Below are 71,853 nucleotides of genomic sequence, written 5' to 3'. Positions count from 1 at the left end.
GGTGTCAAACTGTCACCCAAGATGGGGCCTCCTCCCCCCAAAAAAAAGCTGCCCCCTAATTTGGTAGTTAAGTGTTTGGGCTCCAAACTGGGGCCTCTTTGGTTTCAGTGCTCACTCAGTAAACTGCCCAGTAGCCCAGGTTCCTCTTCTGTAAACTGGGGGCAGTAAAGTCAATCCCTCACATTGTTGTATGGCATAAACCAACACAACATTGTAGAGCAATTCTCCTCAAAAGAAAAAAAAAAAAATCCCTGCCTAGGAGGGCTATACCAAAACCTCGATGGGATAGTGCAGTGGACAAACTCAGCAGCTGCTCAATGCATACAGTGGCTTTCATCCTCATTGACTCCGTTCTCTGGCTGGTGGGACTAAGGGTATGAGAACCAGGCTCAGAGGCACTCAGGACAGGAACTCCCAAAAGCTGATAGATGATTTCCCAGTCCCAAGTCCCAGGAGCCCAGCACAGTACTTCTCAGGTTACAGAATTCCTTTCCACCCCAGTGAGCCTAAGAGGTAGAAATGGTGATGACCATTTTAGAGATGAGGCCTGGATGGGATGTCAGGCAGGGAGAACCAGCTTTCCCACTAAGCGATGCGTGACGTGGGCAATTCTGTCAGTGCCCCAGAGCCATGAGGGCCCCTGGAGAACCACCAGTTAACCTCTCATGGTGCATCTGGAGAAACTGAGGCTCCACAGGATATCCTTGTGTCCCCAGAGCCACTGGGGATGCTGGAGCCTGGGCAAGAGCAGGTGCCACAAGGAGCCCAGGCCTGGCTTTCATTTGCCACTGGGCTGGGTGCCATTCAGCTTGCCCAGGGCCATGATTTGGGCCCAAATTGGGTTGTTTGGTTCCTTTCTTTATGTCTCCTCTTGTAACTCCAGCCTAACACTCCCCATATGGCCATTCCTGCCAGCTCCCTGCCCACTCCGCCATTCAGATGGGAAAACAATCATTTTGCAGCCCCATTAATTAAAGACTAATTGCTGATTGGAAACACACTGACTGGGCTCTGAGTGGTTGTGGGCCCTCTGGCCCTGATGAGGGCCTGGCCCTAACGAGCCCCTGGCCCCCCAGTGGCTTGCTCACTCACTGCGCAGCAGCAGAATTGGGCCTGGACTTAGTCTAATGAGGTGTCAGCTGACTATTAGAACCACATTGGTGGGGGAGGCTGGCGACTGGAGCAGATAGGAGCTGCCACATGCAGCAGCCATTAGCTCTGAAGTTGCTCCCGGGGGGGGGGCACATCTGCCCCCCTCAACCCCTTTCCAGACACTTAACAAGGAGCTCATCTTCCAGTGAGACCTCCCTCTAAGAAGACCAGTCTCCTCTGACCCATGGTACTCCAGACCCCCCATCAAGCCACCAAACTTCTACTCCATGCCAAGCCCTGGGGCTACAGAAATGAGTACTAATAGCCGTGTTTATTGAGCACTTACTGTAAGCTGGGCTCTGTTCTAAGTGCTTTATGTGGACTCTCCCCTTTCTTTCTCATAAAAACTAGATTGAAGGTATTATAATCTGCATTTTTACAGAAGGAAACTGAGGCATAGAGTGGCAAAGGGACTTAGTCAAGTGCCCACATCTACTACACGATAGTTCCAGTGTTCAAAGTCAGGCATTCGGAGTCCAGAGTTCATGCTCTTAACCACTGTACCCTACCGGCCCCTCAGTTCTGCCAGGGAGGAAGTCTGGTCTTGAAAGAGACTATGAAAGAAGGGGCTGTTATTGCAGGGTGTACAGGAAATGACTGTGATGGAGGTGAGCCCAGTGAGCTCTGAGAATCCAGGGCAGGGCTGCCTAATCCAGCTATGGAAGAAGGAGAGAACTCAGGACAAGCTTCCAGGAGAAAGTAGCACCTGAGCTGAGTCCTAGGGTGTGTAATGAGTACAGCTGGCACTGAAAGGCATGGAGGAGTGAAAGGACAGTCCAGACAGAGGCAGAAGCTGATGAAAAAACAAACCCTCAGACAACAGGGAGTTGTTTGGAGAGTTTCCAGCAAATGAGTGGCTGTAAGTGTGGGGTGGGGGTGACACAGTCAGCTCTGACCTTTTGGAAGTTCACTCTGGCTGTGGCCAGAGAGTGGATGAGAAGAGAGAAAGAATGTGAGTGGGGAGACTAAAGTGGAAGATTCCTGCCATGATCCAAATGAGAGGAATGGGGGCCTGGATTAAAGGCAAGGTAGTGTGGTTGGAGAGCTATTTAGAAGGTGGGGTCAATGGGCTTGGTGAGTGTAGGCTGTGGGAGGTGGGGGGAGGTGGCAGGAGACACACTGGGATTCTCCACCCATATCCCCTGGGCCACCTGCTTGTATACCAGATGGCATGATAGACCAGGCCACTTGCCTGCTCAAAGTCTTCTCTGGCTCCCCAGATTGCTGTCTCCCAATATGGACCTGGAATAAATTTCTAGCTCTTCCACCAGTTGTGTGGTTTGGGGCAAATGGCCCAACCTCTGAACCTCAATTCACTCATTTATAATGACTACCTCTGTAGTCTCGGGTTCACAAGATCACTGTAAGAACTATGTGGGTTACTGCAGGCATGTCCCTCACAGGGTGCCAGGCTGGGACTAGGATGTCCAGAGATGCTGCTAAGTCACTTCAGTCGTGTCCAACTCTCTGCGACCCCATAGATGGCAGCCCACCAGGCTCCCCAGTCCCTGGGATTCTCCAGGCAAGAACACTGGAGTGGGTTGCCATTGCCTTCTCCAATGCATGAAAGTGAAAAGTGAAAGTGAAGTCACTCAGTCGTGTCTGACTCCTAGTGACCCCATGGACTGCAGCCTACCGGGCTCCTCCGTCCATGGGATTTTCCAGGCAAGAGTACTGGAGTGGGTTGCCATTGCCTTCTCTGTCCAGAGATGAGGGGCCAGCAAATGTTAGTTCTTATTCCCTCTTCCCCTACTCCCCTCAGTCACCCCAAGATCCAGTCATACTCAACCGTTCAAGCATATCAGCATACAACATAGACATTGTTCCCTCCTTGCCTTGTTGCTCCTGCTGCTAACTCTACTCTCCCTTCTGCTACCATCTCTATTCATCCAAAAGCCTGTGTATCCTTTCAGGTTCAAATGCAGCCTCATCTGGCTTCTGGCCAGAAGAAATGTCCCTATCTGCTACCATCCTAAAGCCCTTGATTTATGAGCAAAAACCTGTCTGTGCCCCTGTCTCAAGTCCTCTGCTAGATGGGGTTGAAAGAGAGAGAGGCCTGGGTGAACAGGCCAGGGGGCAGATGAATACGTAGCTAATACTGGATAGGTCATGTGGGTAGACGGCCACTTTGGTCCCAGCCCTTCCCTTGGGCTCAAACTCTGCCCCAGGAGGCACTGGCCCAGATGCCCATTCAGGCCAAGTGACAGGGAAGCCTGGTACAAGCAGGTTGAGAAATGGCAGCTGGGGCTCCAGCAGGGAGTGCTCAAGTTTGGGGTAAAATGGAAGACGCGTGCCCCATCTCCTAGAGCAGCAGCTCCTTGCTTGTTTCCATGTTTGAATGCAAGCCCAGGGCTCCTAAATTTTTAGAGAGGAGAAAAAAGTAGGATTTTTACACAAAATAATCCCATTTTGCAATCTTGATGACTGATCTTAAACTTCCTAGAAATATTCTACAAGCTAAACCAAACCTATTTCTAGGCTGAGTTTGGCCTGTGGGTGGGATGTACCCCATCAGGCATGGAACGCTCTGCCAGGCACTGCTGGACGCTGATTGACAGACACAGAAATCTCAAGGGGCTTAGGTTGCTGTCGGGGAGACCATGTCTACAGACCCTCAGAGGTTATGACTTAGACTGGCTATGAATGTGGGCCTGGAGTCACACAGCTGTGAGTTCACACTCTGGTTCTGCCATGTACTAGCTGTGTGTCCCTGGGCAAGTTGCTCAACCTCTCAGACTCAGCTTTCAACAGTCAGGGGGTGGGGGAAGGTTAAAAATCTTCATCTCCCAGGATTGTCTTGCCTGCCAAATGAGCTAATGGCTGGTGAGTCCTTTGTGAATCATGAGCTGTGCAGGTGTGTGGGGATGTTCCAAGGTGTTGGGATTACGGTGCTGGGGCTATGCCTGGAGTGGATTGAGCCTCTGATGTGCATCCAGATGTGTGTGTGTGCATCTGGAAGCTGATGAAGAGCACTATGGGTAAAAGAGGGCGTGAGGCCCCAGCTCAGAGCTAAGCGGCCAAGTGCTGCCTACTGCCTGATTCTGCCACTATGATGGCAGTGTGTAAGAATTTTCTGACTAGATGCTGGGACAGGCAGAGATCCACAGAGAGGAAAGTGCTCTCCTAAAGTGGAGCAAATCCTAGACACCTAGAAATTCATCTCAACTCCTCAGCTGCCATCAACAACTTGCACTTATGCAGCACTCTGTGCCAGGAACTGCTCTGAACACTTTTACATACATTGGCTCATTTATCCTCCCCATGAGCCTGTGAGCTACATAGCACTATTTTCATCCCTAGCTTACAGATGAGGACACAAGCAAGAGAGGTTAAGTAACTTACTTAAGTCAAACAGCAAATAAACAGCAGAGCCAAGACCTAAAATCAGCCTGTCTGACTCCTGAGTCTGTGCTACCTGGATTAAACCCCTGGATGAAATTTCCTCTGTTGAAAGACCTAGGATGGTTTCTGTTTTCCTGACTACATTTTGACAGACACAAACCCCATATATGCCATGGGGAAAGTAGAGTTGTCGGAGTGCTTCCAAATGAAAAGTCCTTCCTGTTCGGGAATACCATCGTGCTGAGTCTCAGGATCCTGGGTTAGTGCGTGCTTACCTCTCTTACAGTGGTCTTGAGAAAGAGGCTGTGAGCTGGGCAGGAGTGAAAGGGAGACTGAAGCTGCAGCAGAGAGGCAGGCAATCTCTGATGTGGGCTTCAGAACTGGGCCGACAGATGTGCTCGACATGGCCAGGGCAGGCTGAGATCAGCCAGATCAGCAGAAGGGCCCAGAGGTTAGCTTACACTTCATAACTTCACATGCCCACTCCCACACATAGACACATGAACATACCCAGCCCACTCCCATCATGCACCAGGCACACGCAAGCTCACATGTACTCACTGACCCACCCCCGCCGCAGTTTTACACACACAGACATCAATAAATGCAAACAAGCCCAGACACATACAGAAGCTCCTATACACACTGCTCCTCCCACACCTTGTTCGTGCAGATATATGTGTGAGAACACAGGCGCACATATGTATGAACAACCACAAACATGTGTGTACCTTTTGGGGAGGCTTGGGAGGGATTGTTCCAGTCCAGCCCACAACACTCCTCACTCAGATCTCTCCTTTAGTCTTTGGGGGATGAAGACACTTACTGAATGGAAAAATGCCTCCAGCAAATGCCACCCACTTGTCGGCAGCTCAACCTCCCTTCCTGGCCTCTGCCATTCAGGGCATGGGCTTGTGTGAAAGCATCAAGTTTCTACTTGGAAACATGCAAGTGCGGGAGCGGAAGAAGCAAAAGAACATTTTTTAAAAATGAAGATAAAGTCTAAAGACAATAGCCGACCCTCAGAGCCTGTGTTAGCTTGGAGTGCTAGGGTGGAAAGCTGGGGAAATGTGCGACATGTCGGAGAAATCGCTGGGCTGTGAGTCAGATGTGTTGGCGCAAATATGAACTTCACCACAAACTTGCTGTATAACTTTGGGAAGTCGCTCCCATCTCTGAATTTTGTTTTCCTATCAGCATAGGGGTTAAGAGCACAAAATCTGGAGCCAGGATGCTTCAGTTTAAATGCTGGCTCTGTCTGTTATCAACTGTGTAATTTTGGGCAAGTTATTTAACCTCTCTGTGCCTCAATTTCATTACATGTATCGATATAAGGAGATGATAACAGTATCTATCTAGTGGATGATAGTGAGGGTCAAATGATGCAATCTGAGAATAAGTGCCTGCATTATAGTAAGCGCCATGCAAGTCGCAACTATTTCTGTTGTTGTGAAATGGGGATGCAAACATATATTGCTTAGCACTGCAGGAGAAATATGTAAGACAGTGGCTTAGCAAAGGCTCTATAAGCCCTAGGATGAGTGTGTATGTTCAGCCTACACCTGGCCCAGCACCACTGGCTGTATTTGGGGACTGGGGTGGGTTTAGAGGCTTGGCCTGAACAGAAAGGGCTCTATGCACATCTTAGGACTTCCCATGACCCTGCACGTGGTCAGTGGCCAGCTTAGGTCTGCCTGCCTGCCTGGCCATTCTGCTTGCCAGAAATGATGACACCTCCATGGCCCCTGTCTGCCTGCCTAGACTTTTAGAGCACACAAAACCCATCCCTGCCATTTGATCTATTCGAGTTTGCCTGGATCACTGTGATAACCTCCTGACTGGTTCCTGCCTATGCCCATGCACCTTCCACACTCCCCGACCAAGAAGCCCATGAGATCCCCTTACAATGGAGCTTAAAATCTTCCCAAGTCTTCCTATCTCACTCAGAGTAAAAGCTATTGTCCCTACACTGGTCTCCAAACCTCAGGCAATCTGACCCTCAATATCTCTAGCCCCTCATTCACTGGACTTCAGCCATACTAGTATCCTGGCTGTTCCCAAACCATACTAGGTGCGCTCCCACCTCATAGCCTTTGCACTGACTGTTCCCTCTATCCAGAGGGATCCTCACCCAGATAGCGAGATGGCTAATTCTCCTATTGCCTTGAAGTCTTTGCTCAAATATCACCGTCTTGATGAGACCTACTGTGACTCTCTTAAGTCATTTTGCATCTTGCCCCTCACTCTAGTATCCCCAATCCTTAGTTCTTTTCTACTCCGATTTTTCCAAAATATGTACCAGTTTCTAACATGCCATACAATTTACTTATTATATTAGTGCTTCTCATTCATCTCCTACTCCACTGTTAGCTCTGTGAGGGAACTTGGTTTTCTTCACTGAAATATGCCAGGTATCTAAAACTACCTTGCATGCAGTAGGACCACAGTGAATTTTCTTGAGTGAACACAGCTTTTTCAAGCTCCCTTGACTGCAGTGAGGACATGGGCTAGATGGGTGAGCCTAGAGATGGGGGAGAAGTGAAGAGGCTACCAGAGTCCTGCCCAGAGGCCTGATGCAGAGCAGTGGCAGAAAGGGCAGCACCAAGAGGATGAGACCCATGTGGGCAAGAAATTCCTCCTGCTTTCTCATGGCTGGCTTCCTGGGGCCAGGCACCAAGCCTAGCAGAGTCCAGGCTCCATGACTATTTGTCAAGTGAACGGTTAAACACAGGAGCCATTGAAATGTCTGCCAACTTGATTGGATGTGGGGAAAGAAGAATCATCCAAAGATAACACCCTCAGCTGAGCCTGGGTAACCAAGAAAGTAAGTGGAAATGTTCCCAAGTGCCGGAATCAGAAACCCAGAGCAGATTTCATACATCACACATTCAGACATCAGCCCAAAACATCTCTTCCTCTTGAACATCTTTTCTGCTCCCCCAGATTAAACCAGGTCTACCTGATTGACTTTCCCAACACCCCATGAACCTGGTCTTCTGAGTGCTGACCTCACTTGGATTCACTGCATCTCCAGGGCCTAAAAGAGTGTTACAGGGCTAAGGCAAGCCCTCTGATTGGCTTTCTATGCCCCACCCTTCCTCTGCTCTTATTCCTCCTCCTCTTCCTCCTCTTCCTTCTTCCCCTCTTTCTCTTTTTTCCTCCTGCTTCTCCCCTCCTTCATCTCCCCCTCCTTCTCTGCCCACAGCTTCTCCTCTAACTCCTCCCACTCTGGTCAGCAGAAGTCGAGTATTCAGGGAACTTCAGTTGATGGTTTGGATCAAACGCAGGAACTGAAGGATGACCTGACCTGCAGGGTGGGGGTGGGGTGGGAAGCAAGACAACTTATACAAGAATTTGGCCCCAATTCACCTGAAATTGGAGACTCCCAGGTCTGAGCTACAGGCACTGGGAGCTGGGTTTGAGGTTCATGAACCTCACACCACAGGGGTCACAGCCTCCCACCAGACACATACACCTAGTAACACACAGCATATCGCCACTACACATCAGCACTATGACACCCAGGTCCTCAAGCAGCCAAGTGTGGGACAACCTCCCTCAGCAACCCCATCTCAGTGAGACAACACACCCATCAGAGCATCCCCCAGACCCCAGACCACTGGCCCAGCATGCATTTCAGCCACAGCGTGAGCAGGCACGGGACATAACATCGCCTGACACACACACCATACCCACAGCGTGGCAGCCCTCCAACCTTTGGCACACAACACACAGGGTCAGTGCTGGGTGCTTGCACGGCACAGTGACAGACCAACAAACACCCTTGTGGCACCCAGCAGTTTCCAACAACACTGACACAACACATATCACCACCACCCCCACTCCTCACATACACACACAAAAACACACACATACATACACTGAAAAGAGAAAAAGAGCTTTCTTCCCTTCACCCTCCCTCCCTCTCTGTCTTGGCTGCTGGGCCATGCCAGGCCTTCCTTAGGACTCTGGTTCCAGAATAGAGCTGAGCTGGTGGGCACCATTTCCTAGATGGCTGCGGATTTGGCCTCAGCTGATCAAACACAGGCTAGGAGGTCCATGTTTGAACTCCGGTTCCAGGGATGACTGGCATGTGGTCCCCACCAATGAACTGCAGGCAGCAGCTAGCTGCTGTGGGATGCCCACAGGGAGGGGCCAACCAGACTGAGCTTTGTGGGTGGTGACTAGGCAGGACTCAAGCTGACTTGGAGTGAGGGGGCGTCCTGAGGTCAGATTGCTTGTGGCGGGAGGAGCACAAGAATGCATCCACAAAAAAAAAAGAAAAAAAGAAAAAGAATGCATCCACAGCAGCAGGAGCCTGAGATAGAAGAAGAGTCAGGAAGTGAGAGGAGATGCTGTGGTAGAAAGAAAGGAGGATGAATGGAGAGGAGGTGGGCTGGCAGGAGAGCCTCTGGCTTGCCCTCAGGGAAGTTAGAGGCAGGAGCTGAGAAAAGATGCAGGAGGAGTCAGAGCCAGAGGCTAGTATACTACTACTACTACTAAGTCGCTTCAGTCGTGTCCGACTCTGTACGACCCCATAGACGGCAGCCCACCAGGCTCCCCTGTCCCTGGGATTCTCCAGGCAAGAACACTGGGGTGGGTTGCCACTTCCTTCTCCAGTAGAGGCTAGTATAGGTGCTTGGAAATGAGGCTTTCAAAGAGGAGTGAGAGGCTGGGAACCTGCTACACAGGGAAAAAAGGATAGAGAAATGTACTTGGAAGCTATGTCATCAGCCTGGAGCATTCAACAGGCATGGGTACCCTTGCTGCCCAGAAGTGGGAGTGGAGAATTAGACATTGGTCAGGAAGAAGAGAACCCGCTGCTGAGAGCTGAAGATGTGAAAGAGTTGGCCGTTATGGAGAGAAAGAAGAGTGGGCTGTTGATCAGGGAAGGAAGGGGGAAGTAGGCATGGGAGAAAGAAGACCACTGGTGAGGGCCGTCAGGCCACCAATACTGGGCCCATGGTCATGTAGACTGAGGGTACCACGAAGAGCTGCACCCCATCAGAACTCCCAGCTCAACCGAAACCCTACTCTGACTCTAGGTCACCCAGAAGGCCTGTCCCATGGCTCCCCGTGGCAAGTGAGGAAGGACTGGCTAATTTCAGACATTGGCCAAGTTCTGACCTCAGTAAAACCGGGGGGTGGGAGGATGAGATGGAGGGAGGCCTTTGGCTCTTTGGATTGTCATCTGGCTCAAGAAGTCCCCAGGTGGTTGACTCAAACCTCATAACTGACATATTTAGCCATGACATATGTAGAGGACATAAATGAACGCCCCCTGTGCCACTCCACCCAAGTTGAACATGGGTGGCCTCCTGGCTAGATTCCAATTCTGTATTAGCCACCCCTGAACCCCTGAATATTTTCGCCTTGGTATCCCCAAGGGGAAAAAAACCCTCTGAGTTGAGCACTAATCCAGTTTCTAGCGACTAATCCTCCCCTCTCCCCATCCCAGACTAAGCTATAACCCCTACATGTATCCAGCACTTTGCATTTCCCAAAGCACGATCTCTTTTGAGTCTTTACAACCCTGTGAGGCCAGCAGAGCAGGAATTATTATCCCTATTTTCAGATGAGGAAACTGAGGCCCAAAGAAGTTAAGCAATGATCAATGTCATACCACTAGCAAGTCCTCTGACTCCAAACTTGGCACCCAGGCTGGAAGGGGTGTCTTTCCCTTTAAGCTTCTGTAGCCTTTCCTGGTCTCATGGGGAATGTGACGGGGAGGCTCAGATGGCAGAACCAGGTGGGAAATGTCAGTGGCCAAGGAGCCTGGAAGTGGATTAGGCCATGACTACTCTCTCTCCTTCCGAAAGTGATGAGAAACAGGGAAAGAAAGCAGATGCTTCTTGGACATCTACTAGGTATCAAGTAGAATATTAGGTACCTGATATACATTATCTCATTTAATCCTTATAAAACTCTGGGAGATTGGTCTTCATTTTATAGTAGAACTCAGAGAGTGGCACCATGAGGTCTAAAGTCACACAATGATTAAGTAATCAAGTTAGGACTTGGCCCTGGTTCTGATTCTAAAGCCCATGCTATTTGGGCAACATTCTGCACCCTCTTCCTTTGGCATTGATCATTGCTTCAGTGCCCATCTAGCTGCTGCTGCTGCTGCTAAGTCACTTCAGTCGTGTCCGACTCTGTGCGACCCCATAGATGACAGCCCACCAGGCCCCACCGTCCCTGGGATTCTCCAGGCAAGAACACTGGAGTGAGTTGCCATTTCCTCCTCCCATCTAGTTGCTACAGGAAAGCTTATCCCTGATGGGCTTCAGTGAGTTGCCTTAAGAAATCAGGGAACTGAGAGGAGGGAAGGAAAAGGAAAACTGCAGAGGAGGCAAGAACTCCGAGTCTGTGGGAGAAAGAAGATTCCTCCTGGGAACTGTGAGCAGTGTCCCTCCTTCTTGCCTTCCTCTCCCTCATTCTTACCACTGCCTGGCTGGGGGATGGGAGCCACTGTCCTGAAGGACAGCCTCTTGGCAGATGCAGGGCTGGAGGCAGTGCCACAGAGGCCCACATCCTGGGTCACCTCCCACTCAGAACCACAAAGAATCTGGATGAGAATGCCAACATTTCTCTAAACCACTGGATTGCATTGCCTCTTCCTTCCCCAAACCTCCTCTTCTCATCTCCTCACCATCCACATCAGAGATGGAACTCCAGGTTTCAGTAGACAAATCCACCTCCATTCCCATCTAGCAAGGCAAAGAATCAGACTCCTGCAGTTGGTTCTGACCTACAGAGATTACTGTGTCCATCTCCCTGCCATTAGGCATGATTCATGTAGACCAGTGGGGCTCTCTCTCCCTTGTTTTGTGCCATTTTAAAGCTAGGCTATTTCATAGGCTTCCTGGGGTAACTTTTTAGCATGGCATTCCTCCCTGTTAGGATGCTCTTCATAATACCTAACTTTAGCCCGTGATGTCAGGTCTTTGCCATTTTGAATTTAGTGGAAATAGGGAAAGTCACTGCCTGAACACTCCTGACAACAAATAAGACCAGAAGACCCAGCCACTCTTCTGGAAACCAACAGCTGCACAGTATCTTTATTGATTAGCCCAATTTTCAAATTCCCCAGAAATAGTAAAGGATGGAGAATAAAGTAAAGCCCAGATAGAGGGTATTGAAAGAAAAGTCCAAAATAATATAGAAAACATTAGACCTTGTGAGAAGTCCTGTAGAATATTGGCTATCATAATTGTCATAACCATCATCATCGTCAGTTGCTCCAACCTTCATCACCACTGCCATCTCCACCCCCATTGCTATGTTTATTGCCATCACAGCCATCAACATCACCATCCTCTCCATCACCTCCATTGCCATCTTCATCACCACAGCCTCCACAGCAAGTCTCAACATCACTAATTCTTCCATCAGTCACCATCCCATCACCATCACCTTCCCCACCACCATCACTCCCTCCATATTACTATCTCCACTTCCATCATCATCAGCAACGTCACCACTTCAACCATCATCATCACCCTCATTCCTCTTCCTCGTCACCATGTCTACCTGTAACATAGCCATTACCAGCTTCATCATTACTGCCTTTATCACCATGACCAAGTTAACACCATTGCCATTACCACAAGTGCCACTACCATCATCACTTCTATCATTTGTCCTCCTCGTCTTTACCTTCATCCCCACCATCACCATCAATGCTATTAACATCACCATTGACATGCTCACTATATTCATTGGCAGTAATATTATGGTCACCACCACCACCACCATTTTTATCATTAATGAAATATATTTTGGTTCATGCATTCAAGGACCCATAGACAACTGGTAGGTACTCAGGTTGAAAGTAAAGAGGATAAGGATAGAGACAAAAGTGTGGAAAATTTGAAATCCTCAGATGTCCATCTTAACTGTGGCCAGGGAAGTGTCCCCATTCAGGGATATAGGTCTATCCTGCAGAGTGCAGGGAAACAGGACAAGACTTCAGACCTATAGTAGCAGATGGTAAGCGCAGCCAGACACCACCTCCCAGAGTACGTGGCAAATCAGCCCCAGCTGAGCCTCAAGAGTGACCAGGGCCAGACCAGGAGAGATGGTACCCTGAAAGAAGCCAAAGTACAGGGCACAGGGGTAGACTGAAAACGCCATGGAGGGGTGTTAGAGAGGCATAGAGTGGTTGGCTGTTAGACTCAGTCCTTGGCTGAGGAACACTTCTTCCACATATCCAGGTGTCCCTGGATCACTCTGGAGTTTGGGTCACCTTTCATGTTCTCAACAGCAAACGCAGTTACTGGATCATGGAATGGCCCTAGGACCACCCTTTATGAGTCAGAGAGGCCACAATACCCAGCCTAAAAGAGATTCCACTAGACTCCAAAAGAGGGAGGAGGTGGCTTTCCCAGTTGCCACTGCTTTCTTCTCTCCTCTCCCTTCTAGAGGCTCCTGTTCTCTCCCTCCTTCTAAGAACCCTCCTCTGACAACGCCTTCTCCCAGCACTGCCTGCACACCTTCCACCATTCCCAGTCAACCCTCCAGCCTGTTGCCCAGCATCTGCTGCCTGGCTCCCTGCTGTCTCTTCTCTAACTTCCCAGCTCTCTCCTCCCCTCTCTTGGGCCAACAGGGCTTTGAAATGCACTGGGTGAGAACCAGATAGCATCCTGGGAGACCATTTCTTAGGCCAATAAATAGCCCCATTGAGGACTGTTTTCTGAATCTCTAGCTAAACTGTCCATTCCCACCCTCATGCCATGAATCCTGCTGCTGAGAGGGGAAGAGGCTTCTTAAGTTATCAGCTCCATTCACCCAAGTCCAGGTTTCTCTCTGTGCATGTGATCTTTGCTCCTGCTTCCCTCTGGGGCGAGGGGGGCATCCCCTGAGTCTGCCCAATACCTCCAGCCTCTCCCATCAGGTCTTGCTTCACACAGTTGGCCCCATACAGGCATGTACCTGCACATGCTCACACTCCCTGCATGCCATAGATGCCCCTGACAGCCAGGCTCTCCGCACACCAATTATCAGCAGCAGCAATTATCATCTCTTGTACGCTCACCATGGGCCAGGTCATATGCTAGGACTTTTGCCTACATTAGCACATTTCCTGTTGTCTATGTCCCTGTGAGTTTGGCATTTGTACCCCCTCTTTCTACAGATGAGGAAGCTGGGACTTATAAATTCAGGACCCCATATACCACATGTAAAAAGTACAGAGCTGGGATTCCAATCCAGGTGAAACTAAATTCAGACTTTGTGCCTTGAACTCCAAATTACTGCACTCTGCCTGCACCCGCTCCTGTGTAGACATATACACCAGCATACTATAAACCCTTGCTCACATGCCAAATACATATAGTACACATGGTCACAGAGCACACCACACCACACTCAAAGTACACACATTTCATAAACTACACATGTACACACAGAACCCACCCCCAGGAAGAACACACCTATTCAATCTACTTATGTGATAAACACTGATTGACTATCTACTGTGTGCCCACCCAACTAGCTCTGCCCAGTGTCAAGCACTGTAGTCACCCAAGAGAGGAAGAAAAGGAGCAGTCCTGAGTGCTTACCATATGCCAGACCCCATGTCAAAGGGAGTCCTTGGTCCCAAGAGCGTGCATGAGTCTGCATATACAGTGTTATGTACATACACACTCACATATACACATACTCAAGCTCACTCTATCTAGAATTAGTCCTGGGTCTGCTACTCCTGGAGCCCTGAGACCCAAGACAGACAGAGGAGACAGGAATAGTGTGTAACATATGTACCAAGGGGAGGTAGAGAGGCTAAAGACTCCTGAAACCATCAAAATGAAATCTCAGGACTCCTAGACCATATGCAAGCTAGGAGGAAAGGACCTCAGAGGTCTTCCATCCCTGTCCCACCAATGATTTATGCTTGTTAACAAAGGCGGTCCAAACTGGGAAGCACTGTGTCCTGCCAGCCTTCACAGGCTCTGGAGCCCAAGCTACCTCTCTGGGCTCCAGGGACCCTGGGTGATCATCTATCAGCTTTCTCATGCTATCCCACCACTTTGGACCCGAGTTTGCTCTACTTAGCTCCCCAGTAAGGGAAGTGGACAGGAAATTAAAGATAACAAGGCAGCTTGAGAGGATTAAGGATAAGGGAGAGCAACATAATTATGTCATAGCTGCTGTTGGACAGGAAAGCAGACCAAAGGAAATGTAAATGGCCTAAACTAGCCCATTACGAGAGCAAGGGCAAGGCCAGCAAGCAGATAAGAGTTCTGAGAGTGGGACAGAAACATTAATCACCCAGAAAGGTTGCCAAGCCCAGCCTGGCCTATCAGGGCAATGGACCCAAGTATAGCAAGCAACAGAAGGATCCTGATGGACTTGTAGGAGGCAAAGAAGCCGCTCTGTGCCAGCCGACCTGGCAGAGCCTCTGACACAGGAGAGAGCAATACCCCTGGGCTTCATAACTGGCATCAATGGGCCTGGGAACTAGGCCAGTTCCTTCCATGTCCTGAAGGAAGAACATTGAGCCCAAGGACTCCAAGCTTAGGGGATCTCAGGTTAATGTCATGTACTAGAAATTCCCTGGGAATGTACGGGAAGTCAGTGGGCTTGGATTCCACACTCAATCCTGTACCATCCTTGCCTTAGACTCCTTCTCTATACTTGTACCCCTGCTTCTTCTTCTTCTTTTTTTTTTTTTTTAACAATGAATGGGCTTTCAGAAGAATTAAATACAATGAAATAATAACAGCCCACATTTAGTGAGCAATTCCTCCTTGAACTAGCATAGAGGTTGGCAGATATTTTCTGTAAGAGAACAGGGAAGAGATGGGAATACCAGACCACCTTGCTCGCCTCCTGAGAAACCTGTATGCAGGTCAAGAAGGAACAGTTAGAACTGGACATGGAGCAACAGACTGGTTCAAAACTGAGAAAGGAGTCCATCAAGGCTGTATATCACCCTGCTTATTTAACTTCTATGCAGAGTACATCATGTGAAATGCCAGAATGGATGAAGCACAAGCTGGAATCAAGATTGCCAGGAGAAATATCAATAACCTCAGATATGCAGATGACACCACCCTTATGGCAGAAAGTGAAGAGGAACTAAAGAGCCTCTTGATGAAGGTGAAAGAGGAGAGTGGAAAACTTGGCTTAAAATTCAACGCTCAAAATATGAAGATCGTGGCATCTGGTCCCATCACTTCATGGCAAATAAATGGGGAAACAATGGAAATGGTGACAGACTTTATTTTGGGGGGCTCCAAAATCACTGCCGATAGCGACTGCAGCCATGAAATTAAAAGACGCTTGCTTCTTGGAAGAAAAGCTTTGACAAACTTAGACAGCATATTAAAAAGCAGAGACATTACTTTGCCAACAAAGGTCCATCTAGTCAAGGCTATGGTTTTTCCAGTAGTCATCTATGGATGTGAGAGTTGGACTATAAAGAAAGCTGAGTGCTGAAGAATTGATGCTTTTGAACTGTGGTCTTGGAGAAGACTCTTGAGAGTCCCTTGGACTGCAAGGAGATCAACCCAGTAAATCCTAAAGGAAATCAACCCTGAGTATTCATTGGAAGGACTGGTGCTGAAGCTGAAACTCCAATACTTTGGCTACCTGATGAGAAGAGCCAACTCATTAGCAAAGACAGTGAAGTTGGGAAAGATTGAAGGCAGGAGCAGAAGGGGATGGCAGAGGTTAAGATGGTTGGATGGCATCACCAGCTCAATGGACATGAGTTTGAGCAAGCTCTGGGAGGTGGTGAAGGGCAGGGAAGCCTGGCATGCTGCAGTCCATGGAGTTGCAAAGGGTTGGATATGACTGAGCAACTGAACAAACGAATACAGCCTCTGTTGCAACGAGTCAACTCTGTTTTTGTAGCACAAAAGCAGCCAGAGATGATGGGCAACAAATTAACCTGGCTGATTCCAATAAAACTTTATTTATAAAAGCAAGCAGAGAGCCAGATGTGACCTGCAGGTTGTAGCTTGCTGATCCTTGTCAGCAACTAAACACTGTATTAACCACTTTATTTACATGATCTCATTTGATCCTCAAACAATCTTGGGAAGCAGATGCTCCTATTATTATTCCCATTTGTTAGATGGGGAAATTGAGGCACACAGAATTTAAGCAAATTGCTCAATGTCATACAGCTAGAAAGTGGCAGAGCCTGTCTTTGAACTCGATCAGTTGGCTCCTGAGCCCATGGTCTTGATCTTTGTACCACATGGTCTCCCAGGATAAGAACAATGGTAATTATTATAACAACACTAATCATTACTTGCATTGCCATATGCAGTTCCATATATGTGTTCACAAAAAGCCTATCAGACACCAGCCATTCTCCCTGAGGCCCTGTGACCATGACCCACTGGTGCGTCACAATCAGTTGCACAATGTGGTGAAAGTCATTTGTTGCTAATAATAGTCTTAAAAAATGATTTACGGCTGTTTTAATAAACTAGAGTTGACCCAGTGTTATCCCTTTAATAACGTCCCTCGCACTCACTTGCATTCAGATATGTTTCCTGGAAAGAGAGCAAAAGGGCTGGAGTCCCAGCCACCTTTGCCAGAAATGCCTGGGGAGGACGGCGGTCAGAGTCTCAGTGTCTGTCAATCATTGAGAGAGAAGCAGGGGGCAGGCGAAGAATGGCTGATATAGCCAACAGCCCTGGATTGTCATCAAGGCCCCGGCAGTCAGGATAAGTATTCCCACTGGACAGCTGAAGAAACCGAGGCTTACGGAAATGTAGTGAGGGGCCTGAGGTTACACAGCTAAGAATGTCAGGCATATGCTAATGTGAATGCTAAGAGTCACATGTTGCATTAGAGAAAAAGGCCAAGAGCCAGATAGAATGGCATTCAAAGCCTGCCTCTAGCACTTACTATGTAACCAGAATATCTCTAATTGAGCCTCAGTTTCCATACCTGTAAGATGGGGATATAGACAGCATCACACATGACAGAGCCTGTTGTGGGGCTCAAAATGAGATAATAAGGAATGCCTGAGGCTGCTGGTTGTTTAGCCCGGACAAGAGAAGACTCAGAGAGAAGAAAGGGGCAAGGATTCACCTTTAAGGAACACATACTATGAGCCAGGAAATCTCCAAAAGTTATCTCAAAAAATCTTCCTAGCAACTCAGAGATAAGAATAACTATCTCCATTTTACAGGTAAGGAAACTGAGTCTAGAAAGTGAGGTAGATCAAACTGGAACCCAGGTTTGTCTGTGAGTCCAGAGCACTCTGCGACTTGGCAGACTTTAGTCATGTGGGTGGAGCACCAGATGGGAAAGCAGAGGGGTTCATACAGTCATAGATATTTCTCGAATGCTTGCTATGTGCCAGGCATTGTTCTAGGTTCTGAGGATACAGCCCCAAATAAAGCAAAGTCCCTACCCACACAGAGCCGAAACTCTAAAGGGCAGCTACACATATGTTGGGCTTTCTCCCATTTTGTGGTATGATTCCAACTCCACTATGATCAAGTGTCTGCTCCCTTCCTCAGTGTACCCCCATAAACTCTTCCCAAGGGAAAGAAAAAGGAGCACTGTCTACCCTAAGCCCTCATCCCAGCAAATCATGGCATCCTGAGTGGCTGTCTGCCCAGCCAAGATCAAAGGCTTGAGGAGACATCATGTGCCTCATCCCAGGATGTGGGGGCTCAAGACACCATCCTGGCCTGGACCTGACCCTGGTGAGCTGTCCCTGAGAACAATGGTTCAGAGGCGTCTCCCCCAAGACTCCCACCAAGGATGGGAAGTAGGGCTCATGACAGGCTGGCCTAGGCATTGTTTAGAAGGCGCGCTTCCTGACTGAGTCTACCGTCAGCGTGCCCGGGGTACTGGAGTGGGCTCCAGAGGGCCTGCATCTTCCCTCCCGTCCTCCAGAGCAAAGCCACTATTTCTACTATCATCTTCCTGCCCTTGGAGGAGGCTGCAGGGGCTGCAGAGCTGAACTCTACCTCCTCTAGCCTAGAACACGGGCTTGCATCCACCCACACCACCACACAGGGGTTGCTGCCCTGAGCCAAGAGGCTAAGAGACTCAGACCCACCTACAGCACAGGCCATTTCTCACACACGCTGGAGGCTGGTAAGCGCCAGGCAGTGGGATGGCGGGATGCCTCACATAGTCGAGCTGCGGGCAGCTTGCTGGCAGGGCAGTCCTCCAACAGAGAGTCCAGGAAGTTCGTGGCCCATGGGTACACACACAACAGTTAGGAAAGGTGGCAGTCAGCTTGGTGGGGTTCTGATAGCTGGCCAAGCAAGTGATCCGACAACCTGCTTACGAGCGGCCAGGTAAGCAGCCTGCCCTTCACTCACACTAGGCCTGAGTGGGGGCTACAGGCACAGGCCCGTGGTGAACACTGGGGAGGGGGGAATACCAAGGCATCTAAGCAACCAAGAGAAAGCAGTAAACCCTCAGCAATGCAAAGAACTCACCCCCACCCCTGCCCCGCCCCACCCTGCGCCTTTGATCGCATACACGGGCCAGCCCTGGCCCTGCCTTCCACATGTCCACGTTTCTCCTGTCCACCATCCTCCCCTCCCCCTGCCTCCCCACCGCTTCCTGCACCCAGCACATCTGGGAAAGAACGCTGGGCCTTTGGGCCTCACCTCTGTGTGAACCTCTCCTTTGATCACACCAGCCACAGGGAGAGAGTTTGGGAGAGGAGTGAGAAGAGAAATTCTCCCTTTCTCTTCCCCTCTGTATGCAGCTCACCAAAGTGCAGAAAAGTCAAGTCGCTTGCCAAAGATCCTCCAGCAAAATATGCAACCACCGTTCTGAGCCCTGACCTTCCATGGGCCGAGGCCTCAAGGAATCCCATGGTATCAAGTGGAAAGGACTGGGGAATGTGCCCCCGGATGACAGAAAAGCAGAGAGCCACCTGTTTCTTCTTCTCCATCCTAACCCTCTAGATAAATATAACACCCTTCCTGTTACAGCCCTTGACTGTTTACAGAGTGCTTTCCACTTGTTCCTCCATTTAATCCTCCCAACAGCACTGGGAAGAGGGTATTCTTCTCCCCATTGTATAGATGAGCAAACTGAGGCTCATTCAGGTAAAGTGACTTGCTTATCCAGCACTAGAAGAGGTGGTATCAGGAATTTAGGTCAGGTCTGTGGTCCCTAGGACCCTTGAGTGGCCCCTCCATTTTCAGTGGAAAACTCTCAGGCTATAAGTGAGAAGGTCTGGCCTGCTGCAAACAGAGTTTGAGCTTGCAACGGAAGAGGTACTTATTGACAGGCTGGTTCTTAGTGTACTATCATGTCTGACTGCTGATGCCAGCCTGCCAGGCCTCCCGTTGCTTCCTAGCCTTGACACCTTGTCTGCAGTACCCTCAGCTCCGGTGGATGCTACTTGGCTGACACTAGGAACAGGAGCCTGGGCCTGCCTATCCAGCTCCTTGAGTCAGCCTGTCCCCTCAGCTCTTCTCCCTGCTTGGCCTATGGTATGGCTCAGGGGCTGGGGGTGGTGCTGGGGAGGGAAGCCTGAGTCATCCTCAGGCCAGGAAGCACAATGTTTGGCAAGGTTCCCAGGCCCAGCTAAGGAAGGAGCAAGAGCATTGAGTTACAGAGGACAGCGGGTAGGCGGTGGAGAAGGGGTGTTGGTGAGTGAATGAACATGGGGGACCCACAGCAAACTGAGATCCACAGGCTCTAACCGGGGGAAGGACCCAGGGAGAACTCAGGGCACCTGTCAGGACTGGGGCACAGATTGGCCAGGGGGACCTTTATTTTTTCCAGCCCTCCTTCCCATGCCAGGCCCTCCAGCCAGGGCCCTCTTTCCCGGAGGAACTGTGGAACAGCTGGGGCGCTTCCAGAGGAGGGATCCCCTCAACCCCACCAGGGGAGGGCGCCACCTCCCACCACCTCCCTTCACCTCTTCCTGTCTCCTCCTTGGCTACCAGTGTTTCAAAATATACTGGTTCTTGGCTGGCTGTTTACTTAGGAATCAGAAACATCAAGTTTCAAATTCATTCCCACAGCCTCAGCTCTCAGCTCACAGGAGACTGGGCCAGTCCAAACTGCTCCTTGAGCTCCAAGCCCACAGACTTGACAGCTGACTCAATATGGCCTCTGGAGTGACCTCCCATAACTCCAGCTCAACTGGGTCTAATCTAAACTCATCTCTCCCCAGCCCCCAAAATAAAACCCATCCTCGGTCTCCAGGAATAATGTCAGCAGCCATCAGCCGTGCATCATTCTCAACATGCCTCTCTCGTTCCTCCCTCCCATGTTCACTGACCACATGCCAGTGCTGGGCATAGAGCTGAGAGAGTGTGGTGAACAAGCGATTGTGTTCCCTGCCTTCGCACATCCGACAAAAAAATCCCTGTCCAGGTTACTAAGAGCTGAGATGAGAGGAGTCTGAGAGGTTGAGGGAGACTGTAAGAGGGGTGGGGATCGTGGAGGACCCCCCAGAAAGCCGAGGCCCAAACAGTGAGGAGGCTGGAGCCCAGTGCATGGCGTTGCTGGGCTAGGGGGAGGCGGGAAGTGAGGGCACGCTGGGGTGTTCCAGGTGGAGAGGAGCATGTGGCATGGGCAAGAGTAAGGCAGAGCACGGAGCTACTAGCTGGGGACTGAGAGAAGGGGCATATAGTGTGTCTGGGAGGAGAATGAAGTCGGAGAAGTGGCTAGGCATCAGGGCACCTGGACCTCATAGGCCGCTGGAAGGAGTTTAGATTTTAAAAGCCATCAGGAGCTGTTAGAATGCTTCAAGCAGGTGAGTGGAACTCTGAGGGGAGTTTCCAAAAGATAGCCCAGTCTTCCTCATCCTGACTTTCAAGTAGTATAGCTCCACAATGTCTCTCTGCCACCTCTGATTCTTTCTGTCAACCTCGTGGGCCTACACTCAGACCATTGCACTGGCCTCCAGCTCGTCCCTTGTGTTCAGGTCTTAGAACTTCTCATGTCCCAATCCAGCCTCCAACCATGAGGGGAAAAATGTTATATCTGTCAAATTTGATCACATCACTTACCCTGCTTCAAGTACATCCATAGCTCCCCATGAATTTCAGGATAAAGTCAGATTTCTCATCTGGGTGAACACACAGACCTTCCAACTCCAACAGACCAACCCCCTGCCCTGGTTCTGTCACCCTTGGCCTGTTCACACCATGTGTTCTATCCACAAGGCCCAACGTGCCAATCCCAGAAACAGCTATCCTCTGGGGATTTGCCCCTATTTGTCCTCCCACTTGATTATTTATCCCTGTCTTCTACAACTTCTCCCTTGTGCTTCAGGGTCTGACTCCAATGTCACCTGCCTGCCATTTCCCACCCATTTCCTTTGCCCTCACCCAAGCAAGGCAGTCACCTTCATGCTTTGGTGCTCTTGGGAGCCTCATCTGTCAATTTCAGAGAGCTCTTTCCGGGGTTAACTCTGTGCAGCACAAATCTGCCTCTTAGCTTCACTATGTTGGTACCTCTGCTCTGACCCTCTGGAATCGCCTTCCCAGTTTAGGCCTCAGGAATTGGCCCTGATCTGGTCCAGGTCTGGCCTAATTTACTCACTTCCATGCAGGCTTACTGTGAAACCCTGGTTGAACTGTGGCCTCCCCATCTTGAATCTCTACAGCCTCTGGACTGAAGAAGTCTTCCTGGTCAGGGAGTTCCATGGAAGCCCACTCTCTCCAGCCTCCCTTCCTCCCAACACTCCATGCTAAGCAGTGTTGGCTGGCACTGCCTAGGCTGGGATTGGGGCTTGTGTGGCCCAGGAAAGCAGTGGAGGTGGGTGGGGACTCTCCCTGAAGAAGAAGAGCCACAGTCTGGTATGGATACTTAGCTCCATCTTGGAGAGAGAGTAGGGAAGCCAGACTGAGTTTGCTCAGTAGAGTTGCCATTTTAGAGGGACAGGTTAAGTTTGTCCCATGGCAGAGACACCCATCTGTCCTCACCCACCCAGCGTCTTCTTTTCGCTGGACAGGGAGCCTGCTCAGGCCCAGGAGCTGTTCGGATTCAAAACGTGCGGAGAGCTTCACACACATTCCCCAAACTAGAGCCAGTTCAGGAAGCTATGGACTCCCGCCCCTCCTCCCCAGCATCCACAACTGCTGAGCCCCTCTCTCCACATCAGCTTGGGGCCTCTGGGTTGCTTTCAGGAAGGGGGCGCTTCTCTCTAGAACCAAGCTTGGAAGGGGGGAAGGGGGAAAGATGGCTTGATATGGATTTCTGTGGTCGGAGGTGATTGGAATCCCAGCTGTGCTTCCCAGCCCCTCCCCTCTCCTTCACCAGTACCCCTCCCCCTTCAGAGATGGGCAGGGGACGGGAGGGGAAGAAGAGGGGCTTTGCTGTCCCCTCAGTGCTCCATAATACCTCATGAGCGTAGCAGCCAGCTTTGCCAAAATGACTGGCAGGTCCCAGAGCCTGGCTATGGGGCCAAATGTTTGAGGTGAAGACTATCCAGGGTGATTTGGGGGCTTAGTGCGTCTCCATCCTTGGACGCTTTCCCCAGGAAGTAGGCTCTAGTCAGAAGGTTCTCAAGGCTGGCTTCACATTAAAATCACCTGGGGAAGATTATAAAAATGCCGATGCCTGGGCCCTAACCCAGAAGTTCTGTTTTCATTGATCTAGGCTGGAGCCCAAGTCTTGGGTATTTCTAAGGTGCATGTAGGACCGAGAACCCTTACTTCAGAACAAAATTTCTCAGCCTTCACACTACTGACATTTTTGGCCAGATCTTTGTTGTTGTGTGGGGCTGTCCTGTGCATCTGTGAATCCTTAGCAGCATCCCTGGCCTCTATTCACTAGATGCTACTAGCAGTTACCTCCTCCCTCAGTCCTTCATATGTGACAAGCAAGAATATCCTCAAGGCATTGAAAATTATCCCCTGGGGAACAAAATACTCCTTGATTGAAAACCACTGCTTTGATGTCAGGAACAGCCTTGAGGTGGAAGTCCACATCTTCCACAGGGGTGGAACCCCCTTCAGAGCAGCCTCAGGTCCTGCCATCCTCCCCTGAGCTCCTCAGGTGGTCAGTGGTGACACAGACTCTCTGTCCCCTGGGAGTCTGACCTCATTCTTGTCCTTTGGGGACACAGAACTAGAAATCAAAGGTCACAGCTTATTTGGGGATCCAGGAACCCTAGGGAGGTCTCAGACTTACCCTGTGACTGTATATTCTTTGAACGCAATTTGACAAATATTTCTCAACCACCTACCAACTACTGGCCATTGTGCTGAGTGTTGAGGGTCCAGCAATGAACCAAACACTGTCCTTGCCCCTGTGGGGCTCGTGGTGTAGAGCAGGGCTCACATAGTATTTGTTTGTGAGCTTTGCAGCCTGTCACACTACTCAATTCTGTTGCTATGGTGTGAACGCAGTCTTAGACACTATGTAAGGGAATAGGTATGGCTGTGTTCCAATAAAACTTTATTTACAAAACCAGGCAGTAGGCCAGATTTGCCCTGTGAACTGTAGTTTACCAATCCCTGTTCTAGTGGGAGAAACAAACACATATCCAGGTGTATACAATCCAGGATGAATGATAGGATACAGAGGTCTGCAGGGTGGTGGAGAAGAGTGGCAGAGGGGGATCAGAGGCCACAGAAGGGGCACCTGATCCAGACTGGGGTGGGGTTGAGAGAAATCCAGGAGGACTTCCAGGAAGAGGTGGCACCTGAGTTGCATCTTAAAGGACGCATATAGTGATGAGACCCAGAGGCTGAGAAAGTGTTAGCCAAATGAAGGGTAAATGGACAAGTGTTTGGTCCTGAGCAAGGCTCAGGAGCAGAAGATGGCCTGGCACATTCAATATGGCAGGGGAAAAGGTGAGATCCTATAGGCTCTTGAATTTTATTGTTGACCACTGGGATTTCTGAGCATGGCAGTGCCATGATCTGATTTGTCTTTGGCAGCATTCCTTCTGACTACCTTGCGAGTAAACAGGCTGGAGGTAGGGGGCAGAGTGGAAGCAGGAAGAGGGGAGGAGGCAACCACAGCAAGAGATGGTGAGGCCTAGACCAAGGGGGAAAACATGGAGTTGGAATGAAGTAGGTGAATTCAGCTTGTGTTGAAAGTAGGGTGGGCAGGACTTGGTGGTTGATTGGTTGTAATAGGGTTCAGGGGAGAAAGGTGCAGAGGATGCCCCCAGGATTCCGGTGAGGGTGTAGTGATGACATTCAGTGAGAGAAGGGACACCAGAAGTGCAGGCTCAAAAGGATGGCAGCTGCTGGATTTCATTGTGGCATGTTGAATTTGAGGTAGGTAGATAGACATCCTGGTGGAGATGACCTGTAGGCAATTAGAAATATTGTCTTTAAGACCTTATCATAGATGAGTTCCCGCATGGTTCAGATGGGAAAGAATCTGCCTGTAATGCAGAAGACCTGGGTTTGATCCCTGGGTCAGGAAGATCCCCTGGAGAAGGGAAAGGTTACCCATTTCAGTATTCTTGCCTGGAGAATTCCATGGACAGAGGAATCTAGTGGGCTATAGCCTATGGGGTCTCAAAGAGTCAAACGCGAGTGATCAACTAACACGCACACAAGGTGAGAAAGGTAGAAAAGAGAGGGACGGTCAAACAGGGTCTAACGGCCCCAGGGCCTCCAGTGGGAAAGAGATTATGAAACAGTGGCCGAAGGGTTGAGAAAAGTTGAAGAGAATTGGAACCCCCTCCTCTCCCTGGTTCTCCTAGGCTGCTTCTCAGAGCACAGAAAGGATTCCCCTCACCCATCTCCAAGATCTCTCTTGTTCTGTGGGCACAGCATCTAAAGACACAAGTGTGCAGTGCAGCAAAGCCCTCTGGGGCACAGAAAGCCCTTCAGCTTTTGGAGACCAGAAGAGGCATCACAACTTTGCAGAATGAGGAAGTTTTTCACAGGCCCAGGAGGTGAAAAGGGATGCAAGTGGGAGGAGTGAGGCTGGACAGGGTTACCTAGATAGACATTCCAGACCAAAGGAGCTGGGTGGGGAAAAAACCCAGAGAGTGAGAGTGCTATGGAAATCCTGAGCAGCTGGTCCATCCTAGCAGGGGTCCAGGATGCTGGGGTGGGGGAGGGTGGGAGGAGGTAGGATGATGATAAAAAAAAAAAATGGAAGGGTCTTGTGAAGCTGAAGCCTGTGTCAAGCCCACAGCTTCTGTGACATTGGCCAAGTCACTAAACAGAACCCTAGTTTTCTCATCTGCACTAACACCTGCCCTTCCCTCTGGGGAGAGGATGGAAAACGAGCCTTTTAGGTTATGGAGTTGGTGTGTCTTCAACTTCTGGCTAGGGTTCTAGAAAGATCCTGTAGATGGGGAATGTCAAGAACCCTAAGGTAACAGCGAGAACTGGACAGAGAGTTACTCACAGGGACCCTGGCCTTTCCTCTCCTGCCCCTTCCTATCTTCGATGACAACTAGGTTTCCCAGCCAAGAGAAAAGAGACTCTAGACTGGGCTCAGGACAAGCCTGATCGAGGCTCCCCAAGGCAGTTTCTATTCCCACCTGTGCCACCCACCTTCTTTCTCACTTGGATAGCCTCAGAGAGAGAGGACAGACAGAGGGGGGACTTTCATCACCTGGGTCCCCACTGGGGGCCTTTTCACAGCTGAGAAAATGGCTAAGCCACCAGGAAGCAGTTAGACCAGGACTGAAACCCAGTCTGTCTGATTCCCAAACCCATGCTTGCCTTTGCCACTTCAGCAACTGCATGAATTGGCTCTAGGAAGACCTCATCTGTGGCTATGTGTCTGGAATAGTCTCTGCTGGCTCCTTTTGCTCAAGATGGCACAGAGGTTCCCCTCATGGTCTTCCCCCTTCTTCCCTTCATTTGACCTGTCCTTCCTTGGCACGTACTGCCTCTAGCCTGCCCTGAAATCAGTGACCGCCTACTTCACTGGGACCCAGATAAAAGATGATAGAATAACTGAAGTGTCCTTCCCATGACCTTGAGCTCTGGCACAGTCAACTTCCCTTGTGGTGTTGGGGTTGATGACAGCTGAGTGGCAAGAGGACACAGAAAGAAGGGCCATGTCAAAGCGGGCATGGCCAGGATACCCCAGCCACCTGCCAGGGCAGCTGCCTCCCCCTCCTCATGCAGACAGCTGGGAATACCCCTGTCAAGTGACAGGGCTCAGCCGTTGTCCTCCTCCCCCTCAGCCAGCGAGGAATGCCCATGCCAACTGATGGGCCACAGTCATTTCTTACTGCCTCAGACAGATCCCTATGTCACCCCTGCCAATGGATGGGATATAGTCACCTCCTGTTTCTGTTAGGCACTAGGGGATACCTCCAGAAGCCACACACAGACATATACAACACTGGGGGGTTGTATGCAGAGCTGTGAGAGACATGCAGGACTCCCAGGAACCCTGGGAGGCTGTAGATACAGATACCAGCTTCCCTGGGGCTTGCGCACTGATGAACACCATCATTCCAAACCCACACACTGGGCTCTCGCTGTGGAGCACTGTAGCCCATGCAGGAAGGAGGCTGCCTGAATGTATATGAATAATCTGGACCCTTCCATGGCCCAGCCCACTCTTCCAGTTTGGGCTGCAAGCCCATGTGTACATATACACATCCCCACACGCCTTAGCTCTCAGCTACTTCAACACACAATTTGTGATGCTAACTCTGGGCAAGGCCCTGGGCTGGGCCCTGGGGTAACACAAAGGAACCAGGAAGGCCCCCACCCTCACAGAGCTCACAGGGTGGGGAAGACTCTCTAGGTGATAAATCTGAGGGGAGCTTAGGTTCAACTGCAAGAACAATTGCATGTGGAAAGAGCAAGGTGATTTTCTGGGCTTTTGCAGCCTTGCCAAGACCCTCCGAGGGTCACAGATCCTCCAGTCACAGACCAGGCTCTGTGAGAACAGTCAGACCTGAAGGGGCTATTTGGCTAGACTCAGGGGAACTTGAACTCTGAATTCAGACCTCTGAGGGGCTGTCACAGAGGAGACAAGATGTGTGGCCCCAGGAGACAAAGCTAGGATCCACTGATGGAAGCCACAGGGAGACCAATTTCAGGTGAAACGTCAGTCGGCTATGTTCAGATAAGATAGGAAGTGAGCTTCCTGTCACTGGATGTATGCAAGTAGAGTTTAGGTGATCGCTGTGCAGGATGCTGTAGAGAGGATTCAAAAGCCCTGGGTGGGAGTTCAGACTAGGTGGCCACTAAGGGTACTTCCAATGTCAAGAGCCCATATCTCTGGGATTCTATCCAACCCCTTTATGCTACAGATGAGTAGACTGAGGCTCAGAGAGAGGCAGGGTTATGCTCAAGGTCACACAAAGAGTTAGTGGTACTCAGAGGACTAGACCCAGGATTCCTTACTCCCTGTCTTGGATCCCCCACTACTCAGAAACTTCCTTGGAGGATCCAGAAGCTCCCCTCTCTGCCCCACATCCTGGGTGTCCTGACACCCCATGCTCTTCATTCCCAGCTGCAGCTTGGGCTCAGCTGATGGATGAGCTCCTTGTTGGACTGCCTCTGGCTCCAGCTCCACAGATGGACACTCTCAGGCTGACTGACTGAAAGAAAATCCACATTTGACTTGGAGCCAGATGTAGAGCAAAGGGAAATGGGAAAGCAGGAGATCCAGAGCCTGGAGGGGGCTGGAGCCTGGGGGCCAGGTTGGGACCCGCAGACCTTACCAACCCCTCATTGAGCCCAGGTGTTGCTGACTGAGGCAGTGAGTGTCTTCTGGAGCAGGGGCTTTGCGAAGTCCAGTGAGCAAAACTAAGGACCCCATAGACCACAGTAGAAATTTCAAAAATATGGGAAAACATCCTCATTCAATTCAGGCTTTCCTAGTCCTCACCCTGGATAACTCCCAGGCCTTTCTTCTCTGAGCAGAACCCTACAATTCAGCCCTTTCCCTTTGTCTTCATCCTGCCAAACACAGGGGTATTTCTGTCCTACCTATCAGGACACAGCAGGGCAACTTGCTAAACTGGGAAATTATTTCTGTGGAAGAGGTTCTTATTCTTGTCATTAAGAGCACTGCCCCACCCCCAAAAATCTATCCATGCACACAGTTCTTCACATTTCAATAATTAAAAAACAGAAGTTTGGGGATTAGAGAGTAGAAAGGGCTCGGCTAAGGTGACTCAATGACAGGATGGAATGCTGACTGCCTGTCTCCCACTCCACAGATATTTTCACACCATCCCTTAGCATGTTTAGGTTGACAAACCACTTTCTGCGGTCTCCTGAGTCCTTTGCAATTACAGGTGAAGTGAGCATGATTACCCTAAGAAAAAGGAAACCAAAGCCAGGAGACTCTCAGTGACTTTCCAGCTACCTTTCCTGAACAACCAATAATGTAACACGTGTTAATTGTGGGGAAGGAGATGCTAGGGATGATGACTTAGAGAAGTGACCCTAATAGTGGACTCCAGACATGGTGCATTTCAGGCCCATGAAGGAGATGTGTGGAGCAGTCATTCCAAAACACCACCCTGTAGATAAGAGGCTACGAGTCACCCAAGGAACTAGCAAATATATGTTTGCGTGTGTGCATGCATGTATTCTTGGGTTCTATTCTAAATGATTCTGATTCCACAACCATTAGTATGCCCAGGAACCTTTATTTTCCTGGAGCCTTACATTCTAAGGGCATGGCGGAAATCTCAGGAAGACACATGTTTGCATGGGTTTAAACCTCACTCCTGGTGCTAACATGAGATAAAGGGTGTGTGTGGATATTGGGGAGCTGACAGCCATTTGCCACCATTTTCACTTTTTTATAAGAACCAGTGCATGGGAAGCTGGGCTAAAGGGATTGAACCTTGGTTAGTCTAAGCCTATTTGACTTGCTTGGAGAGCTTTTAAAAAATACTAGTAATCAGGCTCCACCTTCAGAGATTAAATTGATCCAGGAGGGCAGTCTGGGCACTGGTAAGTTTTAAAAGCACCCCAGGAAACTTTCATGTATAGCCAGAGTTGAGAATACTCCTTTAAGCCAGTCATGGTAATTCCAATCTTTATCTTGTGGTTGGGTTCCACTTGGGCACATGGCACAGTTATGGGCAGTGGGAGGCATAGACAGAAAACTGCTAAAAAGGACTTAAGGGAAGGTTGTTACCTCTTTAAGTCTTTGGATTTTGTTCAGTTGGAGTGTGATCTGATCACATGGACAATCTGATCATTGCCTAACTCAATGAAACTGTGAGCCATGCCATGCAGGGCCACTCAAGACAGACGGGTCACAGTGGAGAGTTCTGACAAAACATGGTCCACTGGAGAAGGGAATGGCAAACCACTTCAGTATTCCTGCCTTGAGAACCCCATGAACAGTATAAAAAGGCAAAAAGTTAGAACACTGAAAGATGAACTCCCCAGGTCAGTAGGTGCCCAATATGTTACTGGAGATCACTGGAGAAATAACTCCAAAAGGAATAGAGATGGAGCCAAAGCAAAAACAACACCCAGTTGTGGATGTGACTGGTGATGGAAGTAAAGTCCGATGCTGTAAAGAGCAATATTGCATAGGAACCTGGAATGTTAGGTCCATGAATCAAGGCAAATTGGGAGTGGTCAAACAGGAGATGGCAAGAGTGAACATCCACATTTTAAGAATCAGTGAACTAAAATGGACTGGAATGGGTGAATTTAACTCAGATGACCATTATGTCTACTACCATGGGTGAGAATCCCTTAGAAGAAATGGAGTAGCCATCATAGTCAAAAGGGTCCGAAATGCAGTACTTGGCTGCAATCTCAAAAATGGCAGAATGATCTCTGTTCGTTTCCAAGGCAAACCATTCAATATCACAGTAATCCAAGTCTACGCCCCGAAAAGTAATGCTGAAGAAGCTGAAGTTGAATGGTTCTATGAAGACCTACAAGGCCTTCTAGAACTAACACCCCAAAAATATGTCCTTTTCATTGTATGGGACTGGAATGCAAAAGAAGGGAGTCAAGAAATACCTGGAGTAACAGGCAAAGTTGGCCTTGGAGTACAGAAGGAAGCAGGGCCAAGGAGTTTTGCCAAGAGAATGCACTGGTCATAGCAAACACCCTCTTCCAACAACACAAGAGAAGACTCTACACATGGGCATCACCAGATGGTCAATACTGAAATCAGATTAATTATATTCTTTGCAGCCAAAGATGGAGAAGCTCTATACAGTCAGCAAAAACAAGACCAGGAGCTGACTGTGGCCCAGATCATGAACTCCTTATTGCTAAATTCAGACTGCATTGAAGAAAGTAGGGAAAACCACTAGACTATTCAGGTATACAATGAAAGCAACAAATAAATTCAAGGGATTAGATCCAATAGACAGAGTGCCTGAAGAACTATGGACGGAGGTTTGTGACATTGTACAGGAGGCAGGGATCAAGACCATCCCCAAGAAAAAGAAATGCAAAGAGGCAAAATGGTTCTCTGAACAGGACTTACAAATAGCTGAGAAAAGAAGAGAAGTCAAAGGCAAAGGAGAAAAGGAAAGATACATCCATTTGAATGCAGAGTTCCAAAGAATAGCAAGAAGTGATAAGAAAATCTTCCTCAGTGATCAATGCAGAGACATAGGGGGAAACAATAGAATGGGAAAGACTAGAGATCTCCTCAAGAAAATTAGAGATACCAAGGGAATATTTCATGCAAAGATGGGCTGAATAAAGGACAGAAATTGTATGGACCTAACAGAAGCAGAAGATATTAAGAAGAGGTGGCAAGAATACACAGAAGAAATGTACAAAAAAGATCTTCACGACTCAGATAATCACCATGGTGTGATCTCCAACCTAGAGTCAGACATTCTAGAATGTGAAGTCAGGTAAGCCTTAGGAAGAATCACTATGAACAAAACTAGTGGAGGTGATGGAATTCCAGTTGAGTTATTTCAAATCCTAAAAGATGATGCTGTGAAAGTGCTGCACTCAATATGCCAGCAAATTTGGAAAACTCAGCAGTGGCCACAGGACTGGAAAAGGTCAGTTTTCATTCCAATCCCAAAGAAAGGCAATGCCAAAGAATGCTCAAACTACTGCAAAATTGCACTCATCTCACATGCTAGTAAAGTAATGCTCAAAATTCTCCAAGACAGGCTTCAACAGGACATGAACTGTGAACTTTCAGATGTTCAAGCTGGATTTAGAAAAGGCAGAGGAACTAGAGATCAAATTGCCAACATCCATTGGATTGTCAAAAAAGTAAGAGAGTTCCAGAAAAATATCTACTTCTGCTTTATTGACTATGCCAAAACCTTTGATTGTGTGAGTCACAACAAACTCTGGAAAATTCTTAAAGATATAGGAATACCAGACCATCTGACCTGCCTCTTGAGAAATCTGAATGCAGGTCAGGAAGCAACAGTTAGAACTGGACATGAACAGACTGGTTCCAAATAGGGAAAGCATTATGTCAAGGCTGTATATTGTCACCCTGCTTATTTAACTTCTATGCAGAGTACCTCATGAGAAACGCTGGGCTGGATGAAGCACAAGCTGAAATCAAGATTGCTGGGAGAAGTATAAAATAACCTCAGATATGCAGATGACACCAGCCTTATAGCAGAAAGCAAAGAAGAACTAAAGAGTCTCTTGATGAAAGTGAAAGAGGAGAGTGAAAAAGTTGGCTTAAAACTCAACATTCAGAAAACGAAGATCATGGCATCTGGTCCCATCACTTCATGGCAAATAGATGGGGAGACAGTGGAAAAAGTGAGAGACTTTCTTTTGGGGGGCTCCAAAATGACTGCAGATGGTGATTGCAGCCATGAAATTAAAAGACGCTTACTCCTTGGAAGAAAAGCCATGAGCAACCTAGACAGCATATTAAAAAGCAGAAACATTACTCTGCCAACAAAAGTCCGCCTAGTCAAAAGCTATGGTTTTTCCAGTGGTCATGTATGGATGTGAGAGTTGGACCATTAAGAAAGCTGAGCACCATAGAATTGATGCTTTTGAATTGTGGTGTTGGAGAAGACTCTTGAGAGTCCCTTGGACTGCAAGGAGATCCAACCAGTCCATCCTAAAGGAAATCAGTCCTAAATATTCATTGGAAGGACTGATGCTGAAGCTGAAAATCCAATACTTTGGCAACCTGTTGCGAAGAACTGACTCATTTGAAAAGACCCTGATGCTGGAAAGATTGAAGGCAGGAGGAGAAGGGGATAACAGAGGATGAGATGGTTGGATGACATCACCGACTCAATGAACATGAGTTTGAGTAAACTCCGTGAGTTGGCGATGGACAGGGAGGCCTGGCATGTTGCAGTCCATGAGGTCGCAGAGTTGGACAGGAGTGAGCAACTGAACTGAACTGAGAGTGTGATACTCAGAACTGCCACAACCACCTTATGACCATGAGGGGGGAGACCTAAGGACAAAAGCCAAGGGCTGAGAGAATGGTGGAACAGAAAGATAGGAAGAGCTGGAGTTGTTGATTCTAAATAATCCAACCATTAAAACACTCATCTTTACGACTTCCCCTGTGGAATAATAAATGCGCTTATTGTGTAAGCTCTTATGAGTGTTTTCTGTGTGTGTGTTACCTGCAGCCAAATGCTATACCCATTTAATGGAAGGGGAAACAAGAACAGAGAGGTTAAGTTACAAACCAAGATCACAGAGCTAGCTAGTAGCAGAGCCAAGATGAGGCTATACCCTTTACTACTATCAAATACACATACACACCCCAGCCCTCAAACCCGAGGTGTAGTGGAAAAGGCATTGAGGTATGAGAAGAGGCCTGGGGTGAAGAGATGGGGATAGAGGCCACTTAGCAGTGATTATCAGGTCAAGCATGTTATGGGTGTCCCCTGCCTCCCAGCAGTGGGGTGGCAGCTGATGCCTGCTCTGGCTCCATCAGCCATTAATTAAAACTTGACAAGAAGATTAATACACAGGGGACAGTTTTAATTAGAGACTCCTGGAACGTTAGAATTGGCATGGTCTTAAGAGAACAGGTGTGCCAGTCTCCTTATTGTATACATGGGGAAACTGAGGCTCAGAGAGGGGGAGGGACTGGCCTAGGTTTCCTCCAGGAGTCTGTGAGTTAGGAATCCAGGTGCCCTGTGGGACCCCCTGGCCAAACCTCTTTCCTCTGCCCTGGGATGCCTTCTGTATGGGACAGCTTTAATTAACTTATTATCCCATTCAATTTGTCAGTGTATCTCAGGTCCCCAGCAAAGGCCTACAACTAAAGCTCCCTTTTGTGCAACCTCTGCCTGGCCCCAGGGGGTTGATAGGATAAGAACAAGCATTGAGGAGCCTAGGGAAGCTGAGTTTGACCACCTATTCCCCAGGGTTTGGCCCAGCCAGGGCTCTGTGCCTGAGAATGGTTAGCCCTAAGACGTTTCACCTTTTCCTCTTTCACAGGAAGGAGGGATGGAAATATCGCTAATCAGTTATCCTAACCTCTAAATTTGCAAAGTGCTGTCTGTTATCTCATTGATACATTAACCCTGGGCATTAAGGTTTTCTTCCTTTAAAAAATACTTCTATTATTTTTTCAACAAGACATGGTCATACACACCATGCCTAAGTGTATGTGGCAAACAGTTAAGGTCTCCTCATCCTCTATCTCACCCCAGCACAACCACAATTGACAGTTTGCCATCTGTCTGTAGACTTCTCTCTCTCTCTCTCTCTCTCTCTCTCTCACACACACACACACACACACACACACACACACACACACGCACGCACACGCACACACACATTGCATTTCCCCCTATTGTCACAATACGTCCCACCTTGAAGGGAACGCCAGGGCATAACAGGGAACGGTGATGGCAGGGTCCTCCTTAGAAGCCTCCTGGAGGTCTTTCCCTCACAGAGGCATCTAATCAAGGTACCCAGGGAGCCCAAGTGGCATTTGGAGCCAATTTGAAAAAGGTGCTGCTCTGGGTAGGCAATTTAGAAATGGGTGCCCCCTTCAGAGGGCAGATGCTACTCTACGTCAGGACACACAGGCTGGCAGGAGAAGCAGCAGAGCAGGGGCTGTCTTCATGTCCCTTGGGCGTCCCCATCTCCGCCCTTTCCATCCGCGGCCACCATCACTGCCCTGCCAGTCTCCCACTATCCCTCCCTGGGATTCCAGCTGCCCCAGCCTTCTCACTAGTGTCCCTCTCTCACTTCTGCCCCTCCGAGTCCCCTCCTCATTGCTGCCAGACAGATGGTTCTCTCTCTTTTTAAAAAATTTTAATTGAAGGCTAATTACTTTACAATACGGTGGTGGTTTTTGCCATACATTCTCATGAATTAGCCATGGGTGTACATGTGTTCCCCATCTTGAACCCCCCTCCCACCTCCCTCCCCATCTCATCCCTCTGGGTCATCCAGGTGCACCAGCCCTGAGTACCCTGTATCATGTATCAAACCTGGACTGGCGATTCATTTCACATATGATAATATAGATGTTTCAATGCCATTCTCCCAAATCATCCCACCCTCTCCCTCTCCCACAGAGTCCAAAAGTCTGTTCTTTACATCTATGTCTCTTTTGCTGTCTCGCATACAGGGTCATCATTACCATCTTTCTAAATTCCATATATATGTGTTAATATACTGTATTGGTGTTTTTCTTTCTGACTTACTTCACTCTGAATAATAGGCTCCAGTTTCATCCACCTCATTAGAATGGATTCAAATGCATTCTTTTTAATAACTGAGTAATATTCCATTGTGTATATGAACCACAGGTTTCTTGTCCATTCGTCTGCCAATGGACATCTAGGTTGCTTCCATGTCCTGGCTATTATAAACAGTGCTGCAATGAACACTGGGGTACACGTGTCTCTTTCAATTTTGGTTTCCTTGGTGTGTATGCCAAGCAGTGGTATTGCTGGGTCGTATGGCAGTTCTATTTCCAGTTTTTTTAAGGAATCTCCACACTGTTCTCCATAGTGGCTGTACTAGTTTGCATTCCCACCAACAGTGTAAGAGTGTTCCCTTTTCTCTGCACTCTCTCCAGCATTTGTTGTTTGTAGACTTTTTGATAGCAGCCATTCTGACCAGCATGAGATGGTACCTCATTGTGGTTTTGATTTGCATTTCTCTGATAATGAGTGATGTTGAGCATCTTTTCATGTGTTTGTTAGCCATCTGTATGTCTTCTTTGGAGAAATCAGACAGATTGTTGTCTTAGGCAAAGAAGATTATGTCCCTCCTAGGCTAAGCCCCTCAATTACTGTCTTTTGCCTCAGGATCAAGGCCATGCTCAAGGGTGGCACTTAAGGACTGTCACAGGTTGGCTTGGCACCAGCTGGCTTGGGTACGAATCCTGGCTCTGCCACTTATCAGCCGATGACCTTGGGCAATCCATTTACCTCCCTGTACCTCAGTTTCCTTATCTGGAAATGGGAATGCTGCTTGATAATGACAGTATCTACCTCATGGGAGGGGAGGGAAGAGTGAAGAGGTAATACAGTTAACAAAGCTCCGGACAGTACCTAGGGGCTGAGGCCCCAGAAGCACTTGTGGCTCAGGGCCAAAAGGGCCTCAGCCACGGCTCCATGTAAGTCAGAAAATGGAGCTGGAGTTGGATGGAGGGAAGGAGGGTGCTGTGAGAGAGGCTAAACATGGCCTCATTTTCGGGAGCTGAGAGGAAGATCTGGCCTTGGCTAGGCAGTTCACGGAGGGCAACAAAACTGCAAGCACAGGCTCCCAGGGTTCCTGTGATCCCTGAGCCCAGCCTGGGGAAAGAGAGAAGGAGGCTGGAATGCCCAGGGACTCCCTGGTACCTCCTAAGCCTCAGTTTTCTCATCTGCAAAATGAGGATTCAAATTACTTCATGGGGTAGCTGTGAGGTGAAGGGAATGCACAGAACCTCCCAGCATAACACTTCGAGCATCACAGGTACTCAAGAAATCATTGGAGAGGGGAGAAACGAGGAGGGTATAGATACCCAGGCCAGAGCAAAGGGCCCATTGCTGCCTGTCCCTCTACCAGCTCCATGGTGGTGACAAGATGGGACATATTCCAGTTGCTGCAGGAGCATTGCTGGGTTTATTTTGGAGCCAGGGTGGTGGTAGAGGCAAAAGGGGTTTGGCTGCACCCTGGTGCACATCAGGCATCAGAAGATGGCTAGCCAGGCCCTCACATCTCTGAGCCTCAATCCCCTTAGCTGCAAAGTGGGGATGATATCACCAGGCCCACATGGCTACTGTGAAGCTGAAATAAGCTAATGAACAGAAAAGCACGTCATACAGAATGTGGGCAATTCTTGGTTTATCAACTGCAGAAGAAGCAATTTAGAATCAAGGTTCAGAGCACTGGATTTGGAGTAAGACTGAACTAGGCAAAAGTCTGGGTCTCCCTTTCCTAAATACACAGTCTTAAGCAGGTCATGTAACTTTCCTTGGTCTCAGTCTCCTCATCTATAAAATGGGAATAATAATAGTACCTACTTCACAGGATTTGTGAGGAAATTCAGAGATCATTTGACACACCTTCCAGTCCATGTAAACATTCAATACATATTGTTTTTTAAGATAACATTATTCCTCAAGGACAGAACCCAGGTCTTCAGCTTCTAAATTTCTTTCTTCATAAACTTCATCATGTAGCCCCAGTGTCTGTGGTAAATGATGAACCCTTGTAAGCTAAGAAATCCTTAACTCTCAGCCATTTTATGGCATAACGGACTTTCAAACCTGGAGGAACTGTTGAAAATCAACTATTCTACCTACTCCATTATACAGATGGGAAAACTGAGGCTCAGTGAGCAGAAGTGATAGACCTCAAACTAACCACATGAGTGTTGCATACCAAGTCCTTCTGACCAAAAGCCAACACCCTGTGCCCATCAATGTTGCCCCTTCTCTGAAGTTATTTCTGAGTGGAAGAGATGCCCTCCAAAAGGCAGGGTAACACCTGCTATGGCTTCCCCAGAATCCTACCAGCTTAGGACTTTTCCATCTCATTTTGCCGACCTTGTCCCAGGCCACACCTAGCTGGTGGCCTATCCCTGCCTCAGCCTGCCCTCCCTCCACTCTGAGTGCTTCGACAGCCTAGGCCGGGTGGTCTGTAATTGCTTCCTGTCCTCACAAGCTCTGTTTGTTTGCTCTGTGGCCGCTTCCTCACACCCCGGCACACCGGAGGTGCTGACCAGCAGTGCAGGACTCCTGGGGCCCGGCCCCCAGCCCGCTCTCAGATGTTGGGCCAGCCCTCCCCAGACCCACCACCTGGAGCCCAGGAACCCAGCAAGGCCCTGGAGACACCCTCCCTCAGCACTTCCCGTGGCTTCCGCAGCCCACCCCCACCCTCTAGCAGCTGGTCCTGCCCCCAGCTGGGGGAGAAGCCAAAAAATCAACAGGTGGCGATCCAGAGGGAAGCCCTGGTAGGACTTGGACTGACTGAATGGGACATCCCCCCCTCACTTCCCCTAGCCCACCCCTGCTTGCAACCCCTGCCCAGTGGGACTCAGACAGTAGGTCCAAATGACTCTGCCTCACATCACAACTTTGAAACTCTGTGAGGTTGGAATGTGTGTAGGGGAGGAGGTAGGGGGGAGGGTTGCTTAGTTTGTCCCTGAAAGTCTCTGAGTCTAGGATAAAACGACTCAGTGCAGTAAAACTACAGACCTAGGCTTCAAACCTGTTACTTTTGTGACTTTAAAGTGAATTACTTAAATTCTCTTAGCTTCCATTTTCTCCTCTGAAAAATGGTACTAATACACTCTATTTCCTGCCCAGGGTTGTTGTGAGGTTGACAGGAGCCATCCTGTGGTGCCCACTGCCTGGTAGGTGGGGTAGGTGGGGAGGGCGACCAGCTGGTTTACCTGGGACTGAGGGGTTTCTCAGGATGTAGAACTTTCTGTGCTAAAATGTCCACAGTCCTGAGCAAATAAAGATGCATTCGTTACCCTCAGAATAGGTGTCAGATGAATGTTTGTTTCTGAAACCAGGTCCCCACTGCCTACCTCTCACTTCTCCACATAACTTGATATTCCTCAGTCTAAAAGTCTCTTCTCTCAAATTTGCTCCCATGCTTTCTCAGGAAGCCTCCTAGATGCACGTCATACAGCGCCTTCTGCGTCCCCTTTCTCAGCAGTTGCGTCCGTAGCTTCCCCCACGCTATCAAGCCTTCTTCTCTGCAGCCCCTCTGCCACCAGATCCCATTGTCTCTGCTCTGGACTATTATACCAGCTTCTTCTCCAAGCCCTCTACACCCCATCTCACCCCCCTGCCACACACCCTCAAATAAATGATCTCTTTTCCACTTTGTCTAGGCTCCCAGCCCCACTCACAGCACCACACACTTGCACCATACACCATACACATCCCAGGACACCCACACTGTCTGAGTCTCAGTATGAAGGATTTCAGTTTGATTTAGGAACCTTTGACAGTGGGATAAGGCATCAGAGGAGGTGAGAGGGGAAGGTCTATAAACTTTCCCTCTGAGAGTAGGGATTTTAAATATAGAAGAGTTGCAGTGGGTGGGGTGTTGTCTGAAAGCAGAGGCCTGGCTGCACTGATCTCTAATGGCTGGGTTCTTGCATCTACTGCCTTGTTTCCAAGGCCTCTGGGATTGTTCTTCTCCCCAAAGCCCCTGCCCTTGAGGCCTAGGCAGGCCAGGCCAGGAGAAACAGAACTGAATTCCACTTAGTTGGCTCTAGGCCGTAGATACTGCAGGGAAATGTGTGCATAGTGCGTGTGTGTGTGTGTGTGTGTGTGTGTGTGTGTGTGTGTGTGTGTGTGGTGTGTGGTGGGGGGAGTTGTTGGTGAGTGGGCAAAGCCAGGTGAACAGTCCCTTGTGGCCTGTTCCTTTTTTCCAGCTAGGGAGACTATGCTCTGGCTGATAAGCTTGAAAGTCAGGGACATGAGCACAGAAAGGACACTGCCATCTCCTTGGGGCCCCTGGCCGTCAGCTCACACTGCCCCTCCTCAGCACCCGAAGAAACTGCCGTCAGCAGAATTCCTCACGTCCTGCTGCTGGGGCCATGTTTATCCAGTACAGCAAACCTACCCAAAAGCTTCTTGTGGCAGCCTCAGAAACAGATTCAGAGGAGGCTAGAGGGCCTGAGGGAGGGAGGCCAGAGGGAGAAGCTGAGAAAGAGACAGAGAGTGAAGCTCAGAGATGGAGGGTGAGAGAAGCTAAGAGGGTGCCCCTCTGGGGCAGCAAGATGTTGATGCAGCAAGATGGAGAAACAAGCAGGACTCGGGATATGATGGGAAACCAGACTGCGAGGAAGAGCAGGGGTCATGCTAGAGAGAGAGAGATGATGACAAAACCAAGACAGCAACAGACAATGGAGCCAGGCAAACAGCATAAAGAAAAAGCAGAAGGGAGAGGGAATTAAGGGGATAGAAGCAGGAGGAGGAGTGGGGAGACATATACAGGGCTGGGGTGGTCAGAGAGCTGGACAGGGAGGGAAGCAAAAGGCAGCATGGGAGGTGGTGGGGTGGGCTGGATGGGGGCGGCCACAGTGCCCCCTCCGTGCACAGACACATGGCCAGCCCAGCCCCAAGTGGGGCTGTTTGCAGAAGGAAGCCAGCTCTGTGGTCAGGGCGCCCCAGGCCTGGCGGCGGCCGCCCCCTGCACTTAATGAGATTCTTGTTCGGAGCTGCGGGAGATGGGGCCAGGCTGCGGAGTCCCCGCAGTGTCTCTGCTCTCACCCAAAGGGGGCCTGCGCTGGGGCTGGGGCTCAGGCAGCAGTAGAAGCTGTGCAGGAAAGCAACCAGACAAAGCTCAGCCGCTGAGGTTACCAGGCCTGAGGAATGGAGGGCGTTGCAATGGCAGAGAAGCCATGTAGCCTCTGCAGAGCCCTGGGGGAAAAGGGAAGGGCAAAGGGCCACACTGGCCAGCAGGCAGGATTCCTGGGTTCTAATCTTGGCCCAGTCCCCCAATCTGGCTGGGTGACTGTGGGCAAGAGCCCTCCTTTCTCTATGGATCTCAGTTTCTCCACTTGCTCCCATGAAGGGCCAACTCGGGCAGGTGAGAACCATGGAAAAGCAGAGTATATGCCCTGCCTAAGAGGACAACTGCCACTCAGCTCCAGCTGTGGCCTTTTGGGAATGTGGGTGCAGTGTTACTAGATTTTCAGATTTTTTAGAAGTGATAAATCTGGATTTTTATGTAAAAATCTCGTGAATTTTCAATGATGGCAGCTAATTTCTTCTCAATGTAGGTACTTTGTGAGCCAAAGAAAACACTCTGAGGGTCTTAAGTGGCCCATAAGGTACCTGTTTATGGCAGTCTCGAAGGCCCACACCAGCTCTGACAATTGCCACATCTGTGGCTCCACCACCATCCTGAGCGAAGTCCAAACCTCACCCAAATCTCATGTCCTTGGAGAATAGCCAGACACCAGGAGGAGGCTGCCTTGCCCTGGCACTGGTTGGGAGGGTGGGGGGAGATATGACCCAAGAAGTTAGGCTTCTGGATAATCTGTTTACTGGCCAATGATTTGCTTCTAAAGCTCCCACCTCTCCCTAACTCAGCCAAGTCCTTCAAGGCCTTCCTCTGAGAACACATCCTGCCTGTGCCTGAACCAAAGAGCAGGCAAGTACTATGCAAAGCCCTCAGGACCAGGCTGAAGAGAGGCAACTCCCCAGAGACAGATCTGTCCTTCCCCTGCCACTCTGACCACAGGGCCCAGGCTAGGGGAGCACCACCCTGGCACCAGCTTGGGGAAGAGGGAGGTGGGGAGCGGGGAGTGGTGGCAGGGGGCGGAGCATCCTGGCATGCGCATCTGCCGTGTGCATCCCTACCCCTTCCCACTCCACAGCCCATGAAGCCCAGCCGAGCATGACAAGGGTTAATTGGATACCCCCAGCTGGAATCATAGAGTCATAGGCCTGGAACGGACCTTGGAGGTCATCTGTCAGGGAAAGAGGAGAGATTTTAATTACTCAATTCAGCTGGGCTGGAAACACCCCCAGCCCAGGTTGTTTATCTAGAAGGAGGGAAAGTTGGAAAGAGCTGCTAGGCTGGGAGCCTCCTGAAGGGTAGGGCCTGGCCACTTGGGTCACATTCCTGTCAGTGCCACCCGCACTGTCAGCATTGCCTCATTCTAGGGTGGGCACACAAACCTTGGCTGAATAATTGACTAACAGGCAGGACTAATGGTACTGGGAGAGATCATGAGTGACAAGACCCTAAGTGTGTGTGTGTTAGTCACTCAGTCGTGTCCAATTCTTTGAGGCCCCATGGACTGTAGCCTGCCAGGCTGCCCATGGAATTCTCCAGGCAAGAATACTGGAGTGGGTAGCCATTCCCTTCTCCAGGGGATTTTCCTGACCCAGGGACAGAACCCGGATCTCCTGCATTGCAGGCAGATCCTTTACCAGCTGAGCCATCAAGGAAGCCAGACAAGACTCTGCACCAGGAGGGAAATGACCAGGGCTCTACGACTGACTCCAAAGGTCACAGGGCTAAGACGAAGCTGCACTGAGCACTTTTCCATGATGCCTCTTTTCACAGGACTAGGGTAGGAACTTCAAGAGGGGCCAGCCACCTCAGCTCCCACTTCAGCAGACTCTGAGCCCCTTTAGGCTTCCTGGTCCAGTCAATGCTTCCCAGTCCTCTAAGCTCCACTTATAGTGTGATCCTAAATAAGAAAGCTTCACCTCATGATTCTTTGCACAGAACCAGAAAAAATAAATGAGTTGGTTACAGCAGGAGGCTTAAGGTCAGACACCAGGAAGAACTTCCTAAAGGTGGAAACCCGTAGAAGTAGCAATCCAGGTGGACTCTGGAGTCTCCTGCCCTGAACAGGAAGTGCAATGGGGGATGGGGAAGTAACATTCAGACCTGGGCAAAGGCTGGCTGAGTAATTTTCCCACCCAGCCTAGAGTTCAGTGTTGATGGGTGGCGGGAGGGAGAGGAGCTCCCCAGATTGGGGCAAGGGAATCAATTTACCTCATTTCCTATCACTACTCTGGAGCAAATGACACCTAGTAATGTTCCCAGTCCAGTTCTGAGGCTGCTGATTAGAGATGGAAGCTCAAGGCCACCACAGCCTCTTTCTCGCCATAAGCCATCCAAGAACTCAGCTGAGGCAGACAGAGCCAGACCCTGCTGTCTGTCTTCACTAGAGAAGCCCAGAAATCATTGATGGCCCCTTGGCTCAGGGCCCAAAAGGGGGCTAGGCTGGGGGAGAGAGGAGGGAATGACCATCAACACAGTATGGGGGAGGGGGTTGGGGTAGGGAAAGTGGGGGATGAGGAACCACATGTCTCCATCCAAGGCAGAGGGGAGTGAGAAAGACACAGAGCTCCCTTGGGAACTCTCAATAGCTCTTTAAAGGGTGTTCATAGTTACCTTGTTCTCTGCTTTAAAAGTCCAGAGGGTTTAATAACACTTTTAAGTGGCATCTTCTGTGGGGAAGTTCCCACTGGCTATAGGCCCAGGCTGTGTGTCATTTCCATCCCAACCCCTTTTCCACAGCCAGAAAGAAAGTGTACAAAGTGAAAGTCGCTCAGTCGTGTTTGACTTTTTGCGACCCCATGGACTATACAGTCCATGGAATTCTCCAGGCCACAATACTGGAGTAGGTAGCCTTTCCCTTCTCGAGGAGATCTTTCCAACCCAGGTATTGAACCCAGGTCTCCCTCATTGCAGCTGAGCCACCAGGGAAGCCCAAGAATACTGGAGTGGGTAGCCTATCCCTTCTCAAGATGTACTTTTATCGCAGCCAAGGAATCAAAGCTCAAGTACTCTAGAAGTTCCCCTTGATATCTATCCTCCATCCTTGCTGCTTCAGTACCCCCACTTTCTTCTTGCCCTGCCTCCAAATGGAAATGAAGTCCTGTTTGGTTCTTGAATGGACAGAGCTCAAATTAGAAAGCCTCCTGCTGTTCAGGAGGTCATTTTGGCACCCTACCCTCTGTCATTCCCCACCGCTCCCATCCCTACCACATTTTCTTCTGGGAACTGGCCTAGGCTACAGGGACTAAAGGAAGGGCCTAGGACAAATCAGGCTGAGGATCCATTCCTGAGGATCGCAGGGAGAAGGGAAAGAAAGAGGGAGGGGTGGAACTGGGTGGCCTTTGGGCTAAATCAGATAATAAACGTAAGCCACCTGCCGTTTGAGGCCAGAGTATAAATCACTAATCGGTTTGGGACTTGCACATCCGCTAATGAATTTCTCTCTATTCCCAGAAGGTCTCTTCGAAGCCGCCTCACTGGCAGGGGGCCAAGCAGGGAGTTTCTGGGGCTGGGGGCAGCTCTTTGCAGCCTCCAGCCCTGTTTCTTCTATCCCCCAACCTCTTTCAGCCCCTCCCAGCCCCTGTCCCCCGTGCTGCTTGCCAGGTTGGAAAACTCAGAGAGAAGAGATCAAAGGCAGCCAGTGCCCCATGGACCCTGATGAGTGTTCCCAACCTTGGCCCTCTCTTTTCCCTGCACCACCCTCAATGGCCAACAGCTTCCTTAGTCTCTCTGACAGGCTCATGGATGGGGCAATGGATAGAGCACTGGCTATGGGATAAATCCAACCTAACTAGGCTCTATCCCAGCTCTGCTTCTCTGGGCTTTGGTTAATCCAGCTGTGAACTGGAGACCATCATGCCTGCCTCATGCAGTGGTTTGAGGAATAAATAAAGCCATGTAAGAGAAGCTCCTACCCTAATGCCTGCACATAACTGGTGCTCAATTCATGAACTTTATCTCTTGCTTCTCCTCTAATATCATCCAGACCAGGGGTCAGCCATTCTTGGCCTCCAAGAAGGAATTATCAAAAATGGAAGCTGAATGAAGTTGGGTGAGAAACGAAAAGCTTCCTGACCAGGCCTGTCACCCCACTCCCAGCTTTGGCTTTTAACATCAGCAGTGCCCACTGCTACTTGTCTGGACTTCAGAAGTGGCTTCAGGCGCCAGAGTTGAGGGCTGAATGGACCAACCTCTCCCCTTCTAGTGCATTCTGTGGCCTAGGGACTGTGGGCACAGCCCTCTGGGCAACTCCTAGGTACTTGAGGCAGCCTAGGAAAGGCCTCAGGTCGCCACCACTGGGGTAGAGGTCCTCTCATGTCAGGTCACAGATAGCAGCTCTGGGCTCTGGGCTGTGTCTCTGCCCACTTGCTCTGTCCATGTCCGTCCCTGTCAGGTACCCCTTGATTCACACAGATTCAGGCAGCCAACACAAAGCTGTGCCCCTGATATGACATATGCAGGGGACAAGCAGAGATGCTACAGAGAAAATAAACTGGGGTCCCCAGAGAGTTCATATTTTGGCAGAGAGCAGACCAAAGGATTTTAACTGAATGACAGTATGTGTCCAGGGAGGGACACCAATGTGGGCAAATAGAGGTCTCCCCATTGGCCCTGAAGCTAACCACTCCTTCAGCAACACTCTTGATTACACCTGCAAAGAAGCCTGATGGTAAAGAATCCACCTGCAATGCGGGAGACCTGGGTTAGATCCCTGGGTGGGGAAGATCCCCTGGAGGAGGGCATAGCAACCCACTCCAGTATTCTTGCCTGGAAAATCCCATGGACAGAGGAGCCTAGCAGGCTACAATCCATGGGGTCGCAAAGAGCTGGACACAATTAAACCACCAAACCAAGTAGGTGAACTTCCTGGCAAAGTCCTGTGCTATGCTCTGCTTAGTCGCTCAGTTGTGTCTGACTCTTTGTGACCCCATTGACTGTAGCCTGCCAGGCTCCTTTGTCCATGGGATTCTCCAGGCAAGAATACTAGAGTGGGTTACCATTTCCTTCTCCAGGAGATCTTCCCTACCCAGGAATTGAACCTAGGTCTCCTGCATTGCAGGCGGATTCTTTACCAACTGAGCTACTGGGGAAGCCTTATCTAAGCTCTATCCCATGCAGCCTTTGATTCTACTTACCCATAATATCCAGAAAAGCTAGAATAGAACTAATTGATCTTTCCATTCCACCCAATAACATGGAAGAGATGGGCCGCATGAACTAATCCTTTCTCCCCTCCTGGCCTCAGGGTCTCTATCTGTACAATGGGAAGAAAATTGGATTCAATATTTTCTGAAGGCCCTCCCATGACTGAGTTCCTCCCGTAGGCAAGAAGAGAGCCAGTCTCTAGGACTGGCAGGAACCCCATATTAGATGCTGGCTCTGTCTCTATAAAACTAAATTGAGTAGCTAATTCTGAGCCAGAAGAAGGTGAACCTGGTTCTGCCTGATGCCAGGCAGGCCAGACTCTCTCCATGTGACTTTCCCAACAGGTGCCAAAATCAAAAGCTCACATTCTCCAGGGTGTTGTTGATAGATGTAATCCAGGCCCACAGAGGGCTCTCTGTGACAGTGCAACCCAGCCTAGCCCTACTCTGGCCAGTGAAAGTCGCTCAGTCACTTTTTGTGACCCCATGGACTATATAGTCTATGGAATTCTCCAGGCCAGAATACTGGAGTGGGTAGCTATTCCCTTCTTCAAGGGATCTTTCCAAGCCAGGGAACAAACCCAAGTCTCCCGAATTTTGTGTGGATTCTTTACAAGCTGAGCCACCAGGGAAGCCCAAGAATACTGGAGTTGGTAGCCTATCCCTTTTCCAGCAGATCTTCCCAACCCAGGAATCGAACCGGGATCTCCTCAATTGCAGGTAGATTCTTACCCACTGAGCTATCAGGAAAGCACTCTGGCCAGAGGTCCCACAAAGCCAGGGCCACATCAGAGCCTGTCTGGGCCTCAGCCCCAGGGTGAAGAGTCTGCTGGAGGAAAGGGATGAGGACCACAAAGACAAGGAGGTCAGAGGAAGAGTTCCCAGCTCCTCCACAGCTAGTATCCGCCTTCCTTCCACTTTTATTCATAGAGACCTCCAGACTTTCTCTGGCCTCCCGACATTGCTGAAATAATAATAGCTGATGTTCCTGAGGGACTTTCTGTGGCTTACCTCCTGGCATGTGCATTGAATCCCGACATGCTCTGCGGGGCCACACAAAAGGGTGATCAAATAGTTTCTACTATTATCCCCATTTTCTGGATGGGTAAGCCTGGGCTCAGAGAGGAACTGACCAATCCAAAGCCAGGCAGCCTGGAAATGGCAAAATCTGACTTTGAGCCTAGGGCTGTCTGCTGCCTACTTTATGCTCTTAGCTATTATTGTTCCAGTGCCCCTCCTGGACTTAGTCCCACCTCTACCCTTGCCAGGCCGTAGACCTGCTGATGTAGCAAGTACCAACAGAAGCTTGACAGAACCTCAAAACTCTCCAAGTTCAGATCCCTGCCTTCAGGGTAAAGCAAAGAGCAGTGCAAAAACTATTTAATGACACAGAAATGCTTACAGTTTAATGATATATGGGAGACTCAGGGTACAAAACAGAATGGCCAAAAGAAGACATCCAAATGGCCAACAGGTATATGAAAAGTGTTCAACATTACGCACCATCAAGGAAATGCAAACAAAAACCACAATGAGATATCACCTCAGACCTGTGAGGATGGCTGTTATAACAACAGAGACAAAAAATAATCACTGTCAGTGAGGATGTGGAGAAATTGGAACCCTCGTATGCTGTTCATAAGCTGCTTTAGAAAGCACTATGGAAGTTCCTAAAAAAATGAAAAACAAGACTAATATATGATCCAGTAATTCCAGTTCTAGGTATTTAGCCAAACTAATTGAAGTCAGGATCTTAAAGAAATATTTGCCCCTGCCCATGTCCATGGCAGCATTATTCACAATAGTCAAGACATGGAAACAAGTATGCATCAACAGATAAATGGATAAAGCAAATTTGGTATATTCACCCAAGGGAATATTATTCTGCCTTAAGAGAGAAGAAAATCCTGCCATTTGCAGCAACATGGATGAACCTGTAGGACATTATGCTAAGCGAAATAAGCCAGACACAGAAAGACAAATACTACATTATTCCATCTGTATGAGATCTCTAAAGTAGTCAGACTCTTAGAAACAAAAAGTAGAATGGTGATTTCCAGGCACTGGGGTGATGGGGAAATAATGATGCAGTTCAATGGGTATCAAGTTTCAGTTATGCAAGATGGAAAATTTTTCCAAATCTGCTGTATGGCATAAAGCCTATGTTAACAATACTGTATGCCTAGAAGTTTGTTAAGATTTTTTTTTTTACCACAATTAAAAAAAGAAAAACAGAATGCTAGTATGATCTCGTGGGTAAAAACAGGGACTGTGTGAATATGCAGAGGGAAAGAAAACAACTAGAAAGAAAGATAACCCCAAATTAACAGTATTTCTCCCCGGTTAGTGGAATTCTAGGTGATGTTTTCTTGGTAATGCGCTCTGTGGTTCGCAAGTTTTCTATAGTGTATATGTATGACTTTTATCATCCTCTCTCCTTCCTTAAAATGAGAAAGACAAAAACAAACCAACCAAGAAAATCAACAGACGCTTTGGCGCCTGACACGGAGGGTCGTGGCTGTGCCTGTACCAGCCAGGATACTGTGGACAAGCACCCAGGCTCTCTGAGTCTCAGCTGCCTTCCCTCTGGGATGAGTGCTGCGATCTCACATTTCGTTGTCTTTGCTGTAGAGCCCACTTAACTTTTCTTTTGATCCCTCAAGTGAGATCAAAAACAAAGGTCGAGAAACTGGCATTCTAACCCCCCAGACAAAGTCACCATGGTGCAAGCAAGTGGACCACAGTTTCAATCAGAGCTGCTTTCTCCTGCCAAATTAAGAGAAAAGGGAGGATGTGGCTGTGACCTCTTTGTGGTCTCAGTTTATTAACTTTGAAAATGAGAGCGCTGTGAGCAGGTCTGACCCCCTTGCCATGGAGCTGGGGAGGGGCTGGGCAAAACCTTCCTGCTGCCCACCAGGCCACAACAGCCCTACTGAGAACAAGACCTGCACTCTCTGGGAGTGGGAGTCGGGGCAGAGGGCAGGTCTGCAAGATCAGTTGGGGAAGAGAAGCACAGAGCATATTGGAGAGGACCTACATGAGGTGACCCCCGCTTCTGCCGAAACCTGCCAGCCAAACGCTCTGCCATCTTTGTTGCCACACTCCAGGTCTCTGGCGCTTGGGGTGGTGGCTGTGTCATCTCTGTGGGTACCCCTACCCCAGCAGCATGGCAGCATGACAGGGCTCTGTTAGCCTTCTCCAAGCTGATCCTTTCTTGGGAACCAATCCTGGCTCCCACCACATTCCTTGACTTTTTGATGGAATGTTCAGTTGCTCAAGCAGGGAGCAAGACTGAGACCTGTGACAGCCAGGACCCCAGGCTGTCTAGGGAAGGCACAGCTACTGGGGTGCCCAGCCCCTACCCAGCAACCCTCCAAATGCCTGTAAGCAGTCTGGCAGGGCTCTGTGGTGATCCTGGTGGTCCCCCCACCTGCAGGCAAACTAAGCTCTCCTCCACCTGCTAGAGACCCTCTCTGCTCAGGATCAAGCAGTCCTTCTGTGGAGCTTTTTTCCATCCCCCTCTCTCAGACACCAGTTTTGCTTCCCCTCAGAAACTAAGAATCTAACTTCTTAGCCTTCTCTACAGAAAAAAATTATATATATATATATATATATATATATATATATATGTCCATATGCAGACTTGAAATTCTCTGCCTGTGCATTCCTGGATGTTGCAAGATTTCATTTTCTCCTGCCTTTCGCTTAGACAGATTCTAGAACATTACAACAGGAAGAGACTGTTTAGTTCAGCTCACCGGCCCTAACCCTCCCCAAGCACACCAATTTTACAGAATGACCTACTGAGCCCCAAAAGGGAAAAGGCCCAAACCCAGATTCAAAGTCAAGTAGTGGCAGAGTTGGACCCTGAATCCAGAGCTCCCAAGTCAGGACCCTTTCCTTAGCCCAGGTCATCAGTTCAGTTCAGTCGCTCAGTCATGTCCAACTCTTTGTGACCCCATGGACTAAGGCCAGGCTTCCCTGTTCATCATCAACTCCCAGAGCTTGCTCAAACTCGTGTCCATAAAGTGATAACATCAAACCATCTCATCCTCTGTCGTCCCCTTCTCCTCCTGCTTTCAATCTTTCCCAGCATCAGGGTCTTTTCCAATGAGTCAGTTCTTCCCATCAGGTGGCCAAAGTATTGGAGTTTCAGCTTCAGCATCAGTTCTTCCAATGAATATTCAGGACTGATTTCCTTTAGGATTGACTGGTTTCTTCTCTTTGCAGTTCAAGGGACTCTCAAGAGTCTTCTCCAACACCACAGTTCAAAAGCATCAATTGTTTGGTGCTCAGCTTTCTTAATGGTCCAATTCTCACATCCATACACGACTACCGGAAAAACCACAGCTTTGACTAGATGGACCTTTGTTGGCAAAGTAATGTCTCTGCTTTTTAATATTCTGTCTAGTTTGGTCATAGCTTTTCTTCCAAGGAGCAAGGGTCTTTTAATTTCATGGCAACAGTCACCAACTGCAGTGATTTTGGAGCCCAAGAAAATAAAGTCTGTCATTGTTTCCACTGTTTCTCCATCTATTTGCCATGAAGTGATGGGACCAGATGCCATGATCTTCATTTTCTGAATGTTGAGCTTTAAGCCAACTTTTTCACTCTCCTCTTTCACTTTCATCAAGAGGCGTTTTAGTTCTTCTTCACTTTCTGCCATAAGGGTGGTGTCATCTGCATCTGAGGTTATTGATATTTCTCCTGGTAATCTTGATTTCAGCCTGTGCTTCATCCAGCCTGGCATTTAGCATGATATACTCTGCGTATAAGTTAAATAAGCAAGGTGACAATATACAGCCTTGATGTACTCCTTGCCTGATTTGGAACCAGTCTGTTGTTCCATGTCCAGTTCTAACTGTTGCTTTTTGACCTGCATACAGATTTCTCAGGAGGCAGGTAAGGTGGTCTGGTATTTCCATCTGTTTAAGAATTTTCCACAGTTTGTTGTGATTCACACAGTCAAAGACTTTGGTGTAGTCAAAGCAGAAATAGATGCTTTTCTGGAACTCTCTTGCTTTTTCGATGATCCAACAGGGGTTGACAATTTGATCTCTGGTTCCTCTGCCTTTTCTAAATCCAGCTTGAACATCTGAAAGTCCAGGTCATAGGCCCCTCTTCTACCATACTCTGAGCCACCCTCTGAAGCAGCAGGGAGGTGGGACAAGCCCCAAGGGCTTCTCCTGGCTGAGGAAGTCAGAGACTCTGAGGTTGTGACCCCACCCTACTCATCTCCCCTACGTCAAGGTGGTTAGCACAGGCCTGCTCCCCCAGCCTGGCAGCCCACACCTTGGTGGGGAGGCAGCAGAAGGAAAACTGATTTGCTCTCCTTGGCTCAGCTGGTAACGAATCTGCCTACAGTGCGGAAGACCTGGGTTCATTTCCTGGGTTGGGGAAATCCCCTGGAGAAGGGAAAGGCTGCCCACTCCAGTATTCTGACCTGGAGAATTCTATGGACTATAGTCCTTGGGGTCACAAAGAAACACAACTGAGCGACTCACTTTCTGGTTTACAGCAGCACTCACACTTGCCCGCTCTCTAACTTATCAACCTCTCACAGGCTCCCTCCATCTCTCTCTGTCTCAGTCTGTCTCTCTCCAAAATCTTGCTCTCACCCTCATCTGTTGCTCAGTGTCCCAGTTTCTGTCTGTCTCTCACACATGCAGCCAATCTCTCCCGATTTCAGTTCCTCTGCCTTGGTACCCTCTGTCGGTCCGCATCTTGTACACTGCTTCCCTGTCTCCCACTTTCCTCTGTCAGCTGCTGGGAGTTCCTCTCTCTCTGCATCAGGATCTCTGGGTTGTGCACCCTTTCTGTGTTTCTCTCTTTCCATTTCTCAGTAAGCACTGAGGATGACTATCACCTCTGCCCCTCCCCAGAGTGAGCAAGGGTACACAGAACAGGTGCGGATAATGCTTTCAGAGCCCCAGATTCTCACCTGGGCTGAGGCCAAGCTGAGCGGGCTGTGGACTGGCGGCAGTAGGCCTAACTGTTTGGGAACCTCTTCCCCCCATGCTAGGCCTTTTCTGAATCAAGTCCTAGGAACAACCACCCCAGGTAGACCCCAGGGACAGGTGAGAGGAAGGAAGGAGCCTGACACCCTGTTGGCCCTGGAGGCCTGGGAGTTGGTGCCATCTACTCTCCACTTTACAACTGGCTGAGTGCTCAGATAGCCTCTGACTTTATCATCACTGGAAACCTCTGGCAGGGCAGAGCAAGAGATTCTTCTGTCTGCTTCGCAGACAAGACCCCTTGGTTTCCAAGAAGTCAAAGGACTTGGCCCAGGACATACAGCCTATGACAGATCCAGAGCAAGAGCAAGAGTAAGAGCTGCCAAGCAAAGATCAATGGCTCTGGATGTCCCTTCCCAACAGCATTCCCGGAACCACGGGTGTGCTGGGCGAAGGAGTGAGCAGGTGCTGTCTTAATGCAAAGGCTCTGTCGATAAACACTGAAGCCCCACTTTGAACAAGAGCCCAGAGACATGCAAAGGCACATTCTAAAGTATTCTCGCATGTGCCACCTTCCTAATAAGCAAGGTAAGTGGTGACTAACCTTTTGCCCATTGTCAGCTGAGGAGTAGATGGCAGAGAGAGGGTTAGGGCCTAGTCCTACAACCCCCACTCCAGGGCTTTATCATGCCCTTCTTGGCAGAAGGAAGACCAAGCCCCTACCACTGGGAAGGTCAGTGTTGGCCATGGATGGGGCTGCAGCAGTGCCAGCTCAGGCTGCACTCAAAGGGCTAATCTCAGTCCATCTCAAGCAGGCAGGGCCCAGTAAGCAGGGCAGGAAGGGATTCCTAGTCCAGGATTCAGATCCGAAGAATTGGTCCTTGCACTCTAGCCTGAAATCCTGAACTCAACCCAATCTGGCCTAGAGCTGGCAGAGGAGCTGCTGTGAGAGAAGGGCATAGGGCTCCTCTCTGAAAGCAATGCCAGGGAGGAGAGGTTCTGGCCCAGAGACCCTTGGCCTTGCTTCTGGCCCCCATCCTCAAACTCTGATTTATGGTTTATATCTGCTTACTGTCTTTCTCTCCCTTCACTATAATGTCAGTTCCATGAGGGCAGGGGTTTTCACATTTATTCACTGCTTTATCACCAATACCTGCAACAGTGGCTGGCATGTAGCACTCAATAAATTGTTGAGTAATTACTGAGTGAATAAATGAATATTGAGTAAATAAATGGATGAGTATTATACCCCATGAGTGGGGAGAGGGAGGGTTTTGTAGCCTAAAGGATTTTCCTACCTCTTTCTCCTGAACAGACTGAGACAGAGCATTCCTTCTGCAGAGTTCAGACTCTGCCCATCCCAGAGCACCTAGCTCAGACCCCTGGAAGACCCCACCTTCTCCTGAGGGCTAGGCCAGGTGCGAAAGGTGAGAAACAAGGGGCTTCCCTCATGTTCCCACAGAGCACAACCAACAGCACACCCTGTCCTGACTCATAGACTTGAAAACTGTCTGGCTGGCAGAGCCCATTCCACAGCTGGGGAGACTGAGGCCTGCAGAGAAAAGTACAGGAGCAGAGCAAGGTCATTCTGGGTTGGTGTGGAGCAAGGCTTGGAGACCAGAGCTCCTGACTCTCCTGGGTTCTGGAAGGGATCCAGGAAAGGAAGGGGAAGGGAGTAAGGGTGCCCTCAGACTCCCCATCCTGGGTGCCCACACTGAACCCACCATCTTTGGCATATTTGTCACCCTCTATTTCCGACCCATATCACCCTTCTTTCCTTTGGAGCTGGCATAGGGACCAAAGTGGCTGTGAACAGGGGCTTCCATTTTTGTCAGGCCCCACTCTTGTCCCAGCCCTAGCCACACATCCCCACTCCCTTCCTCAGTCGGAAACTCTATCTCCACTCACACTTGCTCTCTTTATATCTCTCCCCTCAGTTTTATGGGGTGGCTGTGGCAAGAAAGAATTGGAGGGGAGGTGCTGCAGCTCAGAGACTGTCCTTTATTAGTTCTCTCTTCTCCGGGAAATGAAGGGCTGCAGCTGGCCGGTGATATGGGTGGGGTGAGCTGGCCTCTGGATGCTGGGAAGACTGCACATCTGGGGGCAGGGGCCTGGAAAGGAGGCTGAGATGAATTACCTGTGTGTGCTGGAAGAACCAATTGGGCATGCGGGCACGCTGCCTGCCCTGCTGGAATTAGGGAGCAATACTGGGGGCACCAGCTGGGGACCTGGGAGCAGGAGGATCTCCCAGAGAGGGGCAGGCAGTATCGGAGCCTTGGAGAAAAAGCCCAGCCTCCGAAAAAGAAGAAAGAGCTCTTCGCAAACTCAGGGGGAAATATCAATAAATGGAGCCTGCCCTCCTCCATGGCACAACCTTCTAGCCACACTACCAGACCCCCCTACCACCCAGTGCCCTCCCCACCCATCACAAAGCCACTTTCCAGCTGGGCCCTCCCAGCTCTCTTTCTCTGACCAGATGGCGTGGGTGCTCTGTGAGGCATCCTGGCCCCTTGCCGAACATGCACACACACACACACACACACACATAGGCGTTCTTGCTTGCTTTCTTTCAAAACATTCCTCCCTCCCTGCTCTGCTCCAAGGCTGTCATTGACAACTCTCCCATTTAATAGCTGTATGTGACCTCAGTTTTCCTCATCTGCAGAATGGAGTTAATCCTTCCAAAACAGAGTGTTTTGAGCTTTGGAGATCATTAACGGGTGACACTTGGCTCTCAGCTCATGTCCATGGCTGACAGGGGAGTGAAATGGGGGAAAAATAGTAATAATAATACCTATCTTGTAATATGGGCTTCCCTGGTAGCTCAGCTGGTAAAGAATCTGTCTGCAATGCAGGAGACCCTGGTTCTACTCCTGGGTCGGCAAGATCCCCTGGAGAAGGAAACAGCAACCCACTCCAGTATTCTGGGCTGGAGAACCCCCATGGACAGAGGAGCCTAGCGGGCTATAGTGCATGGGGCCACAAAGCATCGGACACAGCTGAGTGACTAAGCACGCACAGCACACACACGTCTTGTAACATGGCTGAGAGAATATATCCATGTTTGGAGGAGTGAGTCCTTTCGCCAGCTGGGAAATGTGCTTCCAGGAGGTAAGACCCTGTCCTCATGATTCCCTCTTCCCTGCCCTCCACCCAGGGTCCTTGGAGGCCTCCACAGGAATGTGCCTCCTCAGCTCCCAAGGTGCCAGAAGAGCCAGGAGGCGGCTAGGGGTCAGGAAGCCAGGTGGGCCGACTGGGGCCTGGGCCTTGAAGGTAGCTGCCTGCCTAACTGCTGGGGACACTGGAGATAGCCCCCTCCTTCCCACACCTCCCCACCCCCACCCCCATCTCTGCAGCCTTGCATTCGGGTCCCTTGCTCTCCAGGAGGCAGCCTCCTCTCTGACATCATCTGCAGTCAATTCCCCTGAGGGCCATCCCCAATTTTCATTTCCTCTCTCTAATCCTCACTCACAGTCCCTTTGCACAGCCCGGAACAGCCTCTGTCCCGGAGCTGGCCCTGCTCACCAGATATTTGTTGCAGCTCACAAACCTAGTTTTCTCAGCTGAAAGGGCCTTGCAGAATTCACCATCTCCCATCTCCTTTCTCCAATGCAAAGATGAGGCTGGGTCATGGTGGAGACAGAGGGAGGAGAGAAGCGACCCCTCATGGCATTCAGCACCTCTGTGCTAATTAGAAAGAGGTGCAGCATGCACCCATGTGCATATGATTGGCAAAGAGAAGGCAGGCTGGATTTCAGCCCTCACTCACACTCTCGGCCAGATACCCTTGTGCATTTTGCAACCTGCACAACCATATACAGTAGCTCTGGGAGACAGCCCGAGAATTCTAATGCGTGCTCAGAAAGCCCGGACTGGGCTCTTTCAGAGATCTTGCTTCAGGAAAAGCCAGGAAGGTTATATTAAGTTCTGCAACAGTTCAAGAGGTAGAAAAGCACCAAAAGAAGGTGTTTACTCCACAGCCTGCTACATCTAAAGCAATTGTGCGGATGGCAAGGGCATCACTGAGATTCTGGAGGTTAGAGAGGGGATGCAGGACTGAGGGCAGGTTGGCACAACAGGTTCAGAAATAAAGTATACAGTGTAAACCAAAAGGCTAAGGCCTAGAGTTCTGTTTGGAGAACAGGAGTCAAGGGCTGAGGTCTGGATTCCAGCATTGTGGTTAGGGCTAAGGATTGATGGAGGAATGGAGAGGTCAGTTCTGCTGCTCTGAAGAGGGAGTGAACTTGGAGTCCTGTGTCAGGTCAGATCACTCTCAGGGTAGGGGCAGTGGCCCAGCAGGTCTGTATGCGAGTGTGGGGCCCATTGGCTCAGCCCAACTGTTCCTGTTCATCTGCCTCCTTCCAGCCCCAGGATCCTGGGGTTGTAAACAAGCATTAAGACATTAGAAACATTGGTTTAGCACTTTCACATTCCAGTTCCCCTGTGCCTTGAAAGGAGCAAATCTCTAGCCCCCTCCATCCTTACCCTGGCAGAGCCCTATTCATCTTTCAAGCCTAGTTCAAATGTTACCTCCTCTGTGAAGCCTTCCCTGAGCCCCCGCCCTGAGATCCTCTCAGCTCTCACAGCTTCTTGGACTCCAACTGTCACCACACGGATCTCATTGTACTGTATTCTCTCAGTTTTTGTCTGTCACCCCCACCAGACTAAAGGCCCCTGAGAGTAGGGCCTCTGTCCAATTTGCCTGTGAGTCCCCAGGGCCTGGCACTGAGCCTGGTGCTGGGAGGAGCTTAAGAAATGCATATCGGGAGAATGAATGAAGCAAAATGAATACATGTCCACACACAGGTCACTGGTCGCTGGGTCTGGGAAGGGCAGTGAACTCAACTGGGCGTAGGGAGTAAAGATCCATGACTGTTCTCATTTCAGGCCTCCAGGCCATGTCTGGATCGGAATGAAAGCATGCACCAGGGTAAGGGGGATGGGATGGGGTAGGGGTTGTGGAGGGTGATTCCTGCTTATCATTGTCCCATCCTCCTGAATGTTCCTCCCTCAGTCTGACCTCAAGTTCTGGACAAGCTCCAGGAAGCCAAGGCAGAGAACATGCAAGTGATATCTGACGCACCCCTCTGATGGGCACCATGCCAGTCTTGTCTTGCTTGGGATGTCAGAACACACCCAGCTACCCCTTCTTCTCTGGACACCTCAGAGGGCTCCATATTTCCCAGTTCTCGAGTTCCTAGAGGGCTCTGACCAGGTGCTCAAGCCCTGCTCTATGATGACCCCTCACACTCCCGACTTGGCAAGACGGGATGGGGACAGTACCACCAAGCTAGGTGAGTTGAGGCCAGGGGGCCTGGCCTCTTGGACCCTTGATGCACCTTTGCCATCAACCTGTCAGGTGACTGTGGTCCAGTGTCCGCCCCCCTGCTGATCTGCGATTGTCCCTGCTAGGGTCTGAAGGTCCCCAGGAGGGACAGAGGCTCCTGGGAAGGCCAGTGGAGAACTGACTTTGCTGCAGAAAGTTGGTCCTCAACCCCCACCCCTGGGGGCATCAGGAAGGCTTTAAAGGAAGAGATCAGGACTGGGCCTGGAGGCTCCCACGGGCGGGAACTCAGGCAAGAGGCGTTCGGCGCCTACCCGTCCACCCGCCACCCGCCTGCCCGCCCGAGCCTGCACCCGCCTGGCCACAGGCTGAGGAAGCATAATCATGCTGGGCTATTTCAGACCCATTATCTCAGCTCAGCTCCTGCTTCCTGAGCAGGCCTCGAATTAGCCTGGCGCTTTGTTCTCAAGTGCATTTGTCAGATCGTTTGGCCTGTACCTCGGGAAGAAGGGAGAAGAGGAGGGGAGGGCAAGGGCGGGGAGGGGGCGGAGAGGGAGCTGGAGGAGGGACTCGACGCTAATTAAGTCTCATTAAAAAAAAGAAGACGACAATGAGGAATAAGGAGAAGAAGAAAGAGAAACGAAGTGGAGGGGGGAGGGAAAGGCTGCTGAGGAAGCAGAACAGCCGCCGGGAGAGACACACACACAGAAACGCACAGGCACATACACGCCCACAAAGAGACACACAAACACACACAGCTCTCCCTCCTGGCAGCCTGCAGCCCTCTTCCTCGAGCTCAGCCCTGCCCTGGCCCAGCCGGCCAGGTCAGAGGTAGGCACAGAAACCCAGGCCTCCCTTCCAGTACCCAGGGCTGCTGGCCCAAGGACCAAGCACAGCCCAGCCTCCAGTCCTGGCTCGGCAATTCAGGAGCCCTGTGGCCTCCAGCTAAACCCCTCTTAGGACCTCAGGGCCCACATGAGCCACATGAAGTGCATCCACTTTGCAAGGCTGGTGGGATGAATCTGGAGCACTCTGTGCAGAACATGGGCACAGAAGGGTTCCTCCACTGCCTGCCTCTGCCTCTGGCCAGTGCCCTCCCAGGCTTAGACCCAGCTGAGCTGTTCCCAGAGCACTGCACAGGGGCTGGAGGCCTGCTGGCCTGTGCCCCATCACCAGCCCAGGCTGCCTTAATGGACGATTGCTTAGGCAACAGACAAAGCTGCCCAGGGCAGGGAGGCCCCTGTGTCTTTACAAAGGTCCCAAATATTCCTAATGAACTAACTCTAGTTTGCTCTCTCTCTCTCTCTCAGAATTCTTGGTCTCTTAGTAACTTACCTCTCCCAAAGCAGGAGCCCAGCTTGGTGCCAAGCTCGCCTTTCACAACACTCCAGCTTAGCCTTGGGGAGATGTTTGGAATGTCTACCCCATTCCTCCTCCTCATGGGCTGACCTCAGCCTCTCCATCCGCAAGACAAGTGACCTGCGTTCCCCTGCTCTCTCTGGAGCAGGGGCTGCCATCTCCAGGCAGGAGGGTACTTCACAGGGCATTTGCCAGCTCCCCACAGGGCTTTTAAATATTTAACTTCATATGATATTTCTCTTTCTCTGTCTGGCTATATCTTACATGTGGAATATGAAAGAAATGATAGAAATGAATTTATTTACAAAACAGAAACAGACTTACAGACCTAAAAAGTGAATGGGGAGGAGGGACAGAATTGGTGGGGGAGGATTCGTTCAGTTCAGTTCAGTTGCTCAGTCGTGTCTGACTCTTTGTGACCCCATGGACTGCAGCATGCCAGGCTTCCCTGTCCATCACCAACTCCTGGAGCTTGCTCAGACTCATGTCCATTGAGTCAGTGATGCTATCCAACCATCTCATCCTTTGTCGTCCCTTTCTCCTGCCTTTAGTCTTTTCCAGAATCAAGGTCTTTTCCAATGAGTCAGTTCTTCTCATTAGGTGGCCAGCATATTGGAGGCATAGATTGGGAGTTTGGGATTGACATGTACACACTGTTCTACTTTCAATGGTTAACCAACAAGGACCTACTGTAGAGCACAGGGAGCTCTGCTCAATATTCTGTAAAACCTAAATGGGAAAAGAATTTGAAAAATAATACATACATGTATATGTATAACTGAATCACTCTGCTGTACACCTGAAACTATCACAACATTGGTAATTAACTATACTCCACTATAGAATGGGCTTCCCTGGTAGCTCAGACAGTAAAGCGTCTGCCTGCAATGCAGAAGACCTGAGTTCAATCCCTGGGTCGGGAAGATCCCCTGGAGAAGGAAATGGCAACCCACTCCAGTACTCTTGCCTGGAAAATTCCATGGATGGAGGAGCTTGGTAGGCTACAGTCCATGAGATCCCAAAGAGTCAGACATGACTGAGCAACTCCACTGTAGAATAAAAAGTTAAAAAATATTAACTTCAATCTGTGCCTTTGGAGTGGGCACTGAGACTCCTCCTCTAGTTCAATGACATGAATTAGATGCCATTTCAAAAGCTCTCATAGCCCGAAGCATTCATAAGAACAGCTAAATGGTAAGAACCTTCATCTGGGAGTCAGATGGTCCTGGATTCAGATCTCTGCCCTGTAAATCACTAGTCATAAGACCTTGAGCAGGTTATCTCTCCTTTCTGAACATTACTATTCTCATCTCTAAAACGGAGTTAATGACCACAGCTGCCTCGTATGTGCCTGTGATGATGACTCGAGATCATATGTATAAAACACTTAGAAACTGTGCCTGGCACATGCTCAATATATTGGACTATTTTTAAAATTGAGATATAATTGATGTATAACATTGTATTAGTTTTAGATGTACAACATAATGATTTATTTATAGACATATATTGAAAAATGACTACCATAATAAATTTAGTTACCATTCATCACCACAGTTGCAGTTTTTTTTCTGCTGTGACGAGAACATGCTGGGCTATTATTATTACTCCTCCCATCTCCATTTCCCCACATCTCCCCCACCCCATCTGGCTCAGCCCAGATCTAGATCCCCTCAGAATAGCCCAGATGCCCCCAGGCCTGACAGGGCAGAGGGGATGGAGGGAGTCACCACTCTGAGGGAGCTGGGCCAGGACCACAGGACTCCATGTCACCCCCAGGCACTCTCTGGCAGGCCCGTGGAAGCTGGGTCCACAAAGGCTCAGGCTGCCTGGGCACTGATTCAGGGACTGGAGCTTCAGCACCAGCCGGCTCTAGGAGCAGGAATAGCTTGGCCTGGGGTCTGATCTCCTGGCTGCCAGTCCCGGATGTGCTGCGGACTCCGTGTGCCCTTGGCGGAGTCCCTGATCCTATAAGGGTGTTAGCTGGCACCCCTCCCCCAGTGGGGAGGCAATATGAGCTCTAAAGCTGCAGAAGTGGAGATCACTGCTGAGGCCCTGCCTGGCTCAGCAAGGTCAGTGGGCAGAAGTCAGTTGGCATACCCCATTCCCACCGCCCTCCCCCATGCTGCTCCCCTCCCCTCTCTGGCAGAGTTTTTTCTCAAAGTCTCTTCTGCAGCATGCTCTCTGAGCCTTTCCGCCCCACATTCCTGTGCAAGCCTTCCAGCAGTCCCAGACTGAGCTGGGGGCTCGGATGGGATATGCACTGTGAGCTGAGTTCCCATTGTCCACAAATCGGGACCAGCTGTGAGCAGCCTGAGAACCCTAGGCTCACGGCCACCCCCACTCCCACTGTAGTTACAGAAGAAGGGAGCCGAGTGAGCCCACCGCCTGCCCGCCTGCCCGGGGCTCCCCCCGCCCCAACACAGCATGATCAGCTCCCTAGCCAGGAACAATCAAGCATTATGAATAAAGATGTGCAGCTGGACAGAGAATTCCTCCACACCCACCTGGCCCACCCAGCAGTTCCCAGCCTTCCTCCCCTGACCAGGCCCTCTCCACCTGAAGGGTACCCCACCCTGGCATGCGTGCACGCAGTTTCTAGGGGCAGAAGACTGCCCTGGCCTGGCACTGCTTTCAAAAGAGCACTCCAGTCCTCTGGAAAGAAGTTGCCTGACCCTGTCATGTCATAATTTGAGTGGGCTTGTGTGTAAGGCTTGCTGTGACCTTGGCCATCAGGACTGGTGGGGAGGAAGGAGACCAGTCCCTGGGGAACATGAGGCCAGGAACCTGATTCCCAAGCAGGAAGCTTGGTCCAGTGAGATGTAAACCCTTAACTTGGTCAGACTCAGTATAGACGCAGGTCCAGTGACAAGAGGCCAGGGGGTGGGTGACTGTCTGTTGACAACAGTCATAGGATTCTACATACCCTGCACTGACAACAGTGTTCTAGCCAGGGTCTGAGCACATGGGAAGCAGCATCCAAGGCTTTGGGTGGGAGGGGGATTTAAGAGGATCAATCTTGGGAGGAAGATATGCACTCCCCTTGGACAGCAAGTTTTATGGTTAGGACACATGTATGCCTGTGTGGGGTGGGCAAGGAAGTCACAATGGACACAAGTTTGACCCAAGATTCTCTCTATAGTGCCTGCTGAACCCCAGCCTATTATGAGAGGAATTCCAGATCCTTTCCCGTCACACCACTCCTCCTCCATTCCTGGCCCTGGGTCTTGACTCTATCTCAACCTTCAGTTCCCACTCTTTTCCCAAAAACCTGTTGGGGCTGAGGTGGCCCAGGTCAAGATTAGCTTCAGACCTGAGGGATGGGTTTCTAGGTCAGTGGTCTCAATCCTGGCTGCACAATGGAATCATCTAGGGAGCTTCAAAAAAAAATCCCCAAGGACCAGACTGTACCCCAGACCAACTGAGTCAGAATCTCTTGGGGGTATGATCCAGCCATCAATAAGTTTAAAACCTGTCAAATGAATCTATGTGCAGTCATAGTGGAGACCACTGTTAGAGGCAAGCACCCAGCAGAGTGGTTAAGGACAGGGCTAAGAAAGTAGAAAGCCCGAGTCAGAATCCCAATCCTGCTGCCTTCCTGTGTGGCAGATTACCCAACCTCATCAAACCTCAGTTTCCTCATCTGTAAAATGTGACTTTCATGATTGTTGTGAGGATTACACAAGAAAAAACCCACAAATATCTTAGCATGGAACATAGGAAATGCTCAAACAATGCTGGATGTTATTATTATTGGCCAGAAGGGCTGATTCAGGAAGACGCTGACATGTAGGTTGAAAAGTCCTCCGTCTTCATCCAGAGGCTTGTAAACTTAGGTTATAGATTGGCAATGTCAGTGGTGTCCCAGAAGCGTCAGGCAATTTCACCAATAGTGGAGGCATAAAGTATCAGGACTGAGGCATTAGAAACCATCAGGTCCTATCCACTCATGTTACAAAGATGGAAACCAAGGCGCAGGAAGGGAAAAAGACCAGAAGCCTGGTCTATCAACTCATGCGTGTTCCCAGGTCAATGTATGTTTATAAACATACAGTAGAGCATCTGCTATGAACAAGGCACTGTGTTGACATGGAAGGAGCGCGGAGGTGAATATGCCCTCAGAGGGCTCAGAGCCAGGCTTGTAGATCTGTTGATCACAGAGGATGAGAAGTGATCAGTTCCATCTGGATGGGGAGGTTGTATCCACCCGGAGAGTTCCAGAGAAGGCTTCAGTATATAGTGGTGGGCCATGGAGAAGGCATTACAGGCAGAAGAGGACACAGGTAAAGACGTTGAAGGTTTTGGAGCAGGGGTTAAACTTTCTAATCTTTCAGGAGAGTAACTTAACCTCTGTGTGGAGATTGGAGGCATCAATACATTTAAAGGTAGAAGCAGGGAGGGGACTACTGCTCTAGCTCAGGGGACAATTGATGGGGATATGAGTCAGTCCTGCTGTTTCTTCCCAAGCCCCCAGCCCCCACTGCTGATAACCTCACCCCATTATGCACTAAGAAAATGAGCACCATCAGACAGGAACTTCCTTTTCTCCCCCCAAACTCTAGCCCAACTGCTCCTTCTTTCCTTATCAAAGTGGGAGACAAGCTGGTTTGGTGGTGCTAAATTCTCCTAACTTTTGTGTGTCCCTAAAACTTGTGATTTCTCCATCAATTTGGAATGAGATCTTTGCCAAGTAGAGTAATCAGTAGCATGGAAGCATATACACTACCATATGTGAAATAGACAGCCAATGGGAATTTGCTGTATGACTCAGGGAACTCAAGCCAAGGCTCTGTAATAACCTAGAGGGATGGGAAAGAGTGGGAGGCGGGATGGAAGTTCAAGAAGGAAGGGACATAGGTATACCTATGGGTAACTCATGTTGATGTATGACAGAAACCAAAGCAATATTCTAAAGCAATTATTCTTCAATTAAAATAAATAATTTTTTTTAAAAAGAAAGACAAGGCCTTCCTCCTATCTCAGACCAACCCTTCAAAATGTACTCTAGAGCCCACCTTTCTCACCTTCCCAAGATTTGGGGGGGTAGCTCCTTCCACTCTCTGTCTCATTCCCTTTAACAAAGACATACTTTCCATAAATGCCTTCTCAACAAAAATGGGGCGGGGGAGGTGGCTAGGAAAAAAAGACAACAAAAGGAGAGGGAAGGGGAAAAGGAAATGTTTTTTAAAGACTAGACTTTCCTTTGATCCATACCTCTCTTCAGTTATGGACCCACATCTATGCTTTCCTTCATAGGAGAATTTCTCAAAAGAGCCATCTACACTCCATCTCTGCTTCCTTAGGGTCCATTCATCTCTCAGTCACTGCAGTCTGGCTTTTACCCCTTCACCAAAGTTTCTCTTGTCAAGATCACCAACAACTGCCAGATTGCCAAATCCAGCAGATGCTTTTGGAAGCTGATGTTATGACAAGCAGTTCAGCGTGGTTGTTAAGACAGGGCTTCTAGAGTCAGCATGCCTGCATTTGAGCCCTGGATCTACCACTACCCAACTGTATGACCTTGAGAAAAATACTTAACTTCTCTGGCATTAAATTTCTTAATCTTTGAAGTGGAGGTGATAATCATAGCACTTACCTCACAAGGTTGATGCGATGCTATTATTTTTTTCTGTTGATGGGTGAGTAATATTCCGTTGTATATGTGTGCCCCTGTTAAGCCCCTGTGCTCGGTGCTTGGTACACAGCAAATGCTCCACATGGGCTGGCTTCAACCAAGCTCCATCTGACCTCACCTCTCAGCAGACACCCCCAACGCTGATTGACTTTTTCCTTCTGTAAAATGTCTCATCTCTCAAGGGAAAACACACTGTCCCGGTTTGTTTGTTTTTTCCTACCTCACTGGCCCCTCCATTTATTCCTTCTCTATCCAAACCCTCCTCTCCGCACTCGCTCCTGAGGTGAGCACATCCATTCCCATGGCTTCAAATGCTACATATATGTCTGTCACTCCCAAATGTTCATGTCCATCCCAAACCTCCCTGATCGCCAGCCTCATTTAACCAATGGCCTACTTTATGTCTTCACTTAATGCTTAAAGAAAACCCCAAATTAAACATGTCCAAAGGGAAAAAAAATATGAATTCAGCTGGAAGCCTGTTTCTCCTCCAGTCTTCCCATCTTAGCATCATTTACTAGCTGCTCAGTCCCAAACGCCAGGAGTCCTACTTGATTCTTTTCTTCCCCTCACTCCCCACGTTCAATCAATTGACAGATTCTGTTCTACTGCAAGTATATGTCAAGTATCTACCTCAAGTATCCATCCTCCTCTCTCCACCTGCCCCCAGCATCACCATTTCTCGCTCGTGGACAGCTGCACAGGTCTCCTCTCCACTCTCCTGCTACTTCTCCTAGCCTGCAGCAGTCTAGGCTCCTCACGATGGCTGTTAGTAAACTCAGTCGTGTCCAGCTCTTTGCAACTCGATGGACTGTACCCTCCACCCCCAGGCTCCTCTGTCTATGGGATTTCCTAGGCAAGAATTCTGTAGTGGGTTGCCATCTTCTGCTCTTCACAATGGCTGAGTCGTAGTTTTTCCAAATGTGTTATGAGATAACACCTCTCGCTAACTTACAACCTTGTGGTGGTTTTGGATTTTACTTGGAATCAGCTGCAAGCGTCTTTCTCTGGTTTACAGTGCCCCTCAGTCCCTGCCTCTCCCTCCTTCTCTTCACTTCAGCCACAGTGGCATCTTTTCTACTCTGTAACCTGCTGTGCTCTTTCTGGCCTTGAAAGAGCCAGTCGTTGGTCCCTCGCCTGGAAAGTTGACTCTGTGGCTCTTTGCATTGCTGGCTCTTTGACAGCCTTCAGGTCTTAGCTTAAATAGCACCTCCTTAAAAAGCTTTTCTCTAAACACCTAAAATAGATCCCCCTGTTGTTCTCTACCACAGCCGTGAATTTGCTGCCTTTGAAACTCCTTATATGTTTGTTCATTTGCCTTTTCACTGTCTGTTTCCCTCAGTAGAATGACTATGTCATGAGGACAGACACCTCAACAGTCTCATTCAACATGATTTCCCCAGAACCTGACACAGTGACTTCACAGAGAATTCAATGACTGCTGAATGAAGGGAGGAATGAGGGAAAATAGAAAATAGGCCTGGAGAGAAGGGAACAAACTGGAGAGATATTGAGGAAGTAGACATGATAAGACTTGGTGATGGATTGGATGTGGGTGGTGAGAGGAAGGAAGGAGGCAATGATGAGGTTTGGGGCTTTATTAACTAACTGGATGATTGTGCCATTTAAGAAACTGGACAATAAGGAAAGGGACCAGTTTGAAGGAAAAGGTGGTACCTTCAAGCTTGAGGCATTAAGTTTGAGGTCCCTGCCTGACATTAAAATAAACATGCCCAGTGGGCACCTTGGGACTTGAATTCAGCCTGGAACTGAATGAATGATCAGGACTAGTGAAAAATAATGGGATGTGATCAGAATAACTGAAAGCAAGAGAATGGATATGATTTCTTTGGAAAGAGTGTAGAGAGAGAAGAAGACAAAGACAAATCTATACAAAACTGACTCATGTGTGGCAAGAGTAGAGAGTAAAGGAGTCACAAGATGCAAGAGATCTGGAGCCATTTGCTGTCTCCCAGCCAAGGGAAGAGACAATGGCAAGCAGGAAGGGATGTGTGGCAGGGTCAGATGTGACGATTAGAAAAGGCCACTCGATTTGCTGACAAGGAAGCTATTGGTGATCTTTAAAGAGCAATTTAAGGCAAGAGGGAGAGGACATAATGCAGTAGATGAAGGAAAGTGTGGGAGGTTAGGACGCAGAGATAGTGAGGGGAGACAATGCTCCCAAGAAGTTTGGCTGAGAAGGGAAGGCAAGAGAGACGATGATAGCTTAAGAGGGAGGCAGGGTCAAGGGAGGGTTTCTCTGAAGGATGAGGGAGAGCTAAAAATCCTTGTAGGCTGAGGAGGAAACAGCACTCAAATGAGGGGGAGAGATGGAGATACAGGAGAAAGAAAATAATTGATGGAGTTAGAGGTTCGGTATGGAGCAGAGGATAGACACGTCTCCCTAGGAGACAAGAGGAAAAAGGAAGAAGAAAGTAAGGGAGGGAGGGACGAGGGGAGAGAGAGAAAGAGACTTGGAGGGAGGACATACAGAAGAAATCTGAGATGGACAGCCTTTGTCTTAGCAAAATTGAAAGCCAACTGTTAGGAGGGGTGTAGCCATAAGGCTGTAATGTAAGCAAAGTAGAAAAGGAGAACCGCAGTCTCCATGGGATGAGTCAAAGGACTGTGGAACATCAGTGTCAGCAAGGACCTCCCATTGAGAGCGGCAAACTTATAAGTGCTAGGAGCTAACCAGTCAGGGCTGGGGACAGCAGCAGCACCAGCAGAAGGTGTGCAAAGCTTGAATGGCTTCAAACCACGAAGGTCATGGCTGTCATCAGGATCTAGAGCAGACAATGCAGGGAGGTGAAAGAGACCTGAAAAGGACTGAGAGCTGGGAGAACAGAGCGCGGAATGGCAGTGAGGGACTGAAATGCTCAGAATTGAGGGGATCAACTTATTTTTTCCCCTTGATTCAAAAATCAGTTACTTAACAGACTAGTGCCAAACACTGGAACCAAGACCAGGTTTAGGAGGAATGAAGGTGCTCGTCATCTGAAGGACGGAGGTAGAGGAGCCAAGGATTGAAAATCTTGGGGCTGAAGTCTTCCCAAGTAATGACAAGGCTCAGGATGTAGCCAAGCCAGTGGGAAGCTTCTTCGGAGAGGATGTGTAGATGAGGTTACAGGGATTGTAGGGTGGCTGGCAGTTGGGCTGAGGAATGTCTATGAGGATGCTGAAGCCAGTGGGGAAGGCAGCAGGAGCCGAGATGGAGGGAAAGGCCAGGGGCCTGGTGCTGTGTTAACTGAAGACCAGCCAATATTTTCTGGTGGGCAGTGAGACTGAGAAAGGGGAGAAGAGTTTCTGGGACTTATCACCCCCTGCCCAACTACAAATGCTATCTCTCTCTCCTTTTTTTCTGCCTCGGCCCAAACTATACCTTACAGTAACATCCACCATATAATATAGCTTGGGAAGATTCATCGCTCTTTGTGACAGCAATAACGTGGCTCTCTGTGGAAGATGAGGCATTGGAAGTAGGCATGAGAGCCTTGGGCCATAAACAGCGATTGTAAACATGCACTTCTCCAGCACTCTCCCTACTGCCTCTAGAAGCCAAGCTGGGAAAGGGTAAAAGCAGAGCATCCACTAGAGAGAGTTGCTAAAGGCAGACACAACTTCCAGTTCTGACGTGAGGGTAAAGGGGAGATGTTTTTGGAGAGAAAATGGAGGTGGGGGGCTTTGTGGCCAATAGAATAGGTTTCCATGGAGAGCACTCAAAGTGTTGATTGGGAAGGATCAGACCTAGTGAGAAGGACGAGAGACTAGGTGGCAACTGAGAGCCCTGTGTCCTTGATTGAATAGTTGTCACAGGTGACAGGACTCGGGGTCAGGGAAGGGGGCCTCCAGGGAGATGAGACACCTCTGGCAGCATGACCATGGCTGCCAGCCCATCCTCCACTCCTCCCAGGGGAACCACGAGCAAGAGGCAGCAGAATAGGGCTGCTGGGTCCCTGAGACTAATCACCACAAAGCATGGCCAGTCTCCTGGAGGTTTCTCAGCTGGACCAGGCACTCCACTTCATTTCTCAAGAAGTTGGCCCTAATACCACCTGAACAGAATTGAGCTCAGGTTTCTGGAGGTGTGGATAGAGCACCATATTGGCCCAGGACAGGGTAAGCAGGCCTGTGTAAGTTCTATTCTGTTGCTTTGCTCTCTGCACCTCAATGGTTTCCTCACCTGAAGAATCGGGGTAAGAACGCTTTTCTCATAGGTGGTTATGACGATTAACTGAGAGAATGCTCTGAGAAGTTTTCATAAACCTTTAGTCACTGCAGAGATGTCAGTTGGAAGTATCTCATTACTAATGGGAGGAGGGCCATAGCCCCAGGCACTCTGATGAAGGCCAGTAGACCCATTAGCTTGTCTGGCTGTCCAGCAGCCCATCTTCCCACTTGTCAGTACAGGAAGCAGGCAGTTAAGGACCTGTACCAGGCTGGGAACCTGCTGCTCCTGGCATGTAGAAGTCCAGCGGAGAAAGGGGTGGGAAACCAGGACATGATGAGAAACGCTGGGCTGGATGAAGCACAAGCTGAAATCAAGATTGCCGGGAGAAATATAAATAACCTCAGATATGCAGATGACACCACCCTTATGGCAGAAAGTGAAGAGGAACTAAAGAGCCTCTTGATGAAAGTGAAAGAGGAGAGTGGAAAAGTTGGCTTAAAACTCAACATTCATGGAGAAGGAAATGGCAACCCACTCCAGTGTTTTTGCAAAAGTCCGTGGACAGAGAAGCCTGGCGGGCTGCACTCCATGGGGTTACATGACTGAGCACACGTGCATGATGGTGGAGGGAGATGGATTGGCAGCAATAAACTGGTAGAACCACAAAAACCCTCAACATTCAGGAAACTAAGATCATGGCATCCAGTTATATCAGTTCAGTTCAGTTCAGTTGCTCAGTCGTGTCCAACCCTCTGTGACCCCATGAACCACAGCACGCCAGGCCTCCCTGTCCATCACCAACTCCCAGAGTTCACTCAGATTCACGTCCGTTGAGTCAGTGATGCCATCCAGCCATCTCATCCTCTGTCATCCCCTTCTCCTCCTGCCCCCAATCCCTCCCAGCATCAGAGTCTTTTCCAATGAGTCAACTCTTCACATGAGGTGGCCAAAGTACTGGAGTTTCAGCTTTAGCATCATTCCTTCCAAAGAAATCCCAGGGCTGATCTCCAGTTACATCACTTCATGACAAATAGATGCAGAAACAATGGAAACAGTGACAGATTTTATTTTGGGGGGCTCCAAAATCACTGCAGATGGTCACTGCAGCCATGAAGTTAAAAAACTCTTGCTCCTTGGAAGAAAAGGTATGACCAGCCTAGATAGCATATTAAAAAGCAGAGACATTACTTTGCCAACAAAGGTATGTCTAGTCAAGGCTATGGTTTTTCCAGTAGTCATGTATGGATGTGAGAGTTGGACTATAAAGAAAGCTGAGCACCAAAGAATCGATGCTTTTGAAATGTGGTGTTGGAGAAGACTCTCGAGAGTCCCTTGGGCTGCAAGGAGATCCAACCAGTCCTGAAATCAGTTCTGAATATTCATTGGAAGGACTGATGCTGAAGCTGAAACGTCAATACTTTGGCCATCTGATGTGAAGAGCTGACTCATTTGAAAAGACCCTGATGCTGGGAAAGATTGAAGGCAGGAAAAGGGGACAGAGGATGAGATGGTTGGATGGCATCACCAACGGTATGGACATGAGTTTGAGTGAACTCCGTGAGTTGGTGATGGACAGGGAGGCCTGCCATTCTGCAGTCCATGGGGTTGCAAAGAGTCGGACATGACTGAGTGACTGAACTGAACTGAACTGAAACATGGGAAGATTGGGAGAAGGCATCCATCTGGCTGCCATCTAACCCTCTTCCCTAGGGACACCAGGACCTATATGATTCTTATTTCTTGCTTTTCTGGCTAGTTGGGGGCCTTGGGCTGGCCAACTGAATGCTAGGCAGGAAGCTCAGTGGACCAGTCTGAGCTGAGGGTGATACCTACAAGGGACCCTCAGGGGGTTAGGGAATGTAATGGGAGAGCCCTGGACTGAGCTAGAAGGGGCCTTCAGCCCCAGGCTGACCCTGCCAGGGATGAAGGGAATGTAAGTGAAACAGCTGAGCTGGAAATTGGGGAAACCAAACATAAACCACCTCAATAAACCTGTCAGGGCCAAAAAACTCCCTCTTTTGTTCCCATTGCCTGACCTGTACTTGGCTTATAAAAGGATAGCAAATGAACTCTGGCTTTTAGGCACGGCCTCTGGCACCCCTCTGACCAGATAGGAATTCTGGCTCTACGACTTCCTAGCTGTGAAAACTCGGACAAGGAAGTTAACCTCTCTGTGCCTCCATTTCCTCATCTGTGCAGTGGGGTGCTGTGGGATTAAATGACTTAATATTGGTAAAGCAGTTATAACTACAACTGGCATAGGGTAAACACTCTTAATGTTTCTGAAACACTGGCGTCTAGGCAGCAGAGGTTCTATGGAAAAGGCACTGGACTTGAAGTCTGACAGGTCTGGGGGCAAACCCTCCATTTCTCACTTGATCTCTCTGAGCCACAGATTCCTCATCTTCAAAGGAGGTGGTGGACTAATTCTTAACAGGACAGACTGAAATTAGATGAAGATGCCCACGGCTGTGTCTGGCCATCTCCAGCCTTTAGTAGGGGCTCAATAGATGACAGCCTCTTGAAATCTCCTAAATACTGATAGCACCATTTCCCAGTCTACCCCAGATGTGTAAATAATCATCAGTATAGTGCAGGATCCCATTTGAATGCTGCAGCCTGCCTGCTACTTATCTTCGTGGGGTCGGGGAAATCCAAGGGCCTGAGACTTTTCTGCAAGAGCTTCCTGCTTCATGTATCTTAGAGCAACAGTGCTCCTCAAACTCTAGAACCTATCAGAGCCACCTAGAGGGCTTGTGAAAACACAGATTGCTGACCCTACCCATAGAATTTTTTATCTAATTGAACTAGGATAGGGCCTAAGAATTTAGATTCCTGATAAGTCCTGGGGCTGCTGAGGCTGCTGGTCCAGGAAGCACACTTGGAGCATCACCGCCTTAGAACAGCAACTGTGACGTGCAGAGAGAAAACCAGTGCAAGTTGTGCAGCCTTAAATTCTGATTGAGTGGGTCTGGGGTGGAGCCTGGGATTCTGTATTTATAAGAAGCTACCAAGTGCTGCTGCTGCTGCTGCTGCTGCTGCTGCTGCTGCTGCTGCTGCTGCTTCACTGACCACACTTGGGAAGCAAGGCTCAGAGGAGTGCTTGACCCTTTATTCATCAACAGTCCTTCCCAACCAGGATGCTAGAAGGTTAGCAGAGGCAAACGGAGCTGGGGAGGGCAGTGCGGGGCTCACGGCCAGAAGTCAGTATCAGAGAGGAGGTGACAATGGAGTGCTTCAGTGGCAAGTGGGGACAACACTGAGGGCAGCGGGATACTGGGAATGGCGGGCGTGTGCACATTCATGTGCGCACACGAGACAGAAAGTGAAAAAAAAAATGGAAAGAATTTTATATATTTTTTCAAGCATCAAAGTAGTATCTTGGGAAAAATCAAAACTTGTTGGATTTCCTTACACGTACTTTATGGGTTAGTATTGTTTTAATTTTAATTATATATGGCCAGTGGGGGGCAGGGGGTGTGCAATCTGTTCAGAGCTTAAAGCCTCTAAAGGTGTTAACCCTGGTGGTCATTGAAGTCTCTGTCCTTGAGCTTTGGGGCCTAAGGTTGTGGCCAAGTGTGTGTTCTGCTGGATGTCCCTCACTTTGCCCCAGGATCTGCAGAGGAGATTCAACTTTCTTAGGTGGAATACAAGTCACCATCAAAGGGGACTCAGGATTTGTAGATGGGGTACCAGATGTCATGCCAGAATAAAGAGGATCCAAGGCCTGGAGAGGCATCGATGTCACTGAATGAAGGAACAAAGGAAGGGCATGGGTTCCCCATGGACACTCCAATCAGCATCCACCCACACCAGAAGTCCTTGCTCCCCTACACCATAAGAAGTATCCCCAGCCCTCCCAATGGCAAAGAGACCAAGGATTCCAAGTCACACTAACCTGCACATGAAGCCCAGATTCAACTTAGCTGTATGACCCAAGATGAATGACCTTTCTATTCTCGACCTTGGTTTCTTAATCTGTAGAATGTGAATAATAACACTTTTCATCTTATAGGGCTGTTATGAGAATTAAATGAGTTAATATAAATGAGATGCTTAGAATAATACCTGGGACCTGGTGTGCTCTCCAAAATCATGGTTATTATAATTATCTGACAGTAATCCTTATCATAGTAACAGCACCATCTCAGTAGAAACAGAGATGAGTTTGGGCAATGGGAAACATCTGTTCAAGGAGATGAAGGGGCAGATGTGAGAGGTGAGTTGTGTACAAGATGCATCTGAAAGGAGCCTACCAAGACTTCCCAGGACCACCTCCCACTGAGTCCTGCC

The 71,853-nt window shown here is 49.4% G+C and overlaps 1 long non-coding RNA gene across 1 annotated transcript; it reads right to left on the bottom strand.

The window, feature by feature from the left end:
* Nucleotides 1-23,829: 23,829 nt before the first annotated feature.
* Nucleotides 23,830-57,841, bottom strand: LOC138930302 (uncharacterized). The gene is made up of 2 exons (XR_011446149.1): nucleotides 57,731-57,841; nucleotides 23,830-24,711 (listed from the first exon to the last, which is right to left on the bottom strand). It is a non-coding gene; the product is annotated as an uncharacterized lncRNA (long non-coding RNA).
* Nucleotides 57,842-71,853: the final 14,012 nt, after the last annotated feature.

This window comes from Ovis canadensis, chromosome X (assembly GCF_042477335.2).
Source record: "Ovis canadensis isolate MfBH-ARS-UI-01 breed Bighorn chromosome X, ARS-UI_OviCan_v2, whole genome shotgun sequence".
Lineage (NCBI taxonomy): Eukaryota > Metazoa > Chordata > Mammalia > Artiodactyla > Bovidae > Ovis > Ovis canadensis.
Note: the sequence above shows the minus strand (reverse complement) of the source record. Positions and strands in the feature narration are given on the sequence as shown.